Source organism: Urocitellus parryii, unplaced genomic scaffold, assembly GCF_045843805.1.
Source record: "Urocitellus parryii isolate mUroPar1 unplaced genomic scaffold, mUroPar1.hap1 Scaffold_591, whole genome shotgun sequence".
In the NCBI taxonomy this organism is placed as follows: domain Eukaryota; kingdom Metazoa; phylum Chordata; class Mammalia; order Rodentia; family Sciuridae; genus Urocitellus; species Urocitellus parryii.
The window spans coordinates 31,522-102,303 of record NW_027554095.1 but is presented as its reverse complement, the minus strand read 5'-3'; the positions used below and the strand labels follow the sequence as shown (position 1 = coordinate 102,303).

At 49.5% G+C, this 70,782-nt stretch overlaps 2 protein-coding genes across 8 annotated transcripts; one reads left to right on the top strand and one right to left on the bottom strand.

Moving 5' to 3' along the window:
- Positions 1-11,400: 11,400 nt before the first annotated feature.
- Positions 11,401-38,945, bottom strand: LOC144252809 (ral guanine nucleotide dissociation stimulator-like). Its single transcript, XM_077794918.1, has 7 exons — positions 38,032-38,945; positions 23,043-23,170; positions 14,046-14,233; positions 12,353-12,561; positions 11,763-11,878; positions 11,470-11,596; positions 11,401-11,423 (listed from the first exon to the last, which is right to left on the bottom strand). Exons 2-7 carry the CDS (start codon positions 23,076-23,078, stop codon positions 11,401-11,403), a joined length of 699 nt encoding a protein of 232 aa, XP_077651044.1. The 5' UTR covers positions 23,079-23,170; positions 38,032-38,945.
- A 16,463-nt stretch (positions 38,946-55,408) lies between these two features.
- LOC144252808 (prominin-2-like) lies at positions 55,409-64,080 on the top strand. 7 transcript variants are annotated; one of them, XM_077794914.1, is made up of 14 exons: positions 55,409-55,702; positions 55,777-56,042; positions 56,826-56,917; positions 57,032-57,116; positions 58,804-58,932; positions 59,216-59,287; positions 59,982-60,072; positions 60,184-60,284; positions 60,449-60,529; positions 60,693-60,761; positions 61,466-61,555; positions 61,766-61,872; positions 62,225-62,298; positions 63,642-64,080. In XM_077794914.1, exons 1-13 carry the CDS (start codon positions 55,618-55,620, stop codon positions 62,286-62,288), a joined length of 1,332 nt encoding a protein of 443 aa, XP_077651040.1. In that variant the 5' UTR covers positions 55,409-55,617; the 3' UTR covers positions 62,289-62,298; positions 63,642-64,080. The 7 variants fall into 7 exon arrangements, with proteins under 7 accessions (XP_077651040.1, XP_077651039.1, XP_077651041.1 ...); XM_077794913.1 differs by having other exon boundaries at positions 63,015-64,080; XM_077794915.1 differs by lacking the exon at positions 63,642-64,080 and adding an exon at positions 62,500-63,008 and having other exon boundaries at positions 55,409-55,684.
- The last annotated feature ends 6,702 nt before the right edge of the window (positions 64,081-70,782 follow it).

Below are 70,782 nucleotides of genomic sequence, written 5' to 3'. Positions count from 1 at the left end.
GTGAGGTGTTTTGGCAGTGAGACCGCCCAACACCTTGTGTGTTGAGCCCCTGGAGCTTGAGGGAAGGCCCTTCCTCTGTTGTTGGCCACCCAGTTGACAGAGTTTGGTTGTAGCAGGCCTAGGACCCAGCCGAAGGTCTGAGCATGTTGGCCATGCAGGGTGGATCTGGACCGCAGACACACTCTGATGACTGTAGGGTTTCAGCCATGCATCAACACAAGCACCAAGTCAGGCCAGGTGGGGAAAGGGCTAGGAACACACTCTGGGGGCTGGTGCCTATATTACTGGGAGCACTTCTGACCCCAATTCCCTGATCTGCTGCCAACACAAGCTACAGAGGAGGGTGGAGGGACACAGAGCATGGATCTTCCCCACTCAGTGGGCCCAGGCATGTACCATGGCCAGCAGCCTCGTGCCTTGCCCGGTGAGTCCTGAAGCGGCCCCCTCTTCCCATCCTGAGAGCTCTTCCCTTCCTCATGTGCTACTACCTTCCCACTGTCTCTGGAAATATCTACTTGCTGTGGTCCTCAGGCAGTTTATGATTTAAGTTAAAAAAAAAAAAAAACAGGTCTTGGTGCTCAAAAATATTTGATTTGCCCATCCTCATCCCCCAACCCCAATATTTTCATTATTTCCTCAACATATGAAATTTTACTAACAAAAAGTTAATTTTGAATTATACAAAGTTGATTCAAATAACATTGGTATACATAATCAATCACTGTACTTTCAATGTTTGTTCTCCTTTCCTGTTAGAAACTGCTCGGAAAAAAGAGAACAGAGGGGGCTGGGGATGTGGCTCAAGTGGTAACGTGTTCGACTGGCATGCGCGAGTCAGTGGGTTCGATCCTCAGCACCATATAAAATAAAATAAAGATATGTCCACTGAAAACTGAAAAAAAAAAAAAAACAAACAGAACAGAGGACAGACTCATGGAAGTACTTGAACTGATAAGAAGCTCCCACTCAAGCTCAGCATTCAGTCCTGGACAGGGTAAGACCAGGTCACTTTGACATATGTTCCAAAGAGTCTACCAGACAGAATCCTCTGACTGATCCCTGACTGAGCCATAGGAACTGGCTAGAAAAGCCTTCACATCCTCAATACATTCTTCACTTCAGAATACTGGACAAGCATTGATATCCATCTCTCGTTACCTTGCTCCCCAGCCAACCATTCTTCAACAAATTCAAAGGAGCAACTCATGCAAGCACACAGAAAGGGATGTTCACTACACACATCCATGTGCGAAAAAGACAACTGGTATTCCTTGTTTGGGTTATTTCAAATGAAATCACTTCTGCATGACCTCCACAAACCAAAGGAAAATATTTTTGAAATTCCCACGTAGAAGACAAGATACACTTGCCAAGGAGGCAGTGCCAAGAATTTTGACACTCCAAATGTAGAGTGCGTGTTTAGGAGGCAGTCACAGTTTCCATGAGAGAGTCCCATGAAATCAATTAGGAAGATCCATGCTCTAGCCCTACCATGCAAGTGATGTGACTTGAAAGAGTCACTTAGTCTTAGTAACCATCATCACTAACAACTAAGTCAATGAATAAAGGTCCTCAGGTGTCAAGCTACAAAATGTGGGATGAGCATGGATGAGGATGGGTGGGAGAAGTCTCCAACTCTAACACAATTAGGGAAGGCTGTGCCTGTCCTCAAGTGGCTGGGGGGGCTTGGGATCCTGCCACAGAGGAGGATTCCAAACCTCACATCCCCTGACCCAGGCCAGAAGACCAGGTAGAGTCCAAGAATCCTGGGGTGGCCCAATGGCAATAAAGGTCAAAAGGAACTAGGGATCTGCCTGGTCCCTCAATCCCCTACTCTGAGCAGGGCTGCATGACGAGGCCAGAGGCCATCCACAGCAATCTGCCTTTACAGGAAAACAGGGACTGCAGGCTGCCTCTGGCTCACTGAATCAGGGTGGTGTTTTCATAAAGCAAGACCACTTCCTCACATTTGACCAGCAGCTCATGTGTTGACAGCACAATGACTGACTTGACTCAGGCCCTGATGAATGAAATAGAAAATTCATAGCAAACCCATCTTTAGCTCTTCCACATCATCAGGGGCTCTGATTCAATTCCGTCCAGAAAGGTGTCTGAAATGATTTCTAAACATGCTGGGGACTCACCTCTGTGTGGAACTTTTCAGGAAAAAGGGGATCAAATCTCATGAAGCAACTCTTCTCTCTTCTAGCCCATGGGCAATGCAAGGAACCTGCATGATACCAGAGGCTCACTTCTCTCTTCTCATGTCTTCTGGAAAGGATTCGTTAATGCTTCCTGCAAGGTGAAGCAGAAGCCTGCATTCCCAGCTGCACAGAAGTGTTTGAGGGCAGTGTCTCCCTTAAAACCCAAAAATAAAAAAACAGGTCATTCAACAGGCACATGGATTAGAGTACATGTTCAATGATCCCTCCTCCCTGGAGCCTTCCACATGCCCATCTTCCACATTCACAGAGCAATGCTTGGCCATTCTCAAGACCAGGAGACCATGATGCTCATCACCAGGAAGTCAATAAGGAACATGAAGAGAGCAGCATGGATTGCAGAAGGTGGCACATCAAGGATCTTCAGCTCTGCTGCTAGAACACAAGAGCTTAACTTCAGTATTGACTTTTTGCCAACTACCAAGTACGATAGCAGTGTCAAGCCCAATATGCAGATATGCAAGTAGTAGGTGACACCCCGCATCCATTCACAAAAGTGGGCAACATCTGCATCAGAACAAGGAAGTATCTTACCCTTACTCATAAAAATCATCAGAAACAAAATAAAATGGATGCAAGACTTCTCATTTCACTATTAGGTAGCTGTTGGAATTCCCTATTAAATAATACCTCCTCCAAAATAAAAAGTATCTCAGACATGTGTCAACTATTCAATGGATGACATTTTAAAAACTATGGACTTTACTTAATATTTATGTATGCTATATCCCTGCCTAAGGCTCTATGAGAAAGGAGCACATAGAATTGGATCTTTGAAAATCTCACATTTGCTGATAAATATTACTGCTGATCTCAGGCATGGCGAAGTGAAAAGTGGGACTTTGGATATTCCAAGAATGCTATGTTGTGGGATTGGTGTCCCTGATTCATACATAGCATATGGTTTCTATGAAATCCAGTGAGGGAGCAGGAGTAACGAAGCTGATTGCACAGATGACCTCAGGGAATACTGACAGATAGGCCAAATGAAAAATATGTTCCAGCTAACCATTGGTATTTGGGCTTCTGATCCCAGTCCTGTTTTTAAAAAAGGTGCAGACAGGCAGTGTTCATTAAAAACTGTCTACCATGTAAAAGTGGGTAATTTAAATGGCAATCTAGTTACACATCTGATAGAATGGTCTGGCAACATATGAATTTCATTCTAACAACAACAACAACAACAAAACATAGAAAATGAGACATAAAGATAAAACCTTGTCTTCACCAGGATGCCTAAAAATAGGTTTTATTTGGCTCATGCAAATAAATATCTTTCAATAGAATTTCTGATTTCCGAATGAATCCATTCAACTTCATACTGCACAGATCACAAGGTTTTCTTCACAGAATATTCTCTTCTTCTTCTTAAAGCCTCACATAGAAAATGTCTCACAGGACATAGGAGGGGAATGACCCAAAGGATGAGAGAATGGCTGGAACCGTTCTCAAATGTGCCCATGTAGCCTAAAGTTTGAAGGCATCTAATTGTACTCTAAAACAAGTATGAACCTATTTGATCCATTATTAATAAATATCACCACTTTACCACTTGAACCAAATCACAGAAAAATTGGAAACAGATGATCATTTGCTTTGATACCTTTACTTCTGTTTCATTACTCAGAGTCGATCAACTCTATACTTCAAGTGACACAGATTTATTACAGAATGCCTAAGATCCTAAGGATCTATTTTAGCTCAGCCCATGGTATTGCTTCATTATTTTATTATTTTGTAAGTAATAAAATATAACTTCATGTTGGATGATATATTCAAGCCATGAATATATCATCCAACATTGTTCTTCCCAAAATATTAGCCCAATTTCTGCGCGTGCTCACTTACTGTTTAGGAATTTTACTAATTGTCTGAAGGTTCTAGAGGACCTGTTAGACTCCTAATGGACAAACCATACAACATACTCCAGAGAACGGACGAGTGCCATAAGAAGAAAATAAGGTCAGCCTACAGCAATGGGCAGCTGCCTGCCCTCGGCTGGGAGGAGCCCTGGCCATGGCACCAGGGCTGCTGGGCAGCAGAAGCCTCCACAGCCCTGCAGGGAGCCTGGAGCACAGCTCTGCCTAACCATGCTCAGCCCTGGACAGATGCACATGAGTTCCCATCACAGGCTCGAGTGTGACAGTCCCAGGTGCATGCCTGTCATGCCAGCCACCAGGGAGGCTGAGGCAAGAGGAACGTTTGAGGTCAGCCTTGGCAACTTAGACCCCGAGGCAAAGGGGAAATACTTTTACAGGGGTCTCTGAGGGTGTAGCTCAGGTAGGTCACTTGCCTCACAGGCTCAAGGCCCTGGGTTCAATCCCCAGAACCCACGTACACACAAAAAGTGAACTTGGAATATTGTTTAAAATGATGGATCAGGTACACACAAGGACTTCAATATGACCTCTCAGAGGAGCTCAATTTGAGATCAGACTGAACAAAAGACCACCTGGACCATTGACTCAGTGTCTGAAACCCTCTGTGAGCATGGGAAGCACTGCTGGCAAGACACCAGAGGGCCAAAGCACTTGTGCCCCCTGCAGGGGTGTCTCTTGTCTACCGCCAAAGACTGTTCCCCTCCTGGGGCAGCTGAGAGCAAGCTGGGCCTTGGAGCAAGGACTAGTGCTTTAGATATAGACTATGCAAGCAAGGGGCAATGTCTTTAATAAAACTAAAATTAAAAAGTCACATTGAAAAAATTTTAAAAAGAAGAAAATAAGGTCAAGTAGAGGAAGCCCATTTTCACAGGAAAAAATCCCCCAGTGAAAAGCATCAGAATAGATACCAAGAAAAATACCAACAAAAACAGTGTGCTCCCACTATGTATCTACTCAACATGCAAAAGTTAGAAAGCTAGATAATACAATCCTGGCCACAGGTAGAGCTATGCAGAAGAGCCACCTGGCAGTGCTTAGTCAAAGAAGTAAACATGCACACTTTGACCTAGAAATTCCACCTGTGTGTAAACCAGGCGGTGCTTAAGCAGTTTCACAAGGGGACATGCACAGGGAAATTTATCCACAGGTTCTTATAGAGTTGTCTGTGCTTACAGGGAGTTGATGGTTGTCAAGATGCCCACAGCTGCGAAAGTCAAAAGCTAAAAAAATAATAGATGCCAACCTGGATATATTAATAATCCCGTATCTATGATCACCTTCATAAGGTAGCTTCCCAACTTCTGTGTGGAAGTGTGTTTCTCCTTGGCCCTTACACTGTTGTGGAGACCACTAGGAGTTCAGCTTTGTGCAGGATCATCTGACCTGGACTTTTTGCAAGACCTGTACAGCCCTCACACATGCTCAGATGCTACAGGACTTTTCAGACCAGTCCAGACAACATTAGGCATCCATTCATTGTCTGCACTCTACAGATTCCTAGATGCACGACATTCATTACCATCAAATGCAGAATTTTCATCAAAAACTAATATATATATATCATTCCAATCTGAATCAAGAAAATCGGAAATATCCCCAAATCCAAAGAGTGGATCCCCATTGTGATGCTACAAGTTGAAAATTCCACAGCTGACCTCATGGGATGGTTCACAGTCAAAAGACAGCTGCATGAAAAATATTACATGACCTTCCTGCTATGTGAAAAGTGGCATGTGAAGTACACATGCATGTCTTCCTCAGACATGGGTTCATTTGCAAGACACCTTGTGCAATTGAAAATACTCCAAAAGGGGAGAAATCAGAACCATGTCTCCAAAGTATTTCAGCAGAGACCAACTCCATCTGTCTATCTATCTCTCAGTGAGTGTGTGTGCTCTTGTGTGTGTTTGTGTGTCTTTGTTTGTGTTTGTACCATCATAGCTGATACTTCATTGCCCCCATTGGAAAACTGACTCAGATAATGCCATCTGCCAAACTCCTAAAAACCAAAGTTCTTGCTGATAGAATGAAACATTCCTTCCTGTTGGTTTGGATGTGTCCTTTAGGAATCACTGCTACATTTAGTATACTCAAATCATCACAGTAGATCAGGTAACAAAAACATATATATTTTAAAATAATAATATATTAATGGAAACAACAAATACAGGATAGAGTAACAACTGTGTTACTAAACAAGGTCAAGGACAATGGCAAACTATAGATTCAAACTTTGAAGAAAATAGTAATCAATGTAAATATTCCTGGGCTGCCTCAGCCCCGCCCAGGCACACAGCAGCAGAATGGTTTTGCAAGCATCCTCAGGAGGGCTGGAGCCTTCTTTCCAGGACGAGAGGGAGGTTGAGGCTGGATCCACCCATCATTCTTTTGGGAGAGGCTCCTTTTCCTCAGCACAAAGTTGGATTTTTTGTGAGGATTCTTGGCATAAAATACGTTGGCCTCTGCTGGAATCCTCAGCTCTGGGGAGAGAGGGGTGTACAAAAAGAAGGTGGCACTCAGGAGGTGCTCCCTAGGACACGCCAACATCTGAGAGCCTGTGCCAGAAAAGGCCAGAGCCACACACCTGAGAGCTCTCCAATTCAGCACCAATACCAACAAAGACAGCCTCCACAGTCCTCCCTGAGGAAGAACTAGGCAGAGCACTTCAACAGACCTAATGTCTGTTCCTACCAAAGGCTTTGGACTCCAGAACATCTCAGGTCCTCTTGCATCTGCCAAAGCACACCACTAGGGTTTGCATCTGAAATCTCCCACAAAAGGCTCCTGTGCCGAAGATTCAGTCCCCACATGAGCCATCTTCATAGGTGGGTTTGGAGGGAAGCATTGGATGGTGAGTGCTCTGATGTCAACATGAAATTCTCATTCAAGATGAATACACTACTGGGGGGTGGGAGGGACTGGAAGAAAGGTTGAGCATGGTTGGAGGAAGACCTAAACAGGGTTGTGCCCTGGGCAACAGTACCTTGTTCCTGTTGGCTCCACTGAATCCTCATTCTCCAAGTAGAGGTCCTCCCTCTCCATCTTTCTCTCTCTCCCTCTCTGCCAGCCTCGTTCTCTCTCTCCCAGTCTATGCCTTTGTGGCAAGGGCTGAGGAGCTCTCCACTGCCACACACTAGAGCTTTATGGACAGCCTCAGTGCACAACCAAAGAGAAAGCTATGAAACCCAGAGAAAAGGCCTAGGATTCCTCCTCTGAGTTATTTTCCTCAAGTATGGCCACAGTGAGGACAGGCTGACCAGCACGGATACCACGTTAGAGCCATGCTTCTGCATTGGTGGAGCCCGCCTCCATGTGAACCAGGCTTCTGAGAATGGAGGCCACATTCCAAATACTGCCCTACTGAGAACAATGGTTCCAAAGACCAGCAAAGGGACTGCTTCCCTCCAACATGGTGTATGGCCCAGTGGTGCCATGACCCCGAGTGGGGGAATACAACAGCCGCTTCTCCTTCCTCTGAACATGTGTTTCCTGTCGCCCTCCTCTAACCTAGAGCCTGTTCTCCATCCCTTCTGGGTTGGATGTGGAGATCTCTGCTATGAATTTCTTAGGCTACCAAGGCCCCAGGCAGACTTCCTCTTCCATAGACTCTACTAACCTAACAGTAGGTTAAGATAGGAGACAAGTGATCCTAGAACTCATAGGGATGGTGGTCTTCAGGGTACATAGGCTGGGATAATGGCTGCTGTGGTGTTTGGCTCACAAAAACCAACCAACCAACCAACCAACAAAAAAGCGCTGGCATTATTATCAGATGAGCTCTGTGGCTAAGTGCTCAGGAAGCCCTCATCTGACTTTAGTTAGGGATCACAACCTGGCTATTGTGATCACTCCTTGCCTAGTGGACTCAGGTGCGTAAGACCATGGAATTTATGCAAAAACAGATGATTCAGGCTGTCTCCCAGGCTGTGTTTTCTTCCCAATTTCATCCTGTTACTGCTTGCTAGAATCCTGGCAATGCTCTGCCCAGGCAGTGGTTTTTTGGTCACACAGAAGGCTTTCAATAGTACTGCTTCAGTCCACAAAATGCCAGTTCCCTCTTTAGCCCATGCATTCCCATGTTCCTTTGAAACCACTCCTATCCCAGACCATGAAAACATACTGCTCCTGGAGAGAGGCTTTCCTCCTCACTCCTCAAAGATGTCAGCTTTGGATGCCTGTTCATGTCCAGGGGAGGGCACCTGGTGGGGAGCCGCAATATCCACTGGGGTATACTATTGGACCTCAAGACCTTCCACCAGCAGAAGTGCAGTTGGCTTTGTGCACGAACCCAACACACCTGTTGGAGTGTTCTTGGGGGTCAGAGACTACTCTTTGTTGCTAAGAGTTGACCTGAGTCCACATCCTGACCCTTGCTCTCTGCTATCTGATTGTCTCACTTACTCTGACGGCGAGAGATGATTTGGCCCAGCTCATAATCCTCTGGATTCTCCTCAGTAAGGAAGTGTAGGTCGAGGGCGCTGCGGATGACAACAGGAGCCCTATCCTGGCAGGTCACCTGGAGCAGCATGGGAGACAGGCCTTCAGGAAATGGGCCTTGAAGTGACTACTCAAGGACAGTGGGCAGGGGCATTCTGGAGGCACCTCCGCTCTAAATACAAGTGCAACATCCATGACCCTACTACCTGAGGCTGACCTCCTGCTCATCGTGTGGGCTCTTCCCACAGGCTACTAGCCCAATCCTTGTACATAGGACTTCCTGGGCCTGCCATTGCTCTTTGTGGAGCTGCACTCCTCTCGGAGTGAAAGGACCCCACTACCTGCATACAGATGCAATCTCATCCCACAAGTTGGGAGGAATGGGACAATAGCCTCCAAGATCCCAGGTATGCCCGAGGATGCAGGCGGCATTGGGAATGGCCTAGGCACAAAACCTAGAGGCTTTGGTCTGGATTGCCAGGGCCAAAAACAGACCCAGGAACATGACCACACACAGGAGTGCTGAAAGATAGCCACGAGAGCTCCTGGCCTCCAGAGGCTCAGTGCTGGCTGGGATGTAGGAGGGCACCTCATCCGGCAAGGGTGGTCATTGGGTTACCTGGACATTTAGTGTGCTTGCTCCACATCCATATCGACTCTGCAGAGAGATTCTCTCAGCTCCTTGTTCAAGGAACACGGAGAACCTCACACTGCTGTCCTCCTCCATAGACGTCAGCATCCCATACAAGGGAACCTGCAACCTAGTTCCTGTCCTATTCTCATCTGTCACCCATACCTGTCCCTGCCCTTCTGGACTGCATGCTGCCACCTGACACACAGACTCCCTCAGACATGGCAGTGGACAAGCTGCTGCACTCGCTCATCTCAGCTCCAGCCCTTCACACTGACCTCTCCCTTCTTGATTCCCATCTATCCTCCTGATCATCCAGAAGCTCCAAATTCAAGAGGGCATGAGTAGTCCATGGTATTGGACCAGTGTCTGCTCCCCACCCAGGTGTAAGCACCACGGGACACCCCTGCTCCCAGGCTTACCAGAACACTCTTGGCCATCTCTGGACTTTGTGTTTCTAAGTGGACACGAATTAAGCAGGTGTCTCCCACCTGCTTGTGGGAAAGCGGCCTGGAGGACTTGCAGGTTGATTCTGAGAACTGTGGGGGATGGAACATCAGCAAACCCAGAAACAGAAAGCCACCCCAGACTGTCAGTTGGCTCTATGGGCTTCCAGCAAATATGTCCAGGTGCTGAGGCTTCTTATTTCCTCAGGTCGGAGTGGAATGGCAGCACATGCACAGCTTGAATAAGGTAGGTGTTTACCTCCTTTCCCTTGACCTGGGGGCGTTTCCTCACGATGAAATATTGTATTCCCAGATTCATGGACAGACACACGAGTGAGTGGTCAGAGATCTTGATTTCTGCAGAGCGAAGTGGAGAGAATTGTTAGGTGGCACTCAAGGATTATGCCACAAAACACCCACAACCCCTGAGAGTCTCCGCCAGGCCCATCACACTTTGGTATTTTGGGGCCAAGGCCCACTTTCTCTTGGCTGTCAGTTATCCTGAGCCCACTGTGGATCATGTCTCCCCACTGTCTGATTGTCCTACTTACTCTCATCCTCAGACATCATATACAGCAGCTCAAAGTTGTCCACATCCTCATGCTGCAACAAATTTTGGTCCAAGGCCCTGCGGATGAGGCTTGTCACCGTCTCCTGAAAGGTCACCTGGATCAGGGTGGGACAAATGTCATCAGAGAATGGCTTTTAGAAGAGCTACCCAGAAGACTGTGGTCAAACATTCAGGAGAAATCTCAGCTACATATACAAGGGCACAATCTTGTTATCCTGCTACCTGAGTGTGTCCTCCATATACCACCTGGGTTCTTGCAATGTGCTACTAGAACAATCCTGGTACAAATATCTGCCTGTACCTGCCATCTCCCCTCCCCCTGGGGAGCCACATTCCACTCATGTCAAAGGACCAAACTGCCTATGCACAGACACACTCTCATCTCACTGAGATGAGAGCAATGGGCCAGGGATCTGCGCACCAAGTGTGATCTGGGATGCAGGCTGCCTTTGTGGGTGGAAGAGGCAGATGCACTGAAAATTTGGGTCCTGACTGCCACGACACAAAACAGACTCAGATACAAGAGTGTGCACTTGAGTGCTTCATGATAGCTTTGAGAGGCCCTGGCCTCTGGAAGCTCGGTGCGGGTCTGGTTGTAATGATGTACTTGACTCAGCACTGGCAGTCACTGAACATGTCTCCTCTGCAGCTGGACACCTGCAGCATTAGCGTGTCTACTGCACATCCATAGAAATTCTGCCAAGAACCCCTTTAGCTCCGTATTTACATACATGCAAAGCCTAACATTCCGAAGCTTTGGCATGACCCCCCAGGTGATCCCGACCCCAAATTCCTACACCTAGTCATGCTAAGGAGGTTCTCTTCCCTGCCACCAGGAACACATCCCCTCCTACACATGTGACAAGTCACTGCCACCTCCTCTGCTCCAACTTCACTCATTGAGAATACCAAGTTCTAGGCACTGCAGCCTGCACCCTGGACATATCTCTGCCTTCATCTGTCCACAGCACTTCCGTCTGCACTTCTGGCCTGCAAAACCCACAATACACAGGCCCACTCACCACGGAAGCTGGGCATGCTGATGCTCTCCCTCCTCAGGTCAAGCCCTTAAGACGGACCTCTCTCTTCTTTATTTCCCACCATAGCCCTGGGGTTGGCTGTGTCTCCTGCCTTCCACTGTGTGGACACCCAGGAGGCAGCCCTGCTGTCGGGCTTACCGGGATGCGCTTTGTCTCCCTCAGGCTCTGTCCCTCTAGGAGGACGTGAACAACGCGGCTGTCTTCCACCTGCTCGCTGGAGTGAAGCAGTGAGGAGCTGCTACTGGTGACTTTTCTCATGCAGCACTCATTGCTTTGGGTGGCCTGGGGCAATGATCCTGCAGCCACTGCAGAGCTGCTGCTCACAGCTGCTGGGGTCCTGGATGCCACTGCCACAGAAGGTTCCAAGAACTGTGGGGGATGACAACATCAGCAAAGCCCAGCAACTGCACCCCACCCAGCCTGGCAGTTGGCTCTGTGGGCATTCTACAACATCCATCCAGAACCTGAGGTTCTTGTCCCCTTGGAGGATGTGGAGTGGCACCAGGAGTAAAGACTGAAGAAGGTGGCTGTTTACCTCCTTTGGTTTGACCTTCAACGACTTGCTGGCATCTGTTTCTCGAAGAAGAAAGTCGTAATGCACTCCTCCAATCAGGCCGTGATAGACTTTCGCATCAGCAGGGACCCTCAGCTCTGGAAAGGCAGGGGCAGAGGCGTGGTAGGTGACACTCAAGGAATACACTACCCAACATCCCCCACAACTGAGAGCCTCTGCCAGCTCAGGTCTCACACACAGACCTGAGAGCCCCCGAATCCAGCTTCTGTTCCACCAAAGACTCCCCACTGATTAATCCCTGAGGACCCTCTATGCACAGGAGGTCCACTACAGGAACACCTTTCAAGGAAATAGCCCCTTGTACCCCAGTACCTCTTAGTTCACGTTGGACCCATCAAAGAGAAACAGCTAGACTTTGTATCTGGATTGGTCCCCAAAGACTCATGTGTTGAAGGTTTTCTCCCCACTGCAGCAATGATCACAGGTGGGTTTGGGGAAAAGCACTTGATGGTGGGTGCCTCCACCTTGACAGTGGACTCATCTACGCATACAGGGCTACACTAATTGGAGGGGTATGGTTTGGAGGTGTGTTGAGGTACTTAGGTACTCACCCCGGTCCGCCTGGCTCTCAGGCTCTGCCTGGCTTGATCTGCCATCTTCAACCTGGGCCAGCAGGTGGTGTGCTTGGTGCTCCAGGTTAAAGCCACTCAGGAGGAGCCACATGTACGGCAGCAGCTGCTGCAGACTCAGAGAGCCTGGAGGCTGATGGGAAGCCTCGGAGTAGAAGTTCACCCAGGTCCCCAGGAAGGAAGATGAGGCACTGTGGGGAGGCAGGTGTGGAGTCAGCAAAACCCTGGCCTTGCCTTCGCCACGGCCTCCAGAGCAAACCTCTGACCCTACCCTCCTGAACCGTCCCTGGTTCTGAACACACCAGTCCACCTCAGGCAAGACACAGTGGCTGTACAGGCAGGGTCAGGACAGGTCGCTACAGGCAAAGAACCTTCAACGAAGGAGCGCTAGATCCATGGTTTGACCAGCTCTCCCCTCCTCTGGGCAGGCCTGACACTCTTCTTCCTCTTGGCTACATGCTCTCCAACCTGGAATGCACCTTCTGGGAGTGTCTGTCCTCCTGCCCACTCTTCTCGGGGCTCAAGAGACACCTCCTCCCCTGGCGTGGGCTGCAATGCTACCTCATTCTCTGTGAGCTCTCACTGAGTTCCCCTGAGTAGCGGTGGACCTCTCTTTTCCCATGAGTGCAGACCACATCTCTGTGGCCCTGGGGGAGGACAGGGAGGTGTGGTGTGGGGGGATCCATTATCCCAGGGCCTTCCCCAGAGGACCCTGACTCCACCTACAACTCCCCGCCTTACCCCTCCTACTGTTGAAGCCCCACACCTTACACTGCAGGCAGAAAACTGAATTGGGCAGAGCAGTCTTTCCTCAGCCTTCCCAAGTCAAATCACCTTGCAGGTCCCTATTCTGGAAACAGGAGCCCACCCTCTTGACCCCAAGCCCATTCCATGTTGAAGTTGGTCCAAGGGTCCACCATAGTCACTGAAGAGGACAACGTGCAGTTATGCCTCATGGAGTCAGGGATGCAGTCCCATGGAGGATATGTACTCATGGCACCTGCGGTTTAGGCTGACCCCATGAAAAGGGACACAATGGCAATCATTTGCACCCCATTTTTCACTGAATTATGAAACGTGACTGGAAACGTGTCTTCACACAGTGGGTGCTTTCTCCATGTTCACCAGTGAATGAGCCCAAACTGCTGATTCCCACATATCTCTGGGTGTGGGAGCTGCCATGTCCAAAGCCCCTGTCCAGCTATGTCCCAGCTAGGACGCTCTGTCCCACTATGGAAACTAACATGTCTTTATTAACCCAAAAGTGCTTTTCCCAAGGCCCGAGTTTTGAGACGCCTCTGGCACAGATCTACGTTCTTCACAAAGCCAACATCACACCAGAAAGACCACCTGGCCTCACTGAGTCCACCTGGGAATGAGCTCAGTGCACACCATTGAGCTGTGGTGCCCAGTGTGTGGGGACTGCTCCATGGACCTCTGTGGATCAGCTGGAGTCAGGATGGTTTCTCTGCCTGAGAGGGGAAGTTCACTGCCCTTGCAAGGCTGTGGCAGGCACCTCCAGGACTCCTCCCATTCGGGGCTGACATTCCACTATGAGTGTGGTCCTCTATCTCATTAGGTATCACAAACCTTTGGGTCCCTGAGAGGCACATGGCAGCCCCAAGACAGAGGCATGAGGGGGCTACACACTTGGGCTTGGTGGTCTGGTGCTTACCTTGGGAACAAGAGATCCAGCACCTGCTGGGTGGGGATGAAATCCCAGGAGATTAACCCCATGTGGCTGCTGAACTGTAGGTTCCTCCCACAAATGACAGGCAGGAGCTCATTCCTAAGCTGGTCCTGCCTGTAAGGTTCAAGGCTCTGAACCCTGAAGGGCTCCTCCGTGTTCTGATCATTTTCACCCTGGGTTGGGACCAAGAATGGTGGGTTCAAAATGGAAATGGTGACAAACAGAAAAATGACTTGTGCCAATACACTAGAGTCAAAGCACAATGGGACAGTTCCCATCAGTACAAACACACACACACACACACACACACACACACACACACACACAGAGTCAGAATAGGAGTCCTGGGCCATTCATCAGGGATCAGACTAGAGGGCCTGCTGGGCTCACCTGCCCTGTGCTACTCACTGTTACTCTTGAGCTCCTCTGTGACAATCGCCAGAGGCTCTGGCGTCTAAGATGAAGCCTCACCCAGTGTATCCACAAAAGGGCTAGTTGGCCCCCCTGAGATTCCTGGGAGCCTGAGGCTCGGCATTGTCTGCAACCACAGGAGAACATCCTTCTCCCTCCAGTGGCTCCAACCAAGTGAGCTCGGATGGCTTGGTCAGTGAAGTGGGTGCCTGGATACCAGGGTTCCATGTTCTGTTGGATCCATTGTCAAGGCAATGATGTCATTTCCTGTGCCCATACCTGAGCCTCTTTTCACATAAGACCACTTTCAAAAGCCCTATGGGCTGCTGATTTCTCCTCCATGCCTACCCATCTCAGGTGCGCAGGTGTTCACCAACAACTACCCAAACATCCCCACCAGCATCTGCCCTGCTTGGTGCCACTAGAGTTCCAGCTTGGAGCCTTCAAAAATGCATTCACAACCAGTCCTTCCCTCTCAGCAGCTTTTGGACCCTGGTCCCATCATTGTGCAACTCATGGTGTGCCCAGTCTTTTCTGGAAAGTAGGGTAGCATCTAATCTCTAGGGTTTATTGTGTCTATTGGCCCCTAACACCCTCTATTCTCTCTGAAACCAGAGATGGGACTCACAGGTGGCTAAAGCACAAATGTACAGATGGGACAATCACAAGAAGGGGAGAGACAAAGAATGCACCCTAACTCAATCAGGCCTGTGTCCCACACAGGGACATGGCCAATGTCCGTCCCATCGTGGCTGCAGTTCCCTCTCTACACCATGGCAAGTTGGAGGGGACTGAGATGCAGAGGCTGCTCCCCTCTGCCATACAACTTCCCAAGGCTTCTCCTAAGATTTCAAAAGGGCCAAGTGTGTCTAGTGTTGGGGTCTCACAGAGACTCCGAGGTACCACAGCATCCTGCTGCCCAGAACCGGTTCACCCCTCACCTCAAGGGGGCTCAGCCTCTGGATTCATGGGAATTGAAGTGGGTACAGGTGATGGGATATCACCTCCAAGACTGAGTTATGCCAAGTCCATGACCCCTGTCTGCATCCCTGTCTCCAGCACCACTCCCCCCTCTCTCTTTCCTCCTCAGAGCAAACAAATCCATTTAGCAAGTGTGTCCTGTGATAAAGACATGACGGTCACCCATCCTCTCATTACAAAAACACTGAGGCTCAGCCAACATGGATCCTACCAGGAACACAGGCATAAACTCAGAGTCCGATCCTCCCAGCCGAGCCTCGGTGGAGCCTGGACTCCCAGCCTCCTGAGTCAAGGAAACAGAGGTGCCTAGCCGAGCCACCTTGGATGCAGCCGCACACAAACTGAACTCATCAATGCCCCTTGCTCTCAGTTGTGAGTAAGAGGGGAGGGTGTTTCACAACCCTGGACATCCAGTGCAGTCTCCAGGCTTTGGGGTGTGCCCTGGCCTCTCTCTATCTGCCCAGGCCCTCCAACCCACACTGGCCTCTTACCCAACCTCCTCCTAGGGCCAAACTCAATCCTGCCTCTCAATTTCTGCTGCCTTCCCCAACACACTGCTCCCCAAAATGAGCAGGGCTGGCTCTCGGTTATCATGCTGGTGCCAGCAGCAATGCCACCCCACTGACAGAATTCTGAGTCCCAACCTAGGCACTCCAGCTGTCTTTGCCACACCTGGCCTGTTTGGGCTCTGGCTCTTGCTCTTTTCTTTCACGTGCATGTGTTTTGAGGTTTTGAGTTTCTCCCACTGCAGAACTGCAGCTGTGGCAGGGTAGAGCTCATGAGGGTGACACTCTGAGCCACATCCAATCCCATCAGGACTGTTAACTGGGGTGATGCTGGAACACAGTGATGAGTGAACACATGGGAGGTGGTTGGACCCACCTTGCCTCTGAGTGGTTTCCTTTCAGGACAGGAATGTAGGGATGGGAGCCCCTGGCGCGGGATGCTTTGCACAAGGCGTGACCACGGGCTCTTTCCTGGCAAAAATGGCTCCACTCAGCATGGAGAGCACTGTCATTCCTGGTGGCTAACAACAGCCCTGGACCCCAGAAAGGAACCCACACTCAAGATTAACGTCTGAGTGTGCGTGTCCTTGAGGAAATGAGGTCTCCTGATCCCAGGTGCAAAGGGGTAAGTCCTCTAACTCCAGGGGCCATGAAGGGACATCTGAGTTTCCCTCGTCCTTCTTTCCCTCTCTGAACCCAGGGTGTCCTCACACTAACCACAGTTAGGACCCTGGCCTCATTCCCCAGTGAGGATCATTAGGCTCCATAAAGGACAGTCTCTAAGATGCTCAGTGGACCAACACCCTCTGCACAACCCATAACCCTATTCACCCAAGAGGCAAGAGGATTTCTATTCAGGAAAACCAGGACAGGGAGAGCCTTTCTCAAGGACACAAGGACATTAGTGAGTGAGGGAGTGATTAATGGATGGAGAACTATTTCCAACACCAACTTCCAGGAGCATATATGGCCCCCTGGAGAATTCTGCAGTGTGTTGGTGATTAAGGAGAACGTGTGAATCCAGGGGTCACTAGGTCCTCTCAGCCATAAGGAGGGAAACTGCCATAAAGGAACTAGGACAAGGGTGCGAGGAATGCTCACTGGGGGGAGATCGGAAGGAAGGAAAGTGTACTCATTAGAAAAGTGTCGCCTGAAAATTCTTAAGCCAGCCAAAAGTCGTGCGAACTTGTGTGGGAAAAGAGTCTTTGCACAGTGATGAAGCTAAGAGCTCACATGATGGAACACAGCATCAACTGGGACCAAATCCAATATCTGATATTCTTGTAGGAAGAGGAGAGTCTGGACCCAGATACCAGGGAGACTTGGGGATACCAGCTATGTGAGGTTGGAGCCAGGGCGGGATGCCCATATGGGAACCACAGATCGTGGGCAGCAATAGGAGAGTGGGCAAGGGCTGGGAGAGTTGGGGGGACAGTCCCCTAGGAACCTGTGAGGTGTTTTGGCAGTGAGACCGCCCAACACCTTGTGTGTTGAGCCCCTGGAGCTTGAGGGAAGGCCCTTCCTCTGTTGTTGGCCACCCAGTTGACAGAGTTTGGTTGTAGCAGGCCTAGGACCCAGCCGAAGGTCTGAGCATGTTGGCCATGCAGGGTGGATCTGGACCGCAGACACACTCTGATGACTGTAGGGTTTCAGCCATGCATCAACACAAGCACCAAGTCAGGCCAGGTGGGGAAAGGGCTAGGAACACACTCTGGGGGCTGGTGCCTATATTACTGGGAGCACTTCTGACCCCAATTCCCTGATCTGCTGCCAACACAAGCTACAGAGGAGGGTGGAGGGACACAGAGCATGGATCTTCCCCACTCAGTGGGCCCAGGCATGTACCATGGCCAGCAGCCTCGTGCCTTGCCCGGTGAGTCCTGAAGCGGCCCCCTCTTCCCATCCTGAGAGCTCTTCCCTTCCTCATGTGCTACTACCTTCCCACTGTCTCTGGAAATATCTACTTGCTGTGGTCCTCAGGCAGTTTATGATTTAAGTTAAAAAAAAAAAAAAAAACAGGTCTTGGTGCTCAAAAATATTTGATTTGCCCATCCTCATCCCCCAACCCCAATATTTTCATTATTTCCTCAACATATGAAATTTTACTAACAAAAAGTTAATTTTGAATTATACAAAGTTGATTCAAATAACATTGGTATACATAATCAATCACTGTACTTTCAATGTTTGTTCTCCTTTCCTGTTAGAAACTGCTCGGAAAAAAGAGAACAGAGGGGGCTGGGGATGTGGCTCAAGTGGTAACGTGTTCGACTGGCATGCGCGAGTCAGTGGGTTCGATCCTCAGCACCATATAAAATAAAATAAAGATATGTCCACTGAAAACTGAAAAAAAAAAAAAAAACAAACAGAACAGAGGACAGACTCATGGAAGTACTTGAACTGATAAGAAGCTCCCACTCAAGCTCAGCATTCAGTCCTGGACAGGGTAAGACCAGGTCACTTTGACATATGTTCCAAAGAGTCTACCAGACAGAATCCTCTGACTGATCCCTGACTGAGCCATAGGAACTGGCTAGAAAAGCCTTCACATCCTCAATACATTCTTCACTTCAGAATACTGGACAAGCATTGATATCCATCTCTCGTTACCTTGCTCCCCAGCCAACCATTCTTCAACAAATTCAAAGGAGCAACTCATGCAAGCACACAGAAAGGGATGTTCACTACACACATCCATGTGCGAAAAAGACAACTGGTATTCCTTGTTTGGGCTATTTCAAATGAAATCACTTCTGCATGACCTCCACAAACCAAAGGAAAATATTTTTGAAATTCCCACGTAGAAGACAAGATACACTTGCCAAGGAGGCAGTGCCAAGAATTTTGACACTCCAAATGTAGAGTGTGTGTTTAGGAGGCAGTCACAGTTTCCATGAGAGAGTCCCATGAAATCAATTAGGAAGATCCATGCTCTAGCCCTACCATGCAAGTGATGTGACTTGAAAGAGTCACTTAGTCTTAGTAACCATCATCACTAACAACTAAGTCAATGAATAAAGGTCCTCAGGTGTCAAGCTACAAAATGTGGGATGAGCATGGATGAGGATGGGTGGGAGAAGTCTCCAACTCTAACACAATTAGGGAAGGCTGTGCCTGTCCTCAAGTGGCTGGGGGGGCTTGGGATCCTGCCACAGAGGGGGATTCCAAACCTCACATCCCCTGACCCAGGCCAGAAGACCAGGTAGAGTCCAAGAATCCTGGGGTGGCCCAATGGCAATAAAGGTCAAAAGGAACTAGGGATCTGCCTGGTCCCTCAATCCCCTACTCTGAGCAGGGCTGCATGACGAGGCCAGAGGCCATCCACAGCAATCTGCCTTTACAGGAAAACAGGGACTGCAGGCTGCCTCTGGCTCACTGAATCAGGGTGGTGTTTTCATAAAGCAAGACCACTTCCTCACATTTGACCAGCAGCTCATGTGTTGACAGCACAATGACTGACTTGACTCAGGCCCTGATGAATGAAATAGAAAATTCATAGCAAACCCATCTTTAGCTCTTCCACATCATCAGGGGCTCTGATTCAATTCCGTCCAGAAAGGTGTCTGAAATGATTTCTAAACATGCTGGGGACTCACCTCTGTGTGGAACTTTTCAGGAAAAAGGGGATCAAATCTCATGAAGCAACTCTTCTCTCTTCTAGCCCATGGGCAATGCAAGGAACCTGCATGATACCAGAGGCTCACTTCTCTCTTCTCATGTCTTCTGGAAAGGATTCGTTAATGCTTCCTGCAAGGTGAAGCAGAAGCCTGCATTCCCAGCTGCACAGAAGTGTTTGAGGGCAGTGTCTCCCTTAAAACCCAAAAATAAAAAAAACAGGTCATTCAACAGGCACATGGATTAGAGTACATGTTCAATGATCCCTCCTCCCTGGAGCCTTCCACATGCCCATCTTCCACATTCACAGAGCAATGCTTGGCCATTCTCAAGACCAGGAGACCATGATGCTCATCACCAGGAAGTCAATAAGGAACATGAAGAGAGCAGCATGGATTGCAGAAGGTGGCACATCAAGGATCTTCAGCTCTGCTGCTAGAACACAAGAGCTTAACTTCAGTATTGACTTTTTGCCAACTACCAAGTACGATAGCAGTGTCAAGCCCAATATGCAGATATGCAAGTAGTAGGTGACACCCCGCATCCATTCACAAAAGTGGGCAACATCTGCATCAGAACAAGGAAGTATCTTACCCTTACTCATAAAAATCATCAGAAACAAAATAAAATGGATGCAAGACTTCTCATTTCACTATTAGGTAGCTGTTGGAATTCCCTATTAAATAATACCTCCTCCAAAATAAAAAGTATCTCAGACATGTGTCAACTATTCAATGGATGACATTTTAAAAACTATGGACTTTACTTAATATTTATGTATGCTATATCCCTGCCTAAGGCTCTATGAGAAAGGAGCACATAGAATTGGATCTTTGAAAATCTCACATTTGCTGATAAATATTACTGCTGATCTCAGGCATGGCGAAGTGAAAAGTGGGACTTTGGATATTCCAAGAATGCTATGTTGTGGGATTGGTGTCCCTGATTCATACATAGCATATGGTTTCTATGAAATCCAGTGAGGGAGCAGGAGTAACGAAGCTGATTGCACAGATGACCTCAGGGAATACTGACAGATAGGCCAAATGAAAAATATGTTCCAGCTAACCATTGGTATTTGGGCTTCTGATCCCAGTCCTGTTTTTAAAAAAGGTGCAGACAGGCAGTGTTCATTAAAAACTGTCTACCATGTAAAAGTGGGTAATTTAAATGGCATCTAGTTACACATCTGATAGAATGGTCTGGCAACATATGAATTTCATTCTAACAACAACAACAACAACAAAACATAGAAAATGAGACATAAAGATAAAACCTTGTCTTCACCAGGATGCCTAAAAATAGGTTTTATTTGGCTCATGCAAATAAATATCTTTCAATAGATTTTCTGATTTCCGAATGAATCCATTCAACTTCATACTGCACAGATCACAAGGTTTTCTTTACAGAATATTCTCTTCTTCTTCTTAAAGCCTCCCATAGAAAATGTCTCACAGGACATAGGAGGGGAATGACCCAAAGGATGAGAGAATGGCTGGAACCGTTCTCAAATGTGCCCATGTAGCCTAAAGTTTGAAGGCATCTAATTGTACTCTAAAACAAGTATGAACCTATTTGATCCATTATTAATAAATATCACCACTTTACCACTTGAACCAAATCACAGAAAATTGGAAACAGATGATCATTTGCTTTGATACCTTTACTTCTGTTTCATTACTCAGAGTCGATCAACTCTATACTTCAAGTGACACAGATTTATTACAGAATGCCTAAGATCCTAAGGATCTATTTTAGCTCAGCCCATGGTATTGCTTCATTATTTTATTATTTTGTAAGTAATAAAATATAACTTCATGTTGGATGATATATTCAAGCCATGAATATATCATCCAACATTGTTCTTCCCAAAATATTAGCCCAATTTCTGCGCGTGCTCACTTACTGTTTAGGAATTTTACTAATTGTCTGAAGGTTCTAGAGGACCTGTTAGACTCCTAATGGACAAACCATACAACATACTCCAGAGAACGGACGAGTGCCATAAGAAGAAAATAAGGTCAGCCTACAGCAATGGGCAGCTGCCTGCCCTCGGCTGGGAGGAGCCCTGGCCATGGCACCAGGGCTGCTGGGCAGCAGAAGCCTCCACAGCCCTGCAGGGAGCCTGGAGCACAGCTCTGCCTAACCATGCTCAGCCCTGGACAGATGCACATGAGTTCCCATCACAGGCTCGAGTGTGACAGTCCCAGGTGCATGCCTGTCATGCCAGCCACCAGGGAGGCTGAGGCAAGAGGAACGTTTGAGGTCAGCCTTGGCAACTTAGACCCCGAGGCAAAGGGGAAATACTTTTACAGGGGTCTCTGAGGGTGTAGCTCAGGTAGGTCACTTGCCTCACAGGCTCAAGGCCCTGGGTTCAATCCCCAGAACCCACGTACACACAAAAAGTGAACTTGGAATATTGTTTAAAATGATGGATCAGGTACACACAAGGACTTCAATATGACCTCTCAGAGGAGCTCAATTTGAGATCAGACTGAACAAAAGACCACCTGGACCATTGACTCAGTGTCTGAAACCCTCTGTGAGCATGGGAAGCACTGCTGGCAAGACACCAGAGGGCCAAAGCACTTGTGCCCCCTGCAGGGGTGTCTCTTGTCTACCGCCAAAGACTGTTCCCCTCCTGGGGCAGCTGAGAGCAAGCTGGGCCTTGGAGCAAGGACTAGTGCTTTAGATATAGACTATGCAAGCAAGGGGCAATGTCTTTAATAAAACTAAAATTAAAAAGTCACATTGAAAAAATTTTTAAAAGAAGAAAATAAGGTCAAGTAGAGGAAGCCCATTTTCACAGGAAAAAATCCCCCAGTGAAAAGCATCAGAATAGATACCAAGAAAAATACCAACAAAAACAGTGTGCTCCCACTATGTATCTACTCAACATGCAAAAGTTAGAAAGCTAGATAATACAATCCTGGCCACAGGTAGAGCTATGCAGAAGAGCCACCTGGCAGTGCTTAGTCAAAGAAGTAAACATGCACACTTTGACCTAGAAATTCCACCTGTGTGTAAACCAGGCGGTGCTTAAGCAGTTTCACAAGGGGACATGCACAGGGAAATTTATCCACAGGTTCTTATAGAGTTGTCTGTGCTTACAGGGAGTTGATGGTTGTCAAGATGCCCACAGCTGTGAAAGTCAAAAGCTAAAAAAATAATAGATGCCAACCTGGATATATTAATAGAAATCAATGAAAAACAATAGGTTGACACATGACAGTAAAATCCCTGAGTTCAAGTTCTTGCTAACCTACCTACCAACAATCATGCTTGGTCAAGACACTGACATACTTCAAGGCAAAAAAAGGGAGAATATATAATGTCGTTATTAGATTTCTTAAATGCAAAAAAGGAAATGGTAATATTTACCCAGCCATGACCTGTTATGCATAATATGTGAGATTATTGTGGACATGTTGGTGAATGATTATCTACTCAGATACGTTCCGTGACTCACCAAATGCAAAGGTCCATGAAGAATTACCGTCTCCATGAATTCATCATCAAAAGCCTTGAGTCAATAGGGGCTTCACAAAACGGCTTCCTGGCCAACTTGATGAGTGCGTCCTCAGACAATGCTTCCACCTGAAAGATGTCACCAACTTGTTCTCATTCACATCTCCACAGTGCCACAAAAAAGAAACAAAGTCTGATACTCTATTGAGTGAATCCTCAAGTGGACCAAACACCATACTTCCTTCCATATTTTAAAATTAACAAATGTAACTTCAACTCAATAACTTGCATTAGGCAACATGCAACCCTAACCTCTTACACGTACTCTTTTACACACTCACGTGTCCTAGGTTCTGATCTAACTGTCCATTGAGCAGTCAGAACACGTGCTACTTCACATTCCTTACAGGCGACCAACCCATTCACTGCTAAGCTGAAGACAAATCCCTGGTCACAGGAGAATGGAAGCATATCTCCCACAACAAAATGCATCAGGAAACATTGGGATTTTTAATAAAAACTCCGGGGACACCCTTTTGAAAATCACTTAACCCCTGAAAAGGCGCCTGCCATTCTCCTTGCTGTGGGGGGCGGCGTATTTGAGTCAATTTTTAAATACCTTTTCACAGTTGAGAACATCACTGCACACACCAAAATAACAACAATAATAATAATAATAATTATTATTATAAAAAAAATCACTGCAGAAGGGCATGGAGTAGGGAAGCAGCTCAGGAGAGCACACCGGGGAAGCAGAGAGAGAGCTCCCTTCACCAGGACAGAGTAGCAACCCCAGGGGCCTTCCCTAGAGACCCACCACCTCCAGCCACACCCTACTGCCTACAGTTACCACCCAGTTAGTCCCCACCAGGGGTTCAATGCACTAATTAGGTCAAGGCTCTCCTAACTAGCACTGTCTCACAAGGGAACTTTTGAGGGACACTAACAAACCATCACATCTGTGAGCTGCAAACATCTGTACCCTCACCCTTTCTCATAGGACATTTTCCCCAGCCATCAGCCCTCAGGCCTTCTGTAGTTTCACGGATTGGAAATCTCACTTTTAAATGGTGCTTCCAACTGAACACACTGCTCTACAGGGAGCCAGGTATTTCTGGTCCTATATACACTGGACAGAGAGATGTTGAGGTCCTACTAGGTGTCAGATACTGTTCAACATTCCGGGATACAGCACAGACCTGGCCTTGGCCTCCCAGAGTCTGTCATTTAGCTACTTGTTTATGTGTAGCCTGAGATTAAGGAAGCTTTGAGTGGGGAAGGTAGGGGTGTGTGTGTGTGTGTGTGTGTGTGTGTGTGAAGATTGTCACCATTCACAGATTACATTTAACTAATTAGTGTTGGGAGCATCAAAGGCAAATGAAACAAAATCTCTTCCCCAGGGCAAAAGAGGGGAGATAGGGTGCATACTCAAATTTTAGTAATTTCATAGGTTACTTCTGATACACTGGTATAATTTTCCCCGGGTCTCTAATTCTACCCCTCATAAAAGAAGTCTGTATTTGTTATAGAGGGGTTTTTAAATAATATATAATGGAAAACATCAAAAGATAATGCCTTGCTTAAGAAAACAGCAGGCATACTTAATGACCATTATATAACATTGGGGTTTTTAAAGTCAGCATCCTGTTTTATACACAGCCTACTGCTAAGAATTACACTTCACACCTGGTGTGGTGGTGCAAAAAATATGTGGTTGGCCATTATTTTTCACATCCAATGGACTGTCTTTTTACTGTATTGATGTTATCTTTTTATGAGCAAAACTTCAGTTTTCATGAAGTCCAATATATTTATTTTTTTCTAGTTGCCTGTGCTTTTGGCATTTTATCAAAAAAAAAAAAAAATCATTGTTAACTCCAGTGTCCTGAATCTACTGCCCTATGTTTTCTTTTGTAGGTGTTGTATCAGGTAAGAGTTCAACTTCATTCTTTTGCATGTGTATGTCCAGTTTTCCCCAAAATGATTTGCTGACAAGACTGTTCTTTTCCTCATTGAATGGTCTTGTGTCCCTTATCAAGAGTCATTTGACCATATACACAAGGGCTTACTTCTGGGCATTCTATTCTGTCCCATTGATCTCTTTCTGTCAACACCACACTGTTTTGATTGTGCTAGCTCTGTAGTAGGTTTTGAAATCAGGGAGTTTGAGTCCTTCTAATTGTTTCTCGTTTTCATAATAGGATTGGCTACTTGGATTCCCTTGATATTCCATAAGAATTTTAGGATGGGTTTTTCTTTTTCTGCAAAAATTGTCATTGGGAGCTGGGATTGTAGCTCAGTGGTAGAGTGATTACCTAGCATGTGAGAGGCACTGGGTTGTATTTTTTTTTTCCTCAGCATCACATATAAATAAATAAATGTCCATTGACAACTTAAAAAATATTTTTTAAAATTGTCATTGGTGGGCTAGGGTTGTGGCTCAGTGGTAGAGCACTTGCCTAGCATGTGCGAGGCACTGAGTTCAGCACCACATATAAATAAATGAATAAAATAAAGTTCCATCAACATCTAAAATTTTTTTTAAACTGTCATTTGTATTTTTTTAGGGATCAAATTGTAGATTTGGGGTGGTATTGACATCATAATATTAAGTCTTCCAATTCATGAAAATGGGATGCTTCCACAAATTTATATGTTCTTCAATATCTTTCAACAGTGCTTTATCATTATCATTACACTATCATCTTCCACTTCCTTGGTTAATTTCAAAGTGCTATTTTATTTTTTGTTGATGTTATTGAAAATGGTATTATCTTTATAATTTTCTTTTCAGATTAATTAGTAGTAGTACATAGAAATGCAGCGAATTTGTTATGGTTTGGGTACGTGGCATCCCTCAAAAGCTCACATGTGAGATAATGTAGGGGTAAGGTGATTAGATTATGAGAGTTGTAACCTAATCAGTGGATTAAGACACTGAAATGGATTAACTGGGTGGTAACTAAAGGCAGGTGTGGTGTGGCTGGAGGAAGTAGGACTCTGGGGTCATGACTTTGAGGTTTCTGTTTTGTCCCTGGTTAGTGGAGCTCTCTTTGCTTATTGGTGGCCATGCCCTGAGCTGCACTCCTCTGCCACACCCTTCTGCCATGATGTTCTGCCTCACCCCCCGCCCAGAGCTATGCAGTCGGCCAACCTGGACTGAACCTCTGAAATCCTGAGCCAAAATAAACTTTTCCTCCTCTAAATCGGTCTTGTCAGGTATTTTGGTCACAGTAAGGAAAAGCTAACTAAAACAATTTTGGTGTGTTTTCTCGGGATCCTGCCACTTTGAAACTTCTTTTATTAGTTCTCATAAAACCAACTATGTGTTTGTGTGTACTCTTTAGAGTTTTAGATGATGTGTGATCCTATCATCTTAAAGACCATTTGATTTGTTCTATCCAATTTATGTGCTTTTGTTTTTTTAATTTTTTTTTTTTTTTTAGTTCTTGATAGACCTTTATGTATTTATTTATTTTTATATGGTGCTGAGAATCCAACACAGTGCCTCACGCATGCCAGGCAAGTGCGCTACTGCTGAGCTCCAGCCCCAGCACCGTGCCTTTGATCTTTCCCCTTGCCAAATGACTCCATCAGGGACTCCCAGGGCTCTGGGAATTACAAGTGGCCATCCTCATCCTACTCCTCATCTCAGAGGAAAAGCTTTCTGTCTTCAGGGGTGGCTCACAACCAGGCCTCTCCCCTTGGCTCATCAATGGCCACCTTCCTGCCACCTGTTCACAGGGTCATACGCTGTGCTCACACACTCCTGGTGTCTCTTGTGTGACCAATTCCTTCTCCTTATAAAGACTCTAGGCATCCTGGACGAGGGTGGCTCCCCAGTGACCCCACTTTGACGTAGAAGCTTTATCTCCAGATAGCTCCCATTCTGAGGCTCTGGGCTCAAGATTTCAACCTGTGAATCTGGGAGAACAGACTCAGCCCATGAGAGCAGATGGAGGAAAGGGGTGGGAAGAGGGCTTGCCCAAAGCTCCAAGGGGAAACATGATGGCAGAAACCAGATTTTCTCCTGGAAAGAAATCCAGCCACCACGAACGAACGTCAAATTCCTCTTCTCCCATCACCCCCTGGCCCAGACTCTCCCCAGAGGTGGCTCTGGTCATCTGTTTGTTAGGGAGTCACCCGTGGTCCCCTACCTCCCAGAAGAGAGGATCACCTCAGCTACTGTCCCTAAAGCCAAGTGATGGCTGCGGTTTCCACACTGTGTGGATCTGGAGAGATGCACAGTGCCGCTGGACCAGCCTATGTTCAGGGCTCTGTGTCCCACAAGCTGAAACACGTGGTCCAGGGTCTTCTTTCCACCCACAGGTCCTAAGAACTTGCAGGTCCTTATTCACTGTGGCCACAGACTTCCTGCCAATGGCCATTTCATTGTACATGTCTTATAATTTAACACAACATTGAAATGAATTTCCTTCTGGGAGCTTCCCAGGGCATGTACCAAGACCTAAATTTCTGAGTTGTAGGCAGCATAGCATTCGTGCATTTTCATGGATAATGTTAAATGTGCCTCCAAAGTGTATGAAAAAAGCTTATCTTCCTATCCCCTTCCCAGCACATATTATCAACATCCTTAGATTTTGTAAATAAATGAATAAAATAAAATACGTCATTTGAACTTGTGATCATCTGCTTGCCAGCTGTGTTCCAGCGACCTCGGCCCGTGCAAAATCCTCATCTGTGTTTCTCCTCGAGCCTCCTGTTCTACTGGGTTGCCATTTCCTCCCAATCGGTCCCTCTGTTTTGACAATGTTTGGGGCATATTTCGTTGGAGAGTAGTTTCTAATGTGGATGGTCAATTGAACCATCTTGACAGCTTTGGGTTTTGAGGATTGAAGCCAACCCTCCCCATTTCTAGGCCACAGCCTCTTCTAGATTTCTACCAGTATTCCAGTAAATATTTCTTTTGATTTGGTTGATCTCTGTGTCTGGGTTCTAGACTTAGGTCCTGCACTTGCTAGCAGGGACATTGTGCTTTCTGGTTTGTTGTGTTGGCTTCTTGGGGACACTGTGAGGATCAGGTAGGCAAGGCAGGTAGAGTGGCTGGCCCAGAGCATGGCCCAGAGGGAGCGTTTGATCAACATTATTTGTAAAATGTCCGCAGTCAATTATCACACCCGGCATGAAAGGCCATCATAATAATCATCATTATTAAAATATCAGTCACAATAATTTTTTCTACTTCCATGGTGTAACTGTATTATATTCTCAATGAGTGAGCTCACAGGCAGGTTTCTTTCCATGCCTGCTTCTGTCACTTAGCCTGGAAGCCCCTGAAATAGTTTGCACTTCAGGACTAGAAGCTCTTTTTTTTTTTTCCTCTTTATTTTTTTTAATGATTTTTAAAATTTATTTATTGGAGGCTATTTTACAATACACTTTTAACTGGCCATTGGCCTCCTGATGGTACTCCATGCGTCATCGGAGCCTGGCTTGCATCTGCCAGTCACCATCCTCTGGGATGAGCCAGATGCTCAATCACATCCCGGGGAGTGCAGATGGCTTTGCTAAGTCCTGTCCCTCCTGGGCCTGCAGTGTTGGGTCAGCCCTCACAATGGAAAAGAGGTGTTGATGAGTAGGCACACATGTCCTGCTCCCTCCTGGGGTGGGAGGAAAGTTCTGAGGTTTCCAGGCAACCCAAGTGTACTCTGGAAAGCACCATTTATTACCCAGAGGAAGTACCTGCCTCCTCCTTGTTTACAGATTTTTTCAGGAATGTGTGTGATTTCTATCAGATGTTCAGGCTTCTCCTGGAGAGATTCCAAGGTTTTCCTCTTCTAAGCTGATTCTCCAGCTAATGACTCCAACATAATTCTGTCCAGTCAGTCGTGCGGCCATTGTTGTGGCAGCCCTCTGGTCACTTGAACCCCTTCATGCAATGATTTTTTTTTTTCTAGGAGAAAGATGGAAAGAATATCCAGGACCTGGTGGCCCAGGCAGGGTCCCTTCTCTGGAAGGCAACCTCAGGGTGGGGCTACAATTTCCACGTCTGATCAGTCCTGGCGACTGTGCCTGCTTATTGCTTAGTGGGAAGATGCAGCTTCAGGTCCTGACAGACGATGGCAGACCTGTGGGTTCTGCTTAAGGGGTAGAACCAAGCCCCCCAAATGCCCCATGCCCACCTGTCAGGCCCTCAGAGACTGCTGTGCATTCCAGCCAAAGCTCTCTGCAGCCTGCTCAGGGACCAATGAGCCACTGTTTAGAGTCCAGGACATTCTGGCTAGGGAGAAACCGCACACTGGCCGAGAGATGGCCAGCGATGAGCAGCCCTTTAACGGGTCTCCACGTCTTGGTGTCTTGACACGTATCTTCCACACCAAAGAAATTAGAGTGAGGCTTCCTCCAGAAAAGGTGCAATGTCCAACTGTCGCAGCTTCCAAGTAGAAATGCTGCAGCATGCTTTCAATTGCCAAATGTGTTTGGGGTTTGGCTTTTGGATGCATTCGTGAGATCAACATGTAGATTTCTTGTGTGTGTTTCCTGGGCAAAATAATACAAGCCCCAGAGAGTTTTATCCCATTGCCCAGAGATGGACAAGCACTCTGCTTTTCTAAAAAGCTTTTAGAGGGTGCTTGCAGACAGCCAGATTGGGACTCAGTGACTCATTCTCACCCTCGTTGTGCTGGTGATGGAAGGTTTATGGAAGGTCTTGAGGATGACATGGACATATGTGGTCCTCTAGTGCCAGCTCTGCCTTAGTGGGGTGGGGGGTGTTAGCCTCTGTGCACACTGCCATGTTCAGCTCTCCCTGCGGAGCCAGGGCAAGGGGGACTCTCTGCTTTAAGAACCCATGGCTTCCATGCTGAAGGCTCCTGAGACCCAATCTGAGCCAAGTATCCCTTTTTTTCAAGTGCCAGTATCCCTTTTTTTCCTCTTTGGGGCTTGACCCCACGGCTTCACTGTCTGTGTTCTTTTGTTTGTTTGTTTATTCATTCATTCATTCATTCTGGGGATGGAATCAGGGGGGCTTTACTACTGAGCCACATCCCAGTCCCCATGTTTTATTTTTTATTTTGAGACAGGGCCTCGAGTTTGCTTAGGGACTCACTAAGTTGCGAGACTGGCCTCAAACTTATAGTCCTGCCTCAGCCTCCCAAGTCCCTGGGATTACAGGCGTGCACCCCCACACCTGGAGCCTGTATCCTCTTTATTGCTACTAGGAAGCCCTGGCCATGCACCATCTTGGGAACACATAGGTCATTAGATGTGTGTGGGCAAAGCCCTGCACTTTCCGGAACCATCTCGAATCCCCTGCTCTGCCCCATTCTCCCGGGAGGGGTGGGGGTGACTCTGTTTGGTCCTGAGTAAACGCAGGGCCTGAGAAAGGACACTGCATCTCAGGCACACTCCAGGGCCATTTGTTCCGGCTCCTGCAAGACAACATCCTGTTTTGCTAGAAACTCTATCGACAGAGGCTTGGAACTCCTGTTGTTCATTCTCTGAAGTTCTGCCATTTCTTCTCAGATGGCTCCATCTCCAAATCTTTCAACCCCCTCCCCTGCTCCAGGACTTTGAAGTGGTTTCTTTGGAAGCTTCTGCACAGGGATAAGGACAAGCCATTCCTCACATGATTCTTCAACAGGAGGAAGAGAGGGACCAGAGGGGCCACAGGGAGCAACCTCCTGCTCTGTTCCAGGCAGCCACTTCCAGGCTGGGGCTGCAGCCTGGGGCTGTCAGGACGGCTCTGGCTAGGGGGGAAGCCCTCCCCAAGCCTGGGTCACAGCCTCCCGTGCTCCAGGGCAGCTGGTGAGCACTGGTGGAGAGTGGAGGGGAAGGCTTGCCCCCCAGGAGTCGGGTCTGGACAGCATTCAGGTGGGAAGAGACCACTGGTCACCAAGGGGATGTGAAGCAGGGGTGACCCAGGGCAGCCATGGGATCTCCTCTAAAGACCACTGTGGTCCCAGCAGTACAAAGGGACTGAGTGACATTATTACTCTTCCCTGTTTTAAGGACAGAGGTATGGAAGGGATTCCTGAGAGTCACAGAAAACATGGCTCACAGGTTTCAGTTTGCCATCAAGGAGTGACCTTGGCCGCACTGGTGGCAATTCCCCGGACCCTTGATGAGCCCCTGGCATCCTCCCAGTGAGTCCTCCCAGGCCCAGTCTCAGGGGCAGACAGCTGCCCTAACTGCTCTCCCTGGACCTGAGGATGACATGGGGTTTTGAAATCCTTTTGGTTGCCGCACTGGGCATTGAACCCAGGGCCTTGCACATGCTAGGCAAGTGCTCTACCACGGAGCTCACCCAGCCCTGAGGGTGACAGGTTTGGAGAGCATTGGCTAACTGAGACTTGGTGAGGTAAATCCCCATAGTCCTACAGTCAGCACCTTTCTCTACCAGCTGCGTTTGCAGGGTTAAGATCTTAGCCTGAGTTTTCCCTTATTTCTTTCTCTCTCTCTCTCTCTCTCTCTCTCTCTCTCCCCCTTGGTATTTTGGTACAAGGGGTTGAACCATGGGGTGCTTTTCCACTGAGCCACATCCCCAGCCCTTTTTAAAATATTTCATTAGAGACAGAGTCTCACTGAGTTGCTCAGAGCCTCACTAAATGGCTAAGGTTGGCTTCAAACAGGCCATCCTCCAGCCTTAGCCTCAGCCTCCAGCGTTGCTGGGATTACAGGCATGCACCACTGCCCCCCAGCTCTGCACTATTCTTAATCAGAGAACCTGTGGGGCTATGTTTACTAGGTATGAATTGAGTTGCCCTCCAGAGAAAAGAAAAAGTAACAAAGCACTGCTGTGTGGGCAAATCAGGGATGACCCCAGGACAGGGTCAGCTTTCTCTCCAAGGAAACCCCACTGCCAAAAATGAGCCTCTTGGCTAACGCAGTGGTGCACTCCTGTAATCCCTGCACCTCGGGAGGCTCAGGCAGGAGGATCAAAACTTCAAAACCAGCTTCAGCAATGGCAAGGCACTAAGCAACTCAGCGAGACCCTGACTCTAAATAAAATACAAAATTGGGCTGGGGATGTGGCTCAGTGGTCAAGCACCACTGAGACTAAACACCGGTACCTCCCCCACCCCCCCAAAAAGAGACTCTGTTAAGGACTTCCATGTTGGCTGAGGCAGCTGCCTGCAGTGGGTGTCCTGCAGAATGCAGTCAATCTCCCCAGGCCTGGGCTGTGGGGAGGCTTGGCCTGGTGACCAGGGGTTAGCCCCCAGCTAATGATCACTTGGTATTGTGGTTTGGATGTCAAATGTCCCCATTGCCCATGTGCTAAAGGCTTGGTCACCAGCCTGTGGCCCTTGGGACATAATGGAACCTTTAGGAGGTGGGGCCTAGTGGACGGAATGAGGTCATTAGGGGTGTGACCTTGAGGGGATATTGGGACCCAGCCCAGTCCTACCCCTACCCCCTACCCCCACCCCACTTCCCAGAGGTGAGCAGCCTCCTCTGTCACAAGCTCTAGCTGCCAGGATGTCCTACTGTGCTGCCACAGGCCCAAAGCAACAGGGCTAAAATCCCATGGACTGAGACCTATACAGCCATGAGCCAAAAGAAACCCTGTTTCCTTTTAAGGGGATTCTCTCAGATGCTTTGTCACAGCAACAGAAAGCTGACAGCACCCTTGGTCTGTGCCCTTGCTTTATAGATGGGGATGCTGAGGGCCCACAGGAAGCCGAGCAGCCCCAGTCACATGGTCCTGTAAAAACAACTATTATCCATTCATTCACTGACTACATGGCAGGAGCTGGACTCCAGATCTCAGTGTTTGAAAAAGTTGTGTTTCCTTCCTGCCCCTTAATCCCTCGCTCTCTCTTTGTGTATGCATCCAAGAAGGACCTTCAGGAGATTGCAATGCCACCGAGTCATCCTAGCCAACTTTAGACTTGAACATGAAGTTCATGGGATTGGGCAAAAGGGGAGAGTGGGGAAGGCTTATGGGGGCTAGCAAAGATGGTGAAATCAGATGGACATCATTACCCTAGGTACATATATGACTGCACAAATGGTGCCTCTCTACAACGTGTACAACCAGAAAATTGAAATGTTGCACTCCGTTTTTGGTACGGTGAATTGAAATGCATTCTGCTATCATGTACAACTAAGTAGAACAAATAAAAATAATAATAAAAAAAGAAATAAGAAAAGAAATTTTACTTGTGCAAATTTTTTCTATATACTTCTAAAGGATAAAGACTTACAATAGGTAGCTACAGTACCAACATCACATGCACACTGACTGTTCCTTAGTGTTGCTCACAGCCATCTCATGATTCTAGTGAGTGGCCATGGGTCTGACCAACAGTGGGGGTCTGAACGGAGTCTCACGAGATACACAGGCTCTGAGCACAAGGACCAGGAGAGGGTTCTGGGACATGTGACTGTCTGCCTGTGGTGCCCCGGTGACTAACACAGAGCTCATCATCATCTACTGAGTGACAACAAGGAAAAAAATTCACCCACATGATGGCCTAACCAATAGCAAAAGCATCAAAGAAAAATCCAAACTATGAAAAGCGAAAGAACTGGCCCAGCCTGTGCCTCTCCCCAGCTCCCAGTTTGGGCTCCTACAACATTTCACGCACTTCTCCCTCCAACTGCCAACAGAACACCTGCATGAACAACCAGCCATGAAGAAAGCCAGAGACCTGCTCACCTGTTCTGAGGCAATCTGGAGACATTACATTTGGATGTATTTACGAAACCCAAGTTTAGACGCATAACATTATCTATATAAATCTCTAATATAATGATATATATACTCAATTTTTAAAATTAAGTATGCTCTATATTTACAAGAGGCAAATGGTTTTGGACACTTGTGGAAAGATTCAAATGCCCAGACAGATGGGGAAAAAATACATTGCTATAGAGTAAAACTATGATATCAATGGAACTTCTGAGTGGAATTTAGATTTTAATGAACCAGGAAAATAAAACCAACAATTTTTCAATTTGTAAATGCTGAATCCCAAGAAATGAGGTTCATCACAAGTTGCAAAAATGCTTCCATTATTTGCTGCCATCAGTTAGGGAAATATATAACCTTCAAAAGGAGGCTTTCTAAGCAAAACACAAGCCAGAAGTGATCTAGGACTGATAAATTTGCTATATTAAGGTTTAAAACTTCTGTGGATTTTAAAACTTTAGTGTGAAAAAAAAATTAAGAACAAAGTCAAAATATCTGATAGACAGAAGGCTCATGTCCTTAACTGACAAGAAGCTTATCCCAATCAAAAAAGAAAATAAACCACCCAATTAAAAAATGGGCAAAACACCCGAACTGACAGATGTCCAAAGTGAAAGCGCAATGGTCAATGAACATGAAAATGGAGTCCGCACTCTCCTAACTTAGAAAGCGCAGGTGAAACTAGGAGAGATGTCTCAGGGACCAGATGACAATCAGTAAAGTCTGAGAATACACAGGGCAAGGATGGGGTGGCACAGAGGGACATAAACTGCGGCAACCTTTGAGGAGGTGATCTGGCAATGTTTGACATTTACACCTAGTGCAGCAGCAATTTCAAGATATTTCAAGCAATTTCAAGACATTTCCCCTATTGCCATACTTGCAAAAGTTCAACAATCTATGTACAAAAAGTTCAGTTTTTTTAAGTAAATGATACAAATTTGCAAACAAAAATATTCAGCAATAGGGAGCAGGTAACAAAAATCAGGTCTGTGCATACGCGGGGACACTAGGCAACCAGTACCGGAACAGAGGGGAATCTGCTGTGCTAACCCAGGATCACTGAGGGCAAAACCAAGCAAGAAGGGCAAGGTGCGAACTCACGGCTGTAACATGATGTCTTGGTGAAGCTTTTTACAAGGTTAAGGGTGATAACTGGACACAAAATTACTGAAAAGATATTTTTGGAAAGAGACAACAGTAACTGCTAATCATGATTTCTTACACCAACGCACTATCATGTGTATTACTTTTGCTTTGAAAGTGTCAGTATGAAGCAACTGATGGTTTTTCTGTTCTATTTGAATATATATCACAAACTAGATGTTCACTAGGGAAACTTGAAACAAAAGTCTAAAGAAGAAAATTTAAATGACTGGCAAACCTACTAATCCACATAAACACTTAACAGTGTATAGTGTTCTAAATTTTTCTTAACATACAAATGACTTTAAAAAAATCAACTTTACTGACACATTAATTACTGACACAGTAATTATGTAAGTGATTTTTCACAAGCTAGAGAATATTACATTGGACAGCTATCCTGTTTTTGTAACTGGGCCAGATTGGACTTGCTCTTCTAATTTTTCACTATTATACACAATACAACGGTGACTTAACCCTTTTAAATACCCACTGTCCTCAGATGTAGGTCTTGGAGCTCTTCTTTTTTTACCCTGAGAAGCCTTGTGGTTTACCACAAGGTTTCTGAGCCCAGACCTCTAGACGCTCAGTGAGGGGGAAAGTAGGCCAGCAGCAGGGCCCCGGGCTCCCAGCGGGGCAGCCAAGCCTCTGCACACCACCACCTCCATGTCCAGAGTCACCCCACTCACCTGCAGCTCCCTGCCCATCCCCCACAGCCACCAGGACACGGACCCATCTCTTCCTTCCCTCTTTGGCTGTCATATTAAATACATTTCTTACCTAAACGACAAAATGGCTCACCAATAGAATAGCTAAAGAAAACTCTGAGGTAGAGGACGAGGACCTGCTGGCTCAGCCACACAGGCTTGGTGAGGGGCCCAGCACCTCCAGTCTGTAGGCACAGAAGCAAACTCCCCAAATGAAACCTCCCTCCGGAGCATTTCCTCAAGAACAGCATGGAAATAAGACTTTCTCCTCCTATTTCACAAGGTTATTAGGAGAGTTAACTGAGATCACCTTGAAAAGAATTTGTAACTATGTACCTCAATATACCCCATCGTAATCAATGTACCACAGGAAAGAAAACACTGTGGGTTGAACTTTGAAATAGTTTAACGCTGACTGTAAGACACATTCCAGGGTCAGAGACACTAAAGTGTCTTAGAAATGGTGAAATACAACATAAGAAGTTACTTGGCTGGACTGGCTTGCTACCTTAAGGATGAGGCTGAAACGAGGATACAAACTTTGGAAATACCTGCTGATTATGAACTTCAGGGAAATCTCCAATTTTTTCGGCCTCTTTTAAAGGCCAGGAACTATAAAAGTATCAACTAAATTGCTTCAAAGCTAGCTGACTCTGGCTCATGGTGGCCCCTTTCTTAGGAAATGGCGTTGAAGGAAAAGGGAGGCTGAGTCCATTCTTGTGGATGATCTAATAGGAAACAACCAACATATGAAAGACTCTTTCAATGGGATCAACTTTCCAAAGCTATGAACTGGGCTGGGTGCAGTGGGGGAGGCTGAGGCAGGAGGAGGGCAAGTTCAAGGACAGCCTGGGTAACTTAGCAAGACCCTTCTCAAAATAAAAAAATAAGAATGGCTGGGGATGTGGCTCAGTGGCAGAGTGCTTGCCCAGCATGCACAAGGCCCTGAGTTCAATACATTGTGTTGGCTGGGGGGAGGGGGGGAATAATACACAATGGGATGCCAACATAAAATGCTTCTAAACATACTTTAAATTCCATGATATAACTGATATTTAAGAAACAATATACATATTCAGAGAGGCTTTGTCACAAATTTGATATATTGATTGTTCACTTTTTTTTTTTTTTTTTTTAGGGTAATGGGGACTGAACTCACGGACCCTCAAACCACTGAGCCACATCGCCAGCCCTATTTTTTATTTTATTTAGAGACAGGGTCTCACTGAGTTGCTTAGAGCCTCACTTTTGCTGAGGCTGGCTTTGAACTCAAAATCCTCCTGACTCTGCTCCCGGACCCCCTGGGATTACAGGCTGCACCAAGGTGCCCCACAAGGTAACAGTTTTAATCATTCATTTAAATTAAAAAGAGGCAATAAAATTCTATGGAACTTATGATTCACAAGATAAAACTGAAATTTTGTATTATTATTCATTGTATTATTATTCAATTTATCAATTTAAGTGATAATATTTTTGTTTTTTTAATTTTTACGTTTATCAGAAATTTTTTTATTGTATTGCTTTTGTTTTCTTTATATAGGTCCTGCAGTGGCTCAATTTTATTTGACTGTTACACTGTGAATATTTTCCTACATTCATAAATATTATTCACAACTATGATTTTTTAATGTCTACCCGTTGAATTAAGTTCTTTATTAACATGCATTTTACTATTTTAATTTCAAGTAAAGACTATTGAACTTCAAAGGCTACTTAGATTTACTATTATTTCAACTCTTTCTGACACTTTCTGGAGGGACAATGAGGTTAACTTATACACCTGTTAATTACACTTATGTGAGTGAAGTTCATGTTTGAAACAGATGTGTGCATGTGCACACACACCGCATGCACAATCCATTGTAGCATCCACGCTAATAGACTGAACTCTTTCTATTTTTTGCAGTGCTGGGGATTGAACTCGGGGCCTTGTGCAAGCTGGACCAATGCTCTACCACTGAGCCACAGCCCCAACCCAAGTTCTTTCTTAATCATGCAAGTTACACCACTTACTAAATGGGACCCATGGCATTTAAGTGAGGACTCTACAACAGGGCACAGTTTCAACAAGTACAAGGTTACATCCTCTTCAGTAAGTTTTGAAAACCCATGAGTTTCTGTGTCTTGGAGATCTAGAATTTCAAAAGCCATTTCCTCATTGTCCTAGGGGCAAAGTTGCAACATATGCAGTCAAGGGGGAGAAATAAAGAATGTCCCTTCACTTCTGCCCTTTTCAATGCTTTATTCACTAGAATCACTCAATAAAATTTCACTCTATAGGTTCTTAATCAAGAAGACGACCATCCTTCATGCTATGCACTGTAATAGACATAATCAATTCACAGCAAACTATTCTAGATTAATTCTAAGCACTGCAAACACACTTAATCATGACAGGCTAATGACAGACATTCCCTCTGCAGGCTAAGTTCAAAAGTCTCAAGCCTTAGGCTTTATGTCCAGCAGACATACACACTCACTCAGACCGCGGTGATCAGGTCAGGAACCAAGGCAGGCTTCTCCTGGAATGGAGCTGATGGCCAGCTGAGGAGAGGGTCACAGGGAGAAGTTGCGGCTCTCACCAGGGTCAAGATGTGGCTGTAGAGTTGGAGAGCGGTAAGGATCAGGCACAAGATGACAAGTGATGAGATGTCAGTCCAGGTCCTCATCAGACACTCCAGCTTGGGTGCATCCTTGTTTTGGCTGGCTGAATGTCTGTTCATTTGTTTGCTCTATTATTTATACTAAATTTGGGGACTTTTGACCCCCCTTTCAATCCTTATCAGTTACCACCAGATTTCTCAGTGACAACATTCACCCTGGGGTTAAAACATCTGGTCTGGTGGTCCCTCCCTGATTTTCTCGTCTTTCCCTCTTTTCAGGGGAGAACAGCCTGACAGAGGCTTCTCTCTGTTTCTCAGGATGGGGAGAAGTGACTTGATTGTGTCTGAGGCCATCCTGGAGGGCTCCCTTAGGCATGCCAGGTGAGACTGCAGGTTTCAAACTGAAGTTTTTAAAATGGGGTGGCTTAAGCTCAGGCCTAAGGCCATCCTCACACTCCTGAAATAGCAAAGCACACTGGCTTCCACAGAGGTCTCCCACTGTAGCCCAGCTCAGCAGGACTCAGGAGCAGCCACCTCATAAGTCCACATAACTGAGGACAAGGAGGGCTGGTGGAGAGTCAGAGGCAGATGTGGGTCAACAGTGCAGGTGTGCGAGGATGAGGGGCACGCTCGAACAAGAAGAGTTGGAGAAGAGCCTTTTTCGAGCAGGGAAAAGATGATCAGAAATAAAATTCCCAAGGCCTCTGGGTCTAAAATACTCCTCTAAGGGTCAAAGTCAACTCAGAAAAAAATGAGGCTGTGGGCATGAGGGGGAGAGACCAGCGGGCCCAGCTCTAGCCACCTCTCTTCTCCTGGCACCTAAATCCACAGGTACAACCAAGCCTGTGGTACTCCAGCCCCTTGACCTGACATTCATATCTGTGTCACTATGCCACTAATCCAGGTACCACGAGTACCACGAGACTTCCACGCTAAAATGATCCACATCTTCACAGTGGAAAATTCCATGGTCACCACACAGCCCGGGGAAGCACAGGACATGGTGCTGTGTGAAAAGAGTGGCAGTCCATTGTTGGAGAAGCAGATCACTTGCCAGCTAATCCCTTCTGATTTTTCTATATCTGCTGAACATTCTAGAATGATCATGAATTGCCTTGGTTATCCAAAATTTAACCTACTGCTAAACTGTGAACTCCATCTCCATTGATTGCCTGACAAGCTAATTTAGTCCAGATCACACTTTCAAACACTATCCCAAAGAGGAAGCGTGAGTAGTGATGTCTCTTGAACTTTTCAAAATGAGATGTCCTATCTCCTCAGCTAAGGCCCAGCTAAAAACAGTGTGTGCTTCTTGGTGTGACTCTAAATCAGCAGGGTATCTGGGGCACAATTCAATACCTTTAGTCCTCAGGTGCCCCAAATAAGGGGCTCCAAGTAAACCAGCGGCTCTCCAAATACAGGTCTGGCATGTGAGATAATTCTAGGTACTACTTGAACAAGATCATGCATTTTTAGTTTAACTATCACTAAAATGTTAATTCTTTAAAAATCAAGTCAGGAAAGCACCCCTACTTTCCTGTTGCAGGAGGTGGAAGTGTGTGCCAGTCTACATACATTTAGTGAAGAAGCTGTAGGGTCTGCACTGCTGGCCTGACCAGCTACTGGAAGGAGAGATACAGCACTGTGTCTGCAGCGCATGGCTCAAGCTGGTGAAGTGTCTGCTGTCTCTGGCTCCCCGCAGTGACAAAGGGCCTACAGAGAGATGAAACAAAACCAAGTTAGATGTCCCTGGCTGTGGAGCTGCCAGCACCAAATAACTGTCACTAAAGTCACTAAAAATTCTAATCTTTTGAGAATCATATTTAAGGACAATTGTTGTTTAAACCAATTTTTGGCTGATAGCCAGCTAAATGCCCATCCTCATTAGAGAGGTTACAGTTGCTTCACTCAGTGGATGTCCCAGTCTCAAGAAAGCTCTGTACAGCCAGGGTTTCTGCCCTGCATTACCCAGCCCAAGCTCCTGGGCTGCTCTGGGCAAATGGCGCCCTCTGCTGTATGCAGCTGGGCCGTGGGCAGATGAGGAAAGACCTTCAAGTGAAACTGTTCAGAAGAACAAGACTCAATGTGTGCTATGTTAAGGTTTAAAACTTCTGTGGATTTTAAAGCTTCGATGTGGAAAAAAATTCAAAACTAAGTCAAAATATCTGATAGACAAAAAGGGCTCATGTCCTTAACTTACAAGAAGCTAATCCCAATCAATAAAGACAAGAAAACCACCCAATTAAAAAAATAGGCAAAGCACCTGAACTGACAGATGTCCAAATGAAAGCGCAACGGCCAATGAACACGCAAAATGGCGCGGCACTCTCCTAACTTAGAAAGTACAGGTATAAACTAGGAGAGACGTTTCAGGGATCATACTGACAATCAGTAAAGTCCGATACTACTCAGGGCAAGGATGGGTGGGACAGAGGGACATAAACTGATGCAAACTTTGAGGAGGAGATCTGGCCATACTTGACATTTACACCTAGTGCGGCAGCAATTTCAAGACATTTCTCCTATTTCTATATTTCCAAAAGTTCAACAAACTCCATGTACAAAAAGGTCAATGTTATTGTTGTTGTTTTTAATAAATGATACAAATGTGGAAACAATAGGGATTGGGTCAAAAATCATGTCTATGCACACACTGGAACACTATGAAACCAATACCAGAAATCTGCTTATGCTAACAGAAGACCTCTGAGGGCAAAACCAAGCAAGAAGAGCAAGGTGCAAATTCATGGCTATAATAAGATCTCTGCTAAGCTTTTTATAAAAAGGTAAAGGGAGGTAACATGGACATAAAATTTCAGAAAAGATATTTTTGAAAAGAGACAACAGTAACTGCTAACCATGGTCTCTTACAGCAACGCCCTATCGTGTATTTTGCTTTTGCTTTGAAATTTTCAAAAGGAAGCAACTAACAGTTTTTCAGTTCTATGTGAACACATTTCAAAAACAAGATGTTCAGTAGGGAAACTTTAAAAATCTAAAGAAGAAAATTTAAATGGTTGACAAACCTGCTAACCCAAGTGAACACTTATCAGTGTATAGTCTTCAAGTTTTTTCCTTGCATATAAATGACTTTAAAAAAAATCATGATTACATGACAAATTTTTAACAAAAATTACTTATTGTGTAAGTAATTTTTCACAATTTTTTAATGGCTATAGAATATTACTTTGGAGGCCTGTGGTTGTGGCTCAGAGGGAGAGCACTCGCCTGGCATTCGTGAGGCACTGGGTTTGATCCTTAGCACCACATAAAAAATAAAGATATTGTGTCCACCTATAACTAAAAATAGATATTAAAAAAAAGAATATTATATTGGACAGCTATCCTGTAACTAGGCCCGATTGAACTTGTTCTAATTTTTCACTATTATGCACAATACAATAGTGTCTTAAGCCCGTTAAAATACCCAGTCCTCAGATGTAGGGCTTAAGAGCTTTTCTTTCTTTCTCTGAGAAGCTTCGTGGTTTACCACCAGGTTTGTGAGCCCAGACCTCAAGACGGCTCTATTAGTAGAAAAAGTGAGACTAGCAGCAGGGCCCTGGCTTCCAGCCGGGCAGCCAGGCCTCTTTGTGTCCAGCATCACCCTACTCACCTGCAGCTCCCTGCCCATTCCCCACAGCCACCAGGACACGGACTGATCTCTTCCTTCCCTCTTTGGCTGTCATATTGAAAACATTTCTTACCTAAAAGACAAAATGCTTCATCAATAGGACAGCTGAAGAAAACTCTGAGGTAGAGGACGAGGACCTGCTGGCTCAGCCACACAAGGCTTGTGCAGGACCCAGCACCTCCAGTCTGTAGGCACAAAAGCAAACTTCCCAAACAAACCCTCCCTCTGGAGCATTTCGGGAACACAATGGAAATAAGACTTTCTCTTCCTATTTCATTGGGTTATTAGGAGAGTTAACTAAGATAATCTTTAAAGGAACTTACAACTACACAACTCAATATACCCCCATCTTAATAAATGTACACAGGAAAGAAAACACTGTGGATTAAACTTTGAAATAGTTTAACACTGATTATAAGACAAATTCCAGTATCAAAGGTACTAAAATATCTTAGATATGATGAAATGCAACGTAAGGAAAAAACTTCGCAGGACTGGACTGCTATGTTAAGGATCAGGCTTAAACAAAAATACAGAATTTGGAAACACCTATTTATTATAAACTTCAGGAAAATCTCCCATTTTTTCAGCCTATTTTAAAGGACAGGAATTATGAAACTATTAACTAAACTGCTTAAATGACAGTTGTCCCCTTTCCTTCCTAGGAAGAAGTTTAAGGAAAAGGGAGGCTGAGTCCACACTTTTGAATGATCTTATAGGAAACAACCTACATATGAAAGACTCTTTCAGTGGGATTAACTTTCAAAAGCTATGAACTGGGGTGTATGTAGGGGCACACGCCTGTAATCCATGTGACTCAGGAGACTGAAGCAGGAAGAAGGCAAGGTCAAGGCCAGCCTGGGCAACTTAGCGAGACCCTTCTCAAAATAAAAAGTAAAATGGGCTGGGGATGTGGTTTGGTGGCAGAGTGCTTGCCTAGCATGCACAAAGCCCTGGGTTCAATCTCTAGAATTGGGGTGGGGGGAATAACACACAATGGGATGCCAACATAAAATACTTGTAAACATATTTTAAAAATTCCATTGCCGCAGTCTTGGCTGGGCACTAGATCACGAGCCACTCACACTTTGTAGATTCAAACAGCAATTTTTTTATTCCCCAACTCACACCGGCCTCTACACACGTTCTCGGGAAATCCAAGTTCTGCCCGCACAATTCACGTCCCAAATTACTTTCTCAATTCCAAGAGAACTCAACGGGAACTCAGGCAACAGGAACATCCCTAAAACCCAGATTGTCTTAAACCGGGAACACCTTAAACCCAAATTATCTTAAACCGGGATACTTCCTAAAACCTGCAGGATATACACCTTAAACCTGGATCCACCCTGGTCCTTGAGCAGGGTCACCTTTCTCAAAGACACATGCAATGTCACAGCGAATTTCCATTTAACATGGGGTACGCTGGCAAGGAAATTTCGATGCGTCATTCCTACTTGGCAATGGCCCTCAGCATTCCATAATATAACTGATATTGAAGAAATAATATACTTATTCAGAGAGGCTTTGTCAAAATTTGATATATAAATTATTCCACAATTTGGGGAGGTACCAGGAATTGAACTCAGGGGCACATGACCACTGAGCCACATCCCATCCCTTTTTTGTATTTTATTTAGAGACAGGGTCTCACTGAGTTGCTTAGGGCCTTGCTTTTGCTGAGGCTGTTGAACGCACCATCCTTCCGCCTTAGCCTCCCAAACCACTGGGATTTCAGCTGTGCACCGCGCCCGGCTCTGTTCCACATTATTAAACACTGATTAAATGCACAGTGCCAGCTCAAAGGAACACTGACCATTGGAGAACCACCCTGGAAGGGTGGGTCAAGTACACCTGATACAGGATCTGTGAGCAGCCCAGAGACCACTGCCCTAGTCAAACTGGACACTGGCCATAACCTGAGGCTTTCTGCCCCTGCTCCTCCCAACCTGTTCTCTGAGTGTGTCCTAGATACAACTGGTGTACAGCTCCACAAGAGGCCACCAGATAGCACACTCTAGCTCCAGAAAGAAGGAACTTAACATAATCTCCAAATTCTGCTCCTGAATTTTCCCCTCACAAACCTCAATTTCATAGTTCCCTAAAAACCAAGGCAGCAGTGGGGACCACCAACATGAAGGAACTGAACTTCAAATTGTGTTAATTCCTCCCTGAACTTGAGTCTGTGTCCGAGAGATCACTGTGACCACAGCTTTGCTCAGCTCCTCCTGCCCACCCCACCCCGGCAACCTCTCCAGAGGACCCTGGGAGTTGAGCTCGGCAGGCCTACCTCGAGTATCCTGGTATCAAAGTCCTCATAGGTCTCTACAAGGAGAGAAGAAAAAGCATACAGATAAGAGCATCCAAGCTGCTCACGTGTGACAGCCTTTCCCAGGTGCCATCAGACTTCTAATGGGAAGAACCTGAGCTCTCTGGTGCCGCTCTCCAGGCTGCGCCCCAGTTCCCATCATCCACGGGGACTGCCTGGCCTGACTTCACGAGCTCAGCCACGGCTCTCTGACCGCAGCCTCCCCCTCTCCAGCTCCCTGCCGCCGGCTCCCGAGGCACAGGTTCCTGGAGCGCCGACACCTCCAGAGCCTTCATCGCTGCTTTCCCATCTGGTCTCCTGGGGTCTTCACAGCCTCTCTCACCAAAGTCCCTCAAAGACACCAAAGTCCCTCACTCCTCATAGATCTCGCCAACGTCCTCAATCCCTACACTTTTGTCTCTACCGCCCTCTCCAGGCCAGAACCCAGGCAGCTGTCTGGTCACAAGTGGCCTGCTGGTGCTGCCGGGAGAGATCAGAGCCTGGCCTACGCTCACCACTCTCAACTGGGGGTCTGACCCACTTGGGAACTCCCGGCTCCTCAGCTTTCAGTTCTCTTAATTCAGCCTCTGCTCACCACCACAGCTGTTTCAAACACTCCCCAATTCTCTTGCTTTTACTTATTACAGAAAATCTCAATTACATAATAAAATAGGAGAGCAGAATAAAAGCTTCTGTACCCAGCAGTCGGCTTTGAAAGCGGTCAGCTCAAGAGTCAATCTTCTTTCCTGGACACTTCCCGGGTCCCACCCACTGGTGAAGCCAGTGCCAAGTGCCACCTTCTCATCAAGAAATATTCTGGTGGCCATGTTCACCAATGCCACTATCTGGCTTGATGACTCCTGACCAAAGCTACCAGATACCAGGTGACCTCCCCGCCTTTCCACCCGCATTGCACAGGCTCACCCAAACCTGCACCCTGCCCCTGCTGGCTAACAGCAGCCTGTCTGTCTAAACTCTGGGTCTGGTTACTGGGGACTTGGCTCGTGGGCAGGTCCTCTCCCTCCCAGACCTCCACCCTCCTGCACGCTCGCCCCATCCTCTCCAGCCCAACCGTTCCTCTACTTTGAGCCAAACTCCTGTTTGCTTCCTCCTCTCCCACTCACTGGCAAGAGCAAGATTTTCAGGTGAATTTGCCTTTTGGGGGAGGGGGAGGCTTTGTTTTCTAATTCAGCCTAAGTGTCGTCAGTTTTTGTTTCATGTTTGCTTTTACGAAGGCTTAGTGACAGCTCTCTGGGGTCTCTCAACTCTGCTGTTAAACAGCACTCCAAGCCTGAGGCCACGTGTTTGGGAAACACTGTGCCCTACAGATCTATAATGCACACCACCATGTCTAAGGCACCTGCTAAGGCACTGGGACCCAGGGCTTTCCATCCTGTTGGAGGAACACTTCCTGGTTACAGGCCTCTAGTGTCCCACAAATGCAACTGGGATAACAATGTGGAAAGTTAGTCAAAGAGGTCAAATTCTTTTTTCAAAAAGGGTAATCTAAACAGACAAGTAAACAATAAAATTATTTTCAGAGGGCTGGGGATGTGGCTCAAGCGGTAGCTCGCTCGCCTTGCATGCGTGCGGCCCGGGTTCTATCCTCAGCACCACATACAAACAAAGGTGTTATGTCCGCCGAGAACTAAAAAATAAATAAATATTAAAAAAAACTTAAAAAAAAAAAAAAAAAAATTATTTTCAGAAACACTGTAGGACGACACGTCCTCTACCCAAAGGCAAGCAAACCAGGCCTCCACTACCTCCATTGGGACCAGGGTCCGGGGGACCGAGACTGAGGCCACCCCACGTGTTCCCGCTCCAGCCTCGCTCCCGCTTCACTTTCATCCTCTGCTTCCGGTCCCACTCTTCCCTCTGCTGGAGCATGTCAGCCGCCACCTGCTCCTGCTCCTCCTTGCTCCTCTGGGCAATGGTCTGCACGGCTCCATTTCTCACGAGAGGGGCATTCAGACCCGGCCACAAGAAGCCGTAGCACCCTGAAGGGTTAAGATTATAGGTAAGTGACAACTTCTAAAAGGTGCTCACTCTTCATGTTGCTAAGATGCCAGGGAACGCGTGTACAGACACCAGCACAGTATTGTGGAGTTGGAGCTGATGCGATCACTTGGCAGGTGACCTTGCACTGTCACAGTTTTATGCATATCTACCCTACAGGCATGTGACCGCATTTTCACTTTTACCAAGAGAAACACCCGTGCAATCTTAGAAGTGCAGCACAAGGTGCTTCCTTTATTTCGGAAAGGTTGTTAGTATCAAAAGCGATGAGTCTGCACAACAGTAAAAATAAGCCAGTTCAAGTTCATCCATCCTATTTTTGCTTTCAAAAGCACAAGTATAAACAATCACATCAGCACATGAAGGACCAAGGCCAAGTGCGGCCCACCAGCTGATTTGTAAATAAAGTTTTACTGGAACACAGCTGGGCCTGTCCAACCATGCGCTGTCCAGGGCAGTTTCTGTGTGACAGCAGCCCAGTTGAGTAGCTGCAACAGGCCCTGCTCTTGGTCACTGTCTTCTCTGGGCAGGGGAAGCCTGCCAGCTCTCTGCGAGCTCCACCTGCCTGCACTGGGCTGTGTGCAGCACAGGACCTATCACAGCTGTGCCCCACGGAGTACGTGACACTCTGGGGCAGCTGCTAAGCCCCCTGGTTGGACTCTAAACCATGGATTCTTATGCACTTAATGAGAATGTTTCCAGTTTGCCAAATATCCATAAAATATGGGGAAAACACTTTAAAAGCACATAGACTCTTTTTAGAACAAAGTTTGCCGTTGGGCGCCCCCAGGCCTCCCTCAGACCCAGCTTGCTGCCTATCTCTCCCCTTCCCAAGATCATCAGTTTCCCACCCCAAGTTCAGGACCAAATCTGAAAACTGTCAAAACAACCAAACACGTTTACCTTCACCAATGACCTGACCCCTGTTCAGATCCTTCCTTCTCTTTTTTTTGCTTCTTTTGCCTCTTCCTTTTCTTGCCCCAGCACCAGTCTCTGCTAAAGCACCTTTCCAGAGCTCATCTGCTGTCACTGTAAGGAAACGGGGTTTTTAAAAACTCTGTAGTTGTAAAGCAAAGATCTACACTCTCCTAAGAATAAGAAAGGCCAGAAAGCCCAGCTTCACCCATGTCACTGAGGTAATGAAAATAAAATAAAACCATACAGTGAACATAAAACATGATTACATGTGGAAAACACAAGAGGAGACAATTCCACTTTTTTTCCACAAAAGATGGCTAACATTAAATCCCAGTTAGTCCCTGACCAGTAAGTAGACTTGCTTCCCTGATGTCTGCCAATCACCACTCAGGTCTCAGTAGTGTCGTCTCTTGAACTTCTCCAAATGAGATGTCCTAGCAAAGGCCCAGCTAAAAACAGTAAGGGCCTTCTCGGTGTGACTCTAAGTCAGCAGGGTATCTGGGGCACAATTCAATACTTTTAGGCCTTGGGTGCCCCAGATGAGGGGCTCGGAGAAACTAGCGCTCTCCAAACACAGCTGTGGCACATGAGGTAATCCTAGTTGCATTTTTAGTTTAATAATCACTAAAATGTTAACTCGTTTATGACAGAAGAAAAATTAAGATAGGAAAGCACCCCTACTTTCCTGTAGCAGGAGGTGGAAGTGTGTGCCAGTCTACCCACATTTAGTGAAGAAGCTGTAGGGTCTGCACTGCTGGCCTGACCGGCTGGTGGGAGGAGACATACAGCACTGTGTCTGTAGAGCTTGGCTCAAGCTGGTGAAGTGTCGGCTGTCTCTGGTTCCCTGCAGTGACAAAGGGCCTACAGAGAGATGAAACAAAACCGAGTTAGATGCTCCCTGGCTGTGGAGCTGCCAGCACCAAATAACTGTGACTTGATAAAAATAAGTCACTAAACATTCTAATCTTTTAAGAATCATATTTTGAGGACAATTGTTATTTAAAAAATAAAACCAAACTTTTAGGAATGAAAGCCACGTAAATGCCCATCCTAGAGACGTCATGGTTCATTTGCACAGTAGATATCACAGTCTCAAGAAAGCTCTGGACAGCCAGGGTTTCTGCCCTGCATTACCCAGCCCAAGCTCCTGGGCTGCTCTGGGCAAATGGCGCCCTCTGCTGTATGCAGCTGGGCCGTGGGCAGATGAGGAAAGACCTTCAAGTGAAACTGTTCAGAAGAACAAGACTCAATGTGCAGAGGGTACCCTGCCCTTTATGTTCAAAACTCAGGGAAGCAGGGAAGGCATGTTGTAGACAACTCCAGAAGATCACGCAAGAAACTGAAGAGTGGCTGCCTCTGTGGAAGAAAACAGGGGCATTTAGGGCTGGATGTGAAAGACCCGCGTTTTTGTATTTTGGGGGAAATTTTTTTTTTTTAACCACATGCCTCTATTACTTGAGAAAAGGTTTTAGAACAGCCATGTCTGAGAGGAAGCCATCTGACCAGTCCCAGGGATGGCGGTGTCAGGTGAGGAAGAAGGCAGAGGTGACAGGAACAGGTGGTGATGCAGGAGTGGGACAGTGCTGGCAAGATCAGTGCATGCACAGATTCTTGAGCTCTGTGCTTCACTAAAGAAGTGACAGGGTTAAAACAGCCCTGGAGGAAAAGTGGCCTTTAGGGTATTGGCTTGATAAATAGAAAGCCAAAGAAAAAAAAGAAAGAAAGAAAAAAATGACAACAGCTGTTTTCAAGTCTGAGTGAAGCCATGCAGAGGACAGTAACTGCAGATTCATCAGCAGCACCAACCATGGCTCACAGGGCCAGAGAAAGAAAGCGGGTAAGGACAGGGAGAGCGACATCTAAGGGTAGTAGGAAGCCATCGAAATAGTTCCACTGAATACAGAGACCCAAACACAAAGGGATAATCTTTGATTACTGGACAGCACTTCATACGACCATTTTGTTTCAAATGTAGGCCTATGAGATAGATTTGCCAATGCCACAAGGTACTGGATGACTGGATGAGATTTCAACACTAATTTCAATTCCAGATGATTTGCTCCACTGTGGGGAGGGAGATCGCACCTAGCACACAGATGTCCTCCAGACCTGTAGCCCACCTGATGAACTACCAAATAAAATGTAGCCAGAAAACACTGGGTCTTCATTTTTTTTTTTAAGTTGTTGATGGATCTTTATTTATTTATATGTGGTGCTGAGGATCAAACCTAGTGCCTCACATGCTAGGCAAGCACTCTGCTACTGAGCTACAACCCCAGCCCTGGGTCTTCATTGTTTAACAAACCAGAACTTTATCATTCCAAATCTCATTCTGCTATACACAGCCTTTCTTGTAAACACCTTCATCTTCAACACATATCTAATATTAAAAAATTTCATCTTGCTCTGTTCAGCATTATAATCTTTAATGTAGTTCAAGAAGTGTAAAAATTATTAACAGATTTTTTTTGAAAGACTGAAACATCACTCATAGCTAATAATGTACCCAGCTAAAAGAAACCAAATGTCAAAAATAAAAAGAAATCAAATTTAGAATTTAGAAATAGCCACTTGTTTTTTGTTTGTTTGTTTTAATGGGAGGCAGGGAAGAACTGGGGATTGAACCCAGGGCTTTGTACACATTAGAAATAGTCACTTTTTCTGGGTGCATGGCACATGGCTGTAATCCCAGTGACTCAGGAGACTGAGGCAAAGGATTGCAAGTTCGAAGCCAGCCTTAGCAACTTAGCAAGAACCTGTTTCAAAATAAAACATAGGTCAGGGGATATAGTTCAGTTGGTAGAGTGCTTGCCTTGCATGCACAAGGCCCTGGATGCAATCCCCAGCACCACTAAACAAATAAACAAAGAAAAAATATATAAAAAGGGCTGGTTATGTGGCTTAGTGATAGGGTGCCGCTCAGTTCAATCCTCAGTACCACCAAAACAACAGTCAATTTTCATGCACACTTGTATAAATGGTTTTGCTTACATTGTGTTACGATTTTTTTTAATATTTTATTTACATTTTAGTTTTCGGCAGACACAACATCTTTGTTTGTATGTGGTGCTGAGGATTGAACCCGGGCCACACCCATGCCAGGGGAGTGCACTACTGCTTGAGCCACATCCCCAGCCCCGTGTTATGATTTTTTAAAGAAGAAAGTTCAGTAGTTCAGGCTGAGTCACGTTCTGAAGCTCAGTTACAGATCACAATCCACCTCACTTATCAACTCTGTTCTGATCCTTTGAGTTCTTATTAAGTTTAGGTCATGAGACCCCAGACTCAGGAAGCAACAACCCTGCAGCCTAAAGTGGGATAGGCCAGAACCCGTCTGGTGGGGACGGAGAGGCCCCCAGGGTTCTACCTCAGCACACATCACGTTCCACACCAAGAACTCCTTCCTTCTCACTTGGGTCTCTTCTATGAAAACTGGTTGGTGAGAGATTTTAGAAAATTTATTACTATGTTTCTGACTGATTGGTTGCAGCATTTAGAAAAATATAGTGATAAGGAAAGCAATCAACTTCTTAAAAGTCAGGCAATTATTAATTTCAGGAAAAAATGTAACAGTAGAATACTACCTAGCTCAGCTCTGAATGTGCACATAATTTAATAACAAAAACAATGCCCAGAGATTCAGTCCAAACTGTGCTTCTACCTATACTGGAAGAAAGTAAGGGTAAGGATAGACTGTTACATCTCCAATTAGCATAACAATGTTGTTTAAAGAGCGGCAGACTCAATGTATTTAGAAATATAACCAGAGGAAGGTAAAAGAATTAGTGTCCCTAGATGATGGGAAGGAGCAGAAAAGGACTAGGAATGAAAGCTCTGAGCCTTTTACGACCTTTTGGAAACTCAATTTTTTTTTTTTTTTTTTTTTTTTTACTTCCAGTGTGGTGCTGGGGATTCAATTGCGGGCCTTGGGCACCCTAGGCAAGGCTCAACCTCTGAGCCGCACCCCCAGCCTGAAAGTTAATATTTTAAGGAATAGCACAGCAACCTGCAGTGAGGACAGCTATCCCTATCAGGCCCTACACCGGCTCAGGTCAGGGCAGTGCCTGGCACATGTTAAGGGGTAAATAAACTGTTTATAAATCAGTGAGTGAATCACCCAAGCAACAAATCAAACTGGTTGATTCACAGTGGGTGTGACAGGTCGTAGGAAATCTGCCACTAGGGAGAAAGCCCTGTCAGCTGGACTTCTCCCAGGATCTCCAAGGCATCTCACAGGCGGGTTTCCAAGAGGAAAAGGCAGGAGACCCACAGGGAAGCCCAGCACTCAGGAGTCCCAGAAGCTCAAGGTGAAAGGGCCAGGCTTCCTTGCTCAGCAAGGTTGGCCTGGACTTCCCAGAAGGCAGCTGAAGAGAGGCCCTGCACTATGTCAAGGAAGTCTGTGTCCACAGGAGGGGGCATCACAGCATCCAGAAAGCTCTGGGACCAGCCCTGCTTCACTGGCTGTGTGATTTCTTTCATTCTTTTTTGGGGAAAGGTACTGGGCATTGAATTCAGGGGTATTTAACCACTGAGCCCCATCCCTAGTCCTTTTTATTTTTATTTTAAGACAGAGCTGGCCTTGAACCTGCAACCTCCTGCCTCAGCCTCCGAAGTCACTGGGATTACAGGTGTGCACTACTGTGCCTGGCCTGGCTGTATGATCTTGAACAAGTCACTTGGCTTCTCAGAGATTCACCTTATCATCTCTAAAATTCGAATAAGCTCATGAAAGCCAGTGTGAGGGCTGAACAAGGTGACATGTTTCAAGCCTAGTGCACAATACCTACTCAAAAATGGCAACCATTATTTTTTAAAGCCTTGAACTACAACAACTGCAGTCATAAAAAATTTGAAAAATACTCAAGACTGTACAATACCATCATCAAGGACATGCCTTGTCCATTCACATTTTAAAATCTACAGAAACTCTTATTAAATCTTATGAGAACAGATACTTCCCAAATGAATCTCACCATTGCTGAGAGTGGTCTTCAGCGCCAAAACAGAAGCTGTTGGAAAGGTGTTCAGGGAAAGCTGCCTGCACCAGAAATGACCTGTCAATTAAAAATAAGTAAATAAATATTTTTTGGTTCCAGTGCTGGGGTTGAACCCAGGGCCTGGAGCCTGCAGGCACATGCTTCACCACTGAGCCACATCCCCTCTTCTTTTTTTGAGACAGGGTCTCTCTAAGTTGCCCAGACTGGTTTCCAACTTGCAATTCTCCTGTCTCAGGCTCCCAAGTTGCTGGGATTACAGATGAATGAATGCCTCTGCACTCAGCAAAAAGTGGAGTTGTTTTGTGGTGTGGGCAATAGAACCCAGAGCCTCACATATGCTGGGCAAGTGCTTTACCACTGAGCTATGTCCACAGGCCTGCAACAAGAATAAATAAATAAATAAATTTTAAAGATACATTCCTACATGAAGAGGGACATTTAAAATAATAAGGTGAGCCAGCTACTGTGGCACAAACCCGCAACCCCAGATACCAAGGAGGCTAAGGCAGGGGAAGTATAAATTCAGGTCTCGAGATATAAAGGGCTGAGGATGTGGCTCTGTAAAGCACAATACGGTGCAATATCTAGTACCCCAAAAATAAATAAAACAGTAACATTCACAGAATAATACCATCCACAGAATTAAAGAACTAAGAGAAGTGGACGAGTGATTTCCAGGCTTAGTGACCACTGGCCAAGTAGCTGCCATCATGCTGCACCTTCTCTTCACCCTCCCATCAACCAGGCATCATGCTTGGCAGTCACCTTAAAAATCCCTCTGCTGTGGGCCACACCTCTGCTGTGGTCCTGCTGCCACTTCTTTGTTCAGGCCTTAGCATCACTCAGACACAGGTTAAAGGTTTCTTAATGGGTCTCCCACCTCTCCCTTTGTATTTACCACCTTTCTACAGTAAGAGGCTTCATCAATTAACAGCCCTGACATGTCTTTCCCTGGCTTCCTGCTGCCAAGTTACAAATTCTGGGCACAGCCTGCAGGACTGCCACATGGCCCCAGGCTTCCACACCAGCCTCCTGCTGCCCCTGCCCCACCCTCCCCATAGCCATCCAAACACACAGTTAGTCTTGAATTCGCTCTCATACACTTTTGTATATGAGATCCTGGATCCACCAGATCCTGGAGGCTCAGCAGCTCTTGTGAAACCTCCACCCTCTGGAGCCCCCACAGCACCAGGCTGACTGTACCTCCCTGTGCAACCCTTCATACAGTGTGGTTCTCCAGAACAGACTTAGATAGCATTTATGGGCAACTGGTTTTTGGCAGAGGGACCATGATCATTCAATAGGGAAAAAGGAATGTGTTCAATAAATGGTGTTGGAATAACAGGGTGTCAACCCATAGAAGAATGAAGTTGGAGCCCTATCTCACACCTTATGTACAACTTAATTCAAAATGGACTAAAGACCTGAAGGTAAGAGCTAAAACTATAAAACTCCTAGAAGAAAAACAGAGGTAAATTATCATGACCTCGGGTCTAGCAATGTTTCTTAAACATAACTCCAAAAGTACAAGTGATAAAAAGAAAAAAAAGAAAAAACCCATAAACCAGACTTCACCAAAATTTAAAACCTGTGTTTCGGGGATGGGGATAAAGCTCAGCTCAGCGGTAGAAGAACCAGCATGCCTGGGTTCAGTCTCTAGCACTACAAAAACAAATAAACAAAAACCTTGTATGCCTCAAAAAAACACTATTAAGCCAGGCTTGGTGGTGCACGCCTATATTCCCAGCAGCTCTAGGGGCTGAGGCAGGAGGATTGTTGAGTTCAAAGCCAGCCTAAGCAACTCAGTGAGACCCTGTCTCTAAAAATATATATAAAAAAGGGTTGGGGATGTGTCTCAGTGATTAGGCACCCCTGGGTTCAATCCCCAGTACAAAAAAAAAAAAAAAAAAAAAAAACCCACAAACTATCAAGAAAGTTAAAAAACAAAATATGGAATAAAATTCTGCAAATCATACATCTGATTAGACACCTATAGACTCCTTACAATTCAATAATAAAATGAAAACCCAATTTTAAAAGAGCCAAAACACTTGAACAGACATTTCTCAAAAAAACATGTAAAAATGGCTAATAAGCACATGAAAATACATTCATTATCCATCAGGGAAATGCAAATCAAAATTTCAAATTAATACCATTTCATACTCACGAGGATGGCTATAATCAAAAGAACAGATAATCAGAAATGTTGCTAAAGAAAAATCAAAACCCTCACTGTACCCTCAGGTACTTCGAAAACATTCTGGCCATCCCTCAAGTGTGGAATTACCATTTTATCCAGCAACTCCATTCCCAGGCACATACTCAAGAGAAAAGAAAATAGACACATGTGTAAAAACATGGCATTCTAATGTTTACAGCAACATTAGGCATAATAGCCAAAAGATGGAAAACAACCCAAGTGTCCCTCAACTGATGAGCAGATAAAGTGTGGTGATGGACACATTACAATTTAGCCCTAAGAAATTCAGGATGATACATGTTACAATGTGGATGAATCTTGATGACCTTGCACTAAATAAGCCAGCCATGTATGTGGTTCTACTTATATGAAATGTCTAGAATAGGAGAGCTAAGAAGAGTGGAAAATAGATCAGTGGTGGCTACAGCTAAAAAGCTTCCTTCTTGGAGTGATAAAAATGTTCTAATTAGATTATAATGATAAATGCACAGGTTTGTGCAAATATTGTGCACTTCAAATAGATGAACTGTATGGTATGTGAATCATAGTTCAATAAAGCTGAAAAAAAACAAAAAAAAACAGTTATACACAAGAAGACAAAAAGGGGGGGGCGGGGAAACACACTTTGGTGTCAGGAATTTTGGGTGCAAAAACCTTTGTCCCTTGCTCAATCTGTGTGGCTCCCTCCACCACCTGTATAAAGAGTGTAATAACAGAATCTACTCCATAAAGGGATTAGGAAGACAGTGAGGGAAAACGCATGAACAGAGGAAGACAGTGGCTGGCACACAGTTTAGACTCGTGAAGGAAGACAGCCTTGAAATAGTAGGAGATGGGGGAAGAAAAATAAAAGGGAAGAGACAATCATAAAGACAAAAGAAAAGAATATTAAGGTCAGATTTTCTGCCAAGATTGCTGGTAAAATTTTTTGCTGCTAAATGAGTTACCAAAAAAAAAAAAAATGAACTTTGAGGGTTTTAGGGGGCTTTGAGTTCCAGAATTAGAAATGCTGAACTGTGGACTCAACAACAAAATAGGGCAGAGAAGGCAGGCGGCGGCCACGCAGCGGCCCTGGAGCCAACCGTAGGCAACACAGCAGCAGGGCGCCTTCCTAGGGTGCACACAACCCACCAGGCCCGGGGGACAGGAAAGGCGACACTGCGGGCTGACGTCCGAGTCATCCGTCTCTGCACTGAGGCCACCGGCCAGCTGGAATTAAGCTGACGGAGGCCAGTGCTCTCCGACTCCACCTGGAGAACCACCATCACCTTCAGAGCCCCGCGGGCGCCTCTCAGCCCCGAACCCGGTGGGCATCACCGTGTGACCCCGGGGGTCGCGCCTGCCCGCCGGGAAAGCAAGGCTCGCCAGTTCCCTCCTCTTCACCGAAATGAACCGCGAAGAACCGACTACGCTTCACGGTCATTTTACAGCCAAGCGCCCCGACGCCCACAGAGGCAAGGAACGCGCGCAAGGTCACCCAGCGGTCCCGGGCTGGATGGGAGAGCCGCGGGACGCTGCTCACTTTCCTCCGCCCGGACTCCCGCAGGCCCTGGAGACCCCCGGCTCCCGCGACCCCTCCCCGCGCTCACCGGTCGACACACCGCACAGCGCAGGGACGCGGCCCTCAGCGCGCACCGCCGCCGCCATGCTGAAGCGCGAGCCGCGCCTCCTCCCTCCGGGGCAGCCGGTCCTTCGCCTGCCGCGAGGCTCCTCGTCAAACGGCGGGCCCCAGCCCTCGGCTGGAGGTGCGAGACCCGAGGACCACGCCGTAGCCCATATCGGGTAGGAAGGATTATCCGGATGGGCCACAGGGTAGGTTGGGTCAGGCGTAGCCGCGGACAGCTCCGCGGGGTCCTCGCGCTAGGGCCCGGGGGCGGGGCTGGGGCGGGGCCAGCCCGGGGCGCGGGTCGGCGAGTTGGAGGTGGCTGCTTGTGAGCGCCCGGGAGGTCGGGCTGGCCCAGCGAGCTCTCCAAGGTACCCACGGCCGGGACGCACGAAGTGTAGGGAGGATCCACAGGGGGGTGGGCTTCAGCTTCGTCTTCGCCGCGCCCCTCATCCTCCTGGTCTTCCTCACCTTCCTGGTGGGCGGCAACGTGCAGACCCTGGTGTGCCGCAGCTGGGAGAGCGGGGAGCTCTACCAGGTGGGCCTGCCACCGCTCCGGGGACCCAGAGCCGGCGGAGGGAGGCGTGGGCAGAGAAGAAGGGGAGAGAGGGGGGCAGAGTGGGCACAGAGACAGGAAGGCCCAGGGGACAGGACAGGGGAGAACCCGTGCGCCTCCAGACAAGGACCTCGTGGTTCCACTCACACCTGGCCCCTCCCTCCTCCCACTCTGAGCCCGGGGCCTGGGGCCCTGGGTGCGTTCTGGTGGTGAGCTGGGGGCTGGCCTGGGCTCTCTCCGAGGGTCAGGCTGACCCACCACCCTCCCAGAGAGTCATGGGAATCGCCCCAGCCAGGAGGGGCCCGGGGCTCATTCAGGTTACAGGCAAGCTCTGGGTCTGGAGATGCTTCCCCCGGCCTGCTCTGCCAGGGTGGGCTCAGGGGAGCGGGCAGCCTGGCCACCACGCTCACCCCCGTCTCTCCCTGTCCATGCCCAGTTTGCAGACACCCCGGGGAACCTGCCCCCGTCCCTGAACCTGTCCCACCTTCTCGGCATGAGGAAGAATGTCAGCGTCCTCCTGACCTATCAGTGAGTGGGAGCCTGGGCTGGGGGCAGGGGGGCCTGCGGGGAGGGCAGAGTGGCTGTCCCCTTAGGGTGATGCGGGCCACCAGCCCCCTTCCTCTGTGTTCACCCTCCCCCCAGGCAGTGCAGGGAAGGGGCTGCCCTCTGGAAGGTCCTGCAGCTGGATGACTCCTACAACCTCGAGAAGCACCTGGATCTCAGCCAGGTAGGAGAACATTCCAGAAGGCTGTGAGGACCTCTCCTGCAGATACTCCTCCTCAGGTCCTGCTTCTGTGGAGGCGCCGATTCTGGGAACCCAGGGAGTCTGGTTGAGGTGCTCGGGGCCTGGCCCAGGACTAGAGCCGGGCCCCTGCCCAGCACCCAAGGCCAGCCTGACCCCCAGGACTCTCCCTGTGCCTCCTGGAACTTGGGGCATTCGCCTGCCAGAGGTCACACAGGAAGTTGGTGGAGATGCTGGCCCATGCTGGCCAGGGGCAGCTCTAGAACAAACCAAGATGCCACCTCACAAGAGAGGGACGGACTTTGAGAACATGGCTCTAAATGTGTGGAGGCTGTGAACCTCCCCTCCTGCCTCCCTGGTGCCTAGTTGAGGTGGGAGGTGGAGCCATTTCTGAGCATGTCCTGGGAAACCCACACCCCTCCCTGGCATGCCCCCGCTGCCCTGGGAAGCAGCAGGCTGACTTCTGATTCTGCTTCCTCCCGAGTTCGCCCCCAACTCCTCTCAGGTCCACCCCGGTTCTTGGTCCACGGGGCCCAGTCCCAACTCCAAGCCTTAAGCTGTGTGACCTGGGACAGCTGGCGTCAGACCTCAGCTCACTCCTGTCCGCTTCTTGACCCAGAAAGGAGGTCCACTGAGCTGGCGTACCCTAGGGAGAGGCCAGGGACACTGCCCCAGGGTGAAGGCTGCTGGCTGGGGGTCCCGGCTCCAGGGAGAGAGGTCTCAGGCCTGGTCCTGGGAAGGGAAAGGGTCCAGCTCAGGGAAGAGTCTGGACAGATAGAACTTAAGGTCCTCAGAGTCCATCCGGCAACTGACCCGGGGGACCTTAGAAATTTCATCCTCAAGTCAGAAAGCCACAGCTGATTATGCAGGGATCAGTGAGGCAGGCGAGCCTTCTGGGGCCCGCTGCGTTGACCCCCCCCATACTGAGACCCCCTCCTAGGAGGCGAGGGCTTTTCCGTCACAGTGGTGGTGCGGGGAAGCAGCCTGGGGGAATAGTGAGTGGAGATGGGCTGCATTTTCTAATTTGCTGTGCATCGTCCAGGAGATGAACCCCCTGTCTGGTTTCAGTTTCTCTCTGGTAAACTCTGAGACTGAACTTTCATGAGCCCTAAATCTCTTGCAGTGATGGTAGGACAATGCCAAGGATCTTTCCTGGAAATGCAATTGTCTCCCTCCCTCCCTCCCTCCCTCCCTTCCTTCCTTCCTTCCTTCCTTCCTTCCTGTAGTCCACAAACTTGGGCCTCAGCCACTACGTGGGAGTCTTCGCTCTAATGCCTGGGGCTGGTGTCTAGAATAGGTAGACGAGGTCCCACGGTCACGGGGGCTGATGGCAGTTGACAAGTAGACAAATGAAAAAAAGATGATCTCAGAACCTGGGGCCCTGGAAAGACCTCAACTCTGCGGATGTGAAAAAGAGGGGCCAGAGGACAGGGAGGCCCGTGCTGGCAGCCTGGTGGCCAGTAGATGCAGCGCAGAGGCCGGGTCCTGGAGGGTGTGCAAGGAGGCTGGCAGGGGGTGGGGTGCGTCTGGGTGGTCCTGCCTACCCAGCACGGAGGTCCTGAGGGCTGGTGACCGCTGACCACCGGCCTGGGGAGCGTCTGGGACCCTGGCTTGCCACCTGGGCGTGCTCCCCATCCTCCCCCTCCTCCCCCGGTACACCCACAACCTGCAGCAGAACTTGCAGAACTTCAAACCGAATGTGCAGAATCTGGAGCTGTTGAGCCCCGAGGCCCACCGGGACCTGGAGGCGCTGCAGAGCAGTGGGCTGGAGAAAGTCAACTACCAGGCCTTCCGGGTGCAGGTGGACATGGCCCCTCAGGTCCCCGCAGGGTGGAGGGGCCTCAGAGAGGCTCTTACCTCCCAACCCTCCCAGCCGCTCGGGGGTCCTCCCTGCTGGGAGCCTCCACGCCCTCGGCCCACCCCCAGCGCTGTTCCTGGTGCTGAGCCCCCTGCAGCCCGCGCTGGGCAGCTCCGCCTGGGCTCCACCAGAGGGCGCCTCCTTTTGTGGTTGTCTTGGGAAATGTCTGAAACGTGGCCAGGGGCCTCAGCACTCACCCCTGGTGGCCTCTCCCGTCTGCCCTCAGATCCAGAGCCCTGTGGTGAAGACTGACCTGGAGCAGCTGGCCCAGGAGCTGCAGGGGCTGGCCCAGGCCCAGGTGAGAAGCCGGCAGAGGAGGCCCGGGGGTGCGGGAGGCCAGGATGCTTGCATGGGAGAGGGGATGAGGGCAGAGGCAGGGGACCGAGGGTCCCCTCACCAGTGACAGCTGAGGCTCTTCGTCCCCAAACTGGGCTGCAGGCTTTGCACCATCTGTTCCAACTCAAGCTCCGCCACCAATGGGCTGTGTGGCCTGGGATGAGTCGTTCAGCCTCTCTGAGCCTCAGTCTCTTTATCCATAAAAAGGACTGACGTCACCTCAGATCAGATGAGGTAACTGGCCTGATATCGTGTGTCTCCTATGCACACGCCCGTCATGGACATGCAGGGACAGGGGTCGCGGGGACCCCAGGACAGCCCTCCAGGGGAAGGAATGGCATTTTGTAATCACAGATATTTAGAGTTTGGGACGTTCTCTCTGACATCTCTGAGACCCTGCAGCCACCTAGCTTGGTGGGCAGGCAAGGAGCGTCCCTTGGTGTCTGCAGATGCTACCGTAGCTGATAAGGGTCCCGTGGCTGACTAGGGGCAGACCTAAAACTCGGGCACAGGTCTCCCTGGAGCTGAGAAGTCTCCTCTGCTGCCTCTGATCCTAGCCTCCTACCTCCCCTCCGTGGAGAGTCTGGGTCAAGGATTCTTAGGCAGAGCCTGTCTCGCGGGGCGTGGGGGACATTCTGGTCTCTGTCCACTCTCAGGGCAATTCTTCGTTGGGGCAGCAGCTGAGAATGGAGGCCCATGGGCTTAGAGATCTATCAGGAGAAGGTTGTCCCCCGGCAGAACCTGGTGGTGAGTCCTGAGGCCCAGGCGCCTGCGGGGAGAGGGCAGCGAGGAGCAGGAGGCCCGGGGGCCACATGCACCCCTCGCACCCTCCCCCACCAGCATGGTGTCTCCCCACAGGCACAGCTCAACCTCAGCGTCAGGGCCCTGGAATCCGCTGCCCCTCGTCTTCAGGTGGCCGCAGGGGGTGGGCATGGGCTGCAGACGGAGGGAGGGCCACGGTGAGGTGGGAAGGAGGAGGGGTGGGGGGCCTTGGGGACCACCACTCAGTCTCAGGGCCCTCGGCGCTGACCCCACCCTGCTCAGGTGAGCGGTGACTGTGGGGAGTGGCTGGCTGCTGTCCTGCTCCCTGAGGGGGACAGAGCCGAGGCTCCTCTCCCTCCAGCTGCAGACTGCGGGCGTCCTGAGCCACGTCGCTGACCTCGAGAGGGAGCTGCCTGCCAGGGCCGCCCGCATCCTGATGAACGTGAGTGCGGCTGGGGACCGGGCTCCACCCCAGCCTCTCCTTGAACCCTGACCCTCACGGTGGCTCCCAGGGAGGCCCATCCTGCCCTGAGGGTGTCAGGCCTGGGGTAGGGGCCTCCTGGCCTCCTGGCCTCCTGCCAGCCTGGGCCTCCTCTTTCTTGCAGGAGAGTGCCTGCTTCCTGAGCCGGGAGTTGAGCTACTTCTCGCAGTACTTGGCCTGGGTGAGAGAGGAGGTGCGTGGGGGCTTGGACCTTGCCTGGCCTCAGAGCAGCTGAGGGTCACCCACGCCCAGGGGAGCAGCTGGTCACCCTGTCCTTTGGAGGTGCCTCAGGCTTTCAGGGTTGAACCCAAACTCCCAAACCTGGCATCGGCACCCCTGGTTTTGCTGGCTGATCTCTGCCCGCCCACCTCTGCCCAGCGCCAGTGTGAGCTGGGAGGGCCCTGGCCGTCTAGAACGTACCGTCCACGCCGTGCCCCTGCCCTTCCGTGGTCACAGCCCACCTCCTCTTCCAGGCGCCCGCTGGCCAAACCTCTGAGAGCTGTCCTGGCTCTGCACTGGCCACAGGGGGCTGGCCTGGCCTGAGTGTGTCTGTGCACATGCGTGTGTGTACAAGCACATAAGGCCACGTGGGCAAGCACGTGCACATGTATGTGTTGCTGTCCAGTGAGGGCCACTCAGAGCTCAGTGCTGGGCACAGGGTGGGTCTAGCTCGGGCCGAGCCACCAAGGGCAGGAGCTGAGCAGGAGCAGGAGCGTCTCCATCTCTGGGCCTGCACCCTGTGCCTGCCCAGGGCCGCTGCCCGCATCTGTGTACGGTGTGCAGGGCTCCAGCCATGTCCCTGGACCTCTGTGTGTCCCTGTCCACCTCTTGCTGAATGTGAGGTGCACACCTGAGGGGCAGGGGTCTCCCCATGTGCCCACCTCCTTTCCATCACAGGTGACTCAGCGCATCGCCACCTGCCAGCCCCTCTCCGCAGCCCTGGACAATGGCCGTGTGATCCTGTGTGACATGGTGGCCGACCCCTGGGTGAGTGCCCCGGCTCATCAGGGCCCGTGGACATGGAGGCCCATGGATGGGCAGTGTGAGCAGGCCATGCGGCGCCCCCAGCCCGGGGCCTGCTCCCAGCCCTCCCAGCGCTGGTCACAGCTGTCCCCGTCCCTCGCTGGGCCAGTGCGGAGGCTGCAGAGCAGCAGGGAAGGCCGCCCGGCCAGCTGACTGACCTCACACCCCTTCCAGAACGCCTTCTGGTTCTGCCTGGCCTGGTGCACCTTCTTCCTCATCCCCAGTGTCGTCTTTGCTGTGAAGACCTCCAAATACTTCCGTCCTATCCGGAAACGCCTCAGGTGAGGGGCTGCCAGGATCTCAGGGGACAGGGGGGCCACTGGAGGCCCAGGAAGGAGTCTTTATAGACACTGGACCTCATCCCCTGCCCTACCTACTCCTGAAACCTGGCAGAGAAGAATCATAGTCTAGGCCTGAAGAGACACATGCACTAAGGAGTTCCATGGCCTGGAAGTCCTTCCCTATGTCTGCCCCACATCCTTCTTACTGTAACACATCCACCGAAGCATAGCATCTTAAAACTCTTCCTCTCTCCTGGAGGGCCTCAGAGGCAGGAACATCAGGACTTGGGTTTGTCCCTGTGTGGGAGCTGGGGTTCTGTTCTGGGGACACTTTTCTTTTGCTGTGCCGCAGCTCTACCAGCTCTGAGGAGACTCAGCTCTTCCACATCCCCCGGGTCACCTCCCTGAAGCTGTAGGATGCAGCAGGTAAGAGCTGCTCCACCCCTCAGTTCCTCCATGCTGGGGGCTCAGGGTGGGGAGCAGAGGGGCTGGGACCAGGGGGTCTCCAAGAGGGCAGGGAGGCTTGGGGACCTGGTGGCGTCTGGGCCCGGCTGTGGCCATTCGGCAGCGGATCTGACAGGTGGGAGCCCTGGTCCCCGCCCCCCAGCACTCTCTCCTTCCTAACAGGGCAAGGTGCCCCCTGGGACTGCCTGTCCCCACTTTGATTCAGCCTGGACTAGAGGACTTCTGTAGCTCTTGCCCTAGAGCCTAACCTGGCCCCAGATCTGGGCTGTCTCCCAATTCCACCTTCCCTGGCCCCATCCTACCTGTTCCCCTTCCACCCTTCTCTGCTCATAACCCCCTTCATTCACCTCCCAAATCATACAGCGCCTGCAGGTTCCTCCAGGTGTCTCGCCCTTATCCTCCTTGCTGCAATACATCAGCACCAAGAAGCACCTGTTCTTCACCTACTGGAACCCCGTCCCCAGCCCCTTGGGTGGGACAGAAGCCCTGCCCAGCCCTGCCCTGTCCCCACCTGGGGCCCCCTCTGTTCCTCTCCAAGCTCCTGCCTCTTGCCCTCACCTCCCATCAGCCCAGATTCCCTCCTGCTCCCTCCCCAGCCCTCTCCTTCCTCCTCCACAGTCGCTCTACTTGGCTTTCCCCAGAGGGTTTTATTTGTTTGTTTTGATGTTTGCTCGCAGGCCGGCTTGTGCAGAGGAAGTGGCACCCTGCCTATTAAACATGCCATGGGTGCCATGGCACACACCTGTATTCCCAGCAACTCAAGAGGCTGAGGAAGGAGGGTCACAGGTTCAAGGCCAGCCTCAACAACTTAGTGAGACCCTAAGCAATTTAGCAAGACTCTGTCTCCAAATAAAAATAGAAAAGGTCTGGGGATGTAGCTCAGTGGTAGAGCTCTCCAGTACCATAAAAAAAAAAAAAATGAAGTAGAAATAATGTAAAAGTCATGTCTAGTACTCTATTATAATTGCCTCTTGTCATCAATATATTTAAGCATAGTTTTGCCTTTTTGTTTTGTTTGTGGTGAGAGGGATTGAGCACAGGGCCTCGTGCGTGCTAGGCAAGCTCTCTACCGCTGAGCTCCATCCCAGCAGCAGAGTTATTTAAAGTTGAGTAATTCCTTTGTAGGGAGACCCATGGGTCTGTTTCTAGTGGCTGTTTTTCCCCTGGGTTTTGTTCGATTTCTCGTATCCCTCTTTGGGGACTTGGTGGATTTTGACTGACTTGGGTACTCACTGTATCTGAAACCAGTAGGAGGCCTAGGATGAAGTTCTCTTCCTCCAAGAAACCTATGTTTACATCTGCAGGTGTCTGGGGACCTGGCAAACCAGGTCGCTTGAGTCCACTTGCGGGAAAGAGATGATTTTTCCGTCCCTAGGCGGAATTCTTCATTTCCACTTGACTCATTCCTAGCCTGAGGGTCTCTGGGGTCCCAGCCCAGAGTACAACAGACGTGCCGGGCACACTCTCCTCATGGGCCTGGTCTGTCGCCCCAGAAGTTGTTCAAAACTCTGCACCTTTGCGGTATCTTCTGGAATCAGCAGACCCTCTAGGGAGAAAGCAGCCGCGGTGCTGGGCGCCGGTCTCTGGATGTCCTCCTTTCCCAGGTCTTGGCACTGTGATCCGTGGCTGTCTGGTTAGCTTCCTGGTGCCCTCAATCACCCTTAAATAGACCTACATAAGTATACATTGTAAATATTAAATGTATACATTATGTATATTAAATAAATCAGTAGGTTAAAAAGCTGCTGGCTGCTGTGCAGGTGCTTCTGTGTGTGTGCACGGGGGTGTGTACATGTATACGTGCAGCCACATGTCTACATGCAGTCATCTGAGCAACTTTTAAAGTTGTCCTCAGCTGGGAATTTGGAACAAATCACCTTTCCACCATGATCACAAGTCATGGTCCTAAAAGTCGATTTTGATATTCCTCCTGAGAACTGGCCAGTGGCCACCTCACTTCAAATCTAGTATCCAGAAGTCCAGCCCAGCCCCTCCGAATGCTGGTTTTGCACCGGAGCTTGTTCAGAGAGCACCAGTCGTTCAGGGCTGGGGATGGCACTCAGCAGTTGACAAAGAGGTGGAAATGATGTGGGAAGGTCGCCTCATGACCTGGTTTTAGAATGTTGGGATTCTGCCAGGCAAATTCTGCTTCACAGGTGAAACAAAGTCCCCATGATCACAGTCTGGTCTGTCATTCCAACAGGAGCAGATGTCAGGGGTCCTGAAGGGGGCAGTTGACATGTGTGCTTGAGCAGACGAAGCTCCATGATGTTTCTATCTGGTTCAAGTTCACAGAAGTTGGACTCAGGTTCTCTGGAGCTGAGCCTGGGGGTTTCCTGTTGGATGAGCCGCTGCTTCCATTCCCTGCGGGAGCACGGGAAGGAGGCTGTGTCTCCAGGGAGATCTGATTCAGATGTCCTTGATGTCCCTGTGGCAGAAGAGATGACAGATTGGGGGCCCTGGGAGTTCTGCCAGGTGCTCCACCTGGCTGCCCAGCACAAAGCCCTGTGGCAGATTTTGCCCAAGAAACGCCACATGGGCCAGGACATCTGAGGTCCCTAGCAGTGGCTGGGTGTGCAGAAGGAGGGCCACGTGATGGGGCTGGGACAATGTGACTTCACCTGTATTCACTGAGCTGAGTATCCATCAGGGAGTGTGCTGCACACTTACCTGAACTAATGACCAGGTGGCCAGCGCTACTCAGCTACTTGGTTGGGAAAACCAGAGCATGGACACTGAACAGGGGCTGAGTACCAAGGGCGCCACCTATCCAAGGGGACCCACGGTGATGGCGGCCTTCGGAATCCTCCGCGCCCAGCCTGACAGTCTGTGGCCCTGCTCAGAATGACAGTGTCCCCGTTCCCACCTGCTAGAGCCAGGGCCCTCTGCTTAGCGCCTTGGGCCTGCCTCTCCCTGGGCCCTGCCTCTCCAGGCTGGAATGCCAGGGACTGACCCGGGAGGCGGTGGCCAGCCTGCTCCCCACACCATGTGCTGCTGGAACCAAGCCCCTTCGGAGGTCCCCAGTCCTCCCTTGGCTGTCCTGGAGTGCCATCCTGGAGCACCTCACAGTCCTCTATCCTACACGTGGTGACTGAGCTTCAGAGCGCTGGGTGGGGAGGGAGGTGGGGTATGCCCGGGGCGGAGACCCCCACCCAGCCTTGACCTGCGCCTGAGTGACACAGGTGGGAGGGGGTATGGGGGGGTCATGGGGTCCTGCCTACACGGAGGGGGCTGGCAACCAGGGGCTGGGGTTAGAGGAGGGGTACTAGAGGGTGTGAACTGGGCCCTGGGGGACGGTGAGGAGTGCCCTTCAAGCCACAAGGAAGGTGGGCCTGAGAGCAGTTTAACCAATCCAGTGGCTGATGTGTCAAGGCCCTTCCCCTGCACAGTCCAGCAGGTGGGAGATGAGCTGGTGGCTGGTGGCTGGTGGCAGAGCTACAGAAAGGACGGGTGGCCTCCATGAAGGCCCTTATGACAGTCGGCACGGGGTCTTTTAGCTCAGTCCCAGGAAGCCACGGGGAGAAGGGACAAAACTTCGCCAAGAGAAGGCAAGTCTGCCACTGGGCACTGCGGGCTCCTTGGTCCCTGAGAATCCAGGCGGGGGCCGGGCTCTGGAGACCCTTGGATGCGCCCCCAAAGAGACAGAGGTGGAGTCTGCGACCTCGCCAAGCTGAGGTCAGCTGGAGGCTGAGCACAGCCCTGGGCAGTGCACCTCCCACCACTCCCACCCTGGACAGGAGAGTGGACGGGAGGGGCCGAGCTGTGTGATGTGACGCGAGAGACGGCCATTTGTATCTCCCTACCAAGAAGTGCCCTCGGCCCCAACTGTCCCTAGGGCTCTGGGAGGGCAGTGGGCAGAGGAGGTTTCAAGGAGATACCGCTAAGGTGCTTCTGGTAGGTTCCAAAGCCGCAGCTGCACCAGCTCAAGTCATGTGACACTCCTGGGCCTTTGGGGGCCTCAGGCATTCTCAGTGCTCCCGTAAAGAGGGGCTCCATGTGCACGGTGAGCCCCCTCCAGCCCCTGGGCCTTGCTGACGGGCAGGGTCTTCCGGGGAGGAGCCGCCCCCTGTGACCCAGCACTTCTCTCTTTCCTCCTCCTCGGCCAGGAGAAGCAAGGGCTGAGGAAAGGACAGGGGCAGGGGGCTCCACAGACCAGGGGTCCTGGGGACGAGGGGCTTGAACTTGGGCCTAAGGCAGAGGGTTATGGACAGACATTGAGGAAGGGCCAGAAGACCCCAAGACTTGTGGGCAGGGGTAGGGAAGTCCCTCACCTGGACAGGGCTGATGCGGCCACTCTGAGAGTCTGGGGGGGAGTCTGTGGGGCCCAGGTGGGGAGCCCCACTTTGGTCTTTTCTCGTTCTTATTCTCCAGAGGCCCAGCAGAGAGACCCCGGGGGCAGTGCCTGGAGACCATGGGGGCCAGAGGAGGAAGAGAGTGTGGTGACACCAGGACCCTGGCAAGGGCACATGCACCCACTTCTGTGTCCCATGGGGGACGCCCACCTCAGGGGGCTGCAGGGGAAGTTCCCAGAGCACTGCCACCTGCACCACCCCCATCCCCCTGCCCCTGCCCCATGGCCCAGCGGAGAGAGGGGAGTCCCCGCCTGTTCTGTGCAGGTCGCCAATCCCCAGGAAGGGCCTCTGAGCAGGGGAAGTTCAGTGACTTGGGGACTGCAGAGGGCCGGGGACGGCGGCTGTGGCCCTGGTTCTGCAGCCTGTGTGTAGGTGAGGAAGTGTCCAGGCGGATGGTGGGACTTGGCTCCTGGCGGGCCAGGCAGGTCTTGCCCACCGCGCTCCGTGGGGAAAGGAGTAGCCTTTACTCACTGGCCCCGCCACTGACCAGCCCGGGACTGGCCGACCTTTTAACTCTTCCGGGTCTTCCTGTCATTATCATAGAGTGGGACCAAGACACTTTTCTCCCAAGGCCCCCACAAAGACAACATGCTCATCAGACCCAGCTTCCGGAAGTTGGCTAGGAGGAGTGGCAGGGCTGTCCCTGTCCCTGAGGCAGGGAGCTTGGTCCCCACCCCAGCTGCCGAGGGGCTCCCCTCTGTCAGGCAGTGCTGCTCTGGGACTAGAAGCTTCTGGCAGACACCTGGACTGTCATCCCCCCTCTGGGGACAGTCCTCCTGGCCTCAGTGGGTCAACAGCTCCAGGCTGTTTTCTCCCCTGGAGCATCTGAACACTGAAGCTAATTGGCTGGCTCAAAAAGGGGGGTGGGGAGGGCTGCGAGCTCCTGAGCACACTGCCGAGGAGGGGGCGGCCAGGGCTCTGTTGCCATGGGAACCACAGGCACCGCACAGGCGGGCTCCTCCGGGCACCCAGAGGGGAAAGTTGGCAGAGCTTTCAGGCACCCGGCTCCTGGGTGCTTTCCCAGGGCTGAGAAGAAGCTAGGGAGCCCGCCCCCCCAAACGGCAGTAAGACCCCCTCTCCCAGGGATCCCCGGGGCCCCCACCTCTCCTCTGCCCTCCTCCCAGAGCATCTGGTGAGGTCCCGCTGCTGCCCTGAATGCTCTCGGAACCTCAGAGCCAGGCAGCCAGGACAATGGTATTTGGGAAATAGGAAAAGTCCACGCTCCGGGGAGACTCCCACTCTGCAAGGATTACCAGGGTGACAGGGAGGTGATTCAGGGTCCTGAGAGACAGAGGAAAGAGATGGAAGGACCCCTGAGTGTCACCCTGATGATTTTGCCCCGGGCTGTTAATCTGTCCTGGTGGCCAGCCCCCCTACAGAGCCACAGCAGCCAGGGCCAGCTTCTCCACATTTGTGTCCCAGGGGAGGGGCGCAGGACAGGGAGGGGCCGGCCTGGAAAATGCCACCAAGAGGCTCCTAGAGCTCCCCTGGCAGGACAGGACCCCTGCCCCGGGAACAGCTCCCACCAGTTGCTGCTCCCTGACCCAGGGCACCCCCTGCACCCTCTGCACCCCCAGTTGCAACCTCCCCTGGTAACAAAGAAGAGGGGTGATGAGAGAGAGAGAGAGAGAGAGTGAGTCAGGGACAGACACCTGAGGGGACATGACCTGGAGGACAGGACAAGGGGCCAGGATTTGAAGCCATGTACAGAGAGAGCCTGGGAGGGGACCAGAAAGATGCAAGACAGACTCGTGCATATGTGCGTGAGAGGGAGAGCGAGGGAGGGGGAGAGGGAGAGGGAGGGGGAGCAGGAGGGCGGAGCGCTGGGAGGCAGGGAGGGAGGGTGGGGTAGGGGTGTGGGCAGGGGGCGGGGGGGGGGGGGGGGGGGGAGAAGCCACCGGTGACAATTACGTCTGGGTCCATGCAAACATGAGGCAGCTGCCAGCTGCGCCGCCGGGCAGTCCTGGTTGCCTGGGCTGGGGAGCGGGGCAGCCAGCAGCAGTGCCCGCCAGCACCCGGGATGCAGCGGGACAAGGTAGGCGCTGGCCGGCGAGGGCTCGCCTGGGATGTGGAGGGGACGTGGGGCTTCTGGGGACTGCTCGGGACCAGGGATCCTCTTAGAGGTTCCTTCTATGACCCCATCCTCTGCTGTCCCCTTTAAGGTGACATTGAGACCAGGACTGGAGGGCAGCCCTATGGCTGGTCCTGCCCAGTTAGGTCCCAGGGACAGGGGTCAGGTGGCCGGGAGCTGGCTTCCACTGTCCTGAGGGTCAGGGGAGGCAGGACACAGGAGGGGTGTCTGGTGCTTGGAGGAGGGCCAAGGAGTGCGAGTTCCGGTTCACTGCTCAGTAGCTAGCGAGTGCCCTCTTCTACCAAGGACCCAGAGCAGCTGTCCGCTCTGGTGGGGCTGCTGGTAGGTTGGAGAGGAGGTGAGGGAAACACCTGACACAGGGGTCGAGAAATAAAGGTAGAGGGGGGCAAGGAGGAAGAACTAACTGTAGGCAAGGAAAGTGAGCCAGCCCCCAGCCCAGAGTTCACCCTCAGAAAATGCCGTCCAGTGCCCTGCAGCTGCTGAAAGGTGCGGGACAGTTTTGCTCTGCCGGAAAGAAGAAGCACCAGAATTAGGTCTGGCTGCTCAGATCACCCCCAAATAACAGTGGTTAGAAAAAGGTTGATGGCGATTTTTCTCATGCAGATGTTGAGAGGGAGGTGATACAGGGCTGACACAGACCGACCCCCCCCACCCATCAGCAGGGACCCAGGCTCCATCTGTCTCCCTGCCCAACATGGCTGCTGGCGCTCCAGCCAGCACATGCAGGTAGAAGTAAGGATAAAGAAGGCAGGACCAAAGGACCCAAATAAAATCAAGGTCTTGTGAGTAAGAAAGAATGAATACTGGGCTGGCATCTCTTAATCTCGCCTCCCGAGAGAGGGCTTCCTGCCTTTCCCACCCATGAGGACAAGCAGCCCAGAGAGGGCTCGAGGCTGGCTTCAGATCACACTGTCCCAAAGCCCAGGCTGCCCCGGCCCTGTCCAGGCTGTTTCTCAGGGACACCAGGAGGATCAGCAGAGGTGATGACACGAAGCTTTTGAGCATGGTGACAATGAACGTTGAAAAGTTGCTTTCTCTCCTGTCACCTCAAGTGTCCCCAGTATCTGCCAGGAGGGCAGAGCAGACGCGGGGAAACCTCAGGCTTTCCCGAGGCTCCCTGTCCACCCGTGCTGTGGGTAGCCCAGGTCACGTGACCCACGGCTGGCGTGAAGGCTGGCCTGGTGCGTACTACAGCCTCACCAGCACACGCTCCCGCAGCCCCAGGACAGTCCCCGGGAGATCATGCAACGCAGCGTCCACAGGCAGGGGCTCCTACCGTCCAGCGGCACCCAGATGTGCGTTCCAGCTCTGTCCACCCAGAGGATGGTCCCCCTCCCCTTGCCTCTGCTGCTGGAGATCACCCCTGGAGCGTGGCCACCACTGTCCCCGCTACATGGGCAGAGTGAGTGCCCCGAGTCCTGCAGGTGCATCTGGCCCTTCGCCTGGCCGTTGTGGCCCCCTCTCCCGCCCTACACCCGCCCCACAACCAGCTCCTGTGGGTCTCACTGTCCTTCTGCCCACCAGAGGCCTTCCTGTGGAGGCCTGGCCAGGGACAGGAGTGGAGCCCACACCCCTGGGTGCTGGGCCAGGCAGGGGCAGTGGTTCCCGGGGAAGCCGCCACCGGAGATGGGGAGCCACACCTTCCTCTCCAGGGGCGGCGGGGTCTGCCGTCAGCACCCGCAGGGGATTGGCTCCTCTGGTCACTCTCGCCAGCCCCTGTCCCCAGCCCTGCCCTGCCCTGCTCCCTGCTCTCCCCAGCTGCCCGTTCACGAACCCTGGCTCAGCCTTGGGGTGGGCACTGCCGCTCCCAGCCCACAGACACTGAGGCCCAGAAGGGGGTCCTATGTCGCAGCACCAGGTCCCCAGGAGCATCAACTCCACCAGCTCTTAGGAGAAGGCAGGGAGCCTGGGCTGGGCTCACCGCGATGGGCGCGGGCGCCGTCCTGGGGCTCTGGGGGGCTGTGTCCTGGAGGCCCAGCTCAGCCCGGGAACCTCTCCTGC

Coding starts and splice junctions, on each gene's coding strand:
- LOC144252809 (XM_077794918.1), bottom strand. CDS start 23,078: ATGGAGACGGTAATTCTTCATGGACCTTTGCATTTG. Junction 14,234..23,042: donor TTCATGGACCTTTGCATTTG/GTGAGTCACGGA, acceptor GTCCCAACCCAG/GGTGAAAATGATCAGAACAC. Junction 11,879..12,352: donor TGAGAGCCAGGCGGACCGGG/GTGAGTACCTAA, acceptor CTGCCTTTCCAG/AGCTGAGGGTCCCTGCTGAT.
- LOC144252808 (XM_077794914.1), top strand. CDS start 55,618: ATGAACCGCGAAGAACCGACTACGCTTCACGGTCATTTTACAGCCAAG. Junction 60,073..60,183: donor TCCCCCGGCAGAACCTGGTG/GTGAGTCCTGAG, acceptor GTCTCCCCACAG/GCACAGCTCAACCTCAGCGT. Junction 61,556..61,765: donor ACATGGTGGCCGACCCCTGG/GTGAGTGCCCCG, acceptor CACCCCTTCCAG/AACGCCTTCTGGTTCTGCCT.